At 36.2% G+C, this 72,089-nt stretch overlaps 4 protein-coding genes across 6 annotated transcripts; 1 reads left to right on the plus strand and 3 right to left on the minus strand.

Moving 5' to 3' along the window:
• Positions 1 to 5,496: 5,496 nt before the first annotated feature.
• Positions 5,497 to 11,334, minus strand: LOC127844175 (mediator of RNA polymerase II transcription subunit 10-like). The gene is made up of 3 exons (XM_052374229.1): positions 11,199 to 11,334; positions 9,281 to 9,383; positions 5,497 to 7,214 (listed from the first exon to the last, which is right to left on the minus strand). Exons 1-3 carry the CDS (start codon positions 11,273 to 11,275, stop codon positions 7,119 to 7,121), a joined length of 276 nt encoding a protein of 91 aa, XP_052230189.1. The 5' UTR covers positions 11,276 to 11,334; the 3' UTR covers positions 5,497 to 7,118.
• Positions 11,335 to 16,583: 5,249 nt separating this feature from the next.
• LOC127844178 (uncharacterized) lies at positions 16,584 to 22,406 on the minus strand. Its single transcript, XM_052374234.1, has 3 exons — positions 22,036 to 22,406; positions 19,948 to 20,103; positions 16,584 to 16,885 (listed from the first exon to the last, which is right to left on the minus strand). The coding sequence occupies exons 1-3, from the start codon at positions 22,076 to 22,078 to the stop codon at positions 16,704 to 16,706; spliced, it is 381 nt and encodes a 126-aa protein (XP_052230194.1). The 5' UTR covers positions 22,079 to 22,406; the 3' UTR covers positions 16,584 to 16,703.
• A 128-nt stretch (positions 22,407 to 22,534) lies between these two features.
• Positions 22,535 to 33,935, minus strand: LOC127844176 (NADH dehydrogenase [ubiquinone] iron-sulfur protein 3, mitochondrial-like). 2 transcript variants are annotated; one of them, XM_052374230.1, is made up of 7 exons: positions 33,792 to 33,935; positions 33,026 to 33,097; positions 32,386 to 32,477; positions 28,164 to 28,319; positions 26,628 to 26,753; positions 23,424 to 23,543; positions 22,535 to 23,015 (listed from the first exon to the last, which is right to left on the minus strand). In XM_052374230.1, exons 1-7 carry the CDS (start codon positions 33,856 to 33,858, stop codon positions 22,842 to 22,844), a joined length of 807 nt encoding a protein of 268 aa, XP_052230190.1. In that variant the 5' UTR covers positions 33,859 to 33,935; the 3' UTR covers positions 22,535 to 22,841. The 2 variants fall into 2 exon arrangements, with proteins under 2 accessions (XP_052230190.1, XP_052230191.1); XM_052374231.1 differs by having other exon boundaries at positions 33,026 to 33,094; positions 33,792 to 33,900.
• Positions 33,936 to 34,100: 165 nt separating this feature from the next.
• Positions 34,101 to 53,084, plus strand: LOC127844177 (eukaryotic translation initiation factor 6). 2 transcript variants are annotated; one of them, XM_052374232.1, is made up of 7 exons: positions 34,101 to 34,303; positions 41,041 to 41,126; positions 42,445 to 42,620; positions 46,978 to 47,088; positions 47,498 to 47,563; positions 49,026 to 49,258; positions 52,255 to 53,084. In XM_052374232.1, the coding sequence occupies exons 1-7, from the start codon at positions 34,197 to 34,199 to the stop codon at positions 52,262 to 52,264; spliced, it is 789 nt and encodes a 262-aa protein (XP_052230192.1). In that variant the 5' UTR covers positions 34,101 to 34,196; the 3' UTR covers positions 52,265 to 53,084. The 2 variants fall into 2 exon arrangements, with proteins under 2 accessions (XP_052230192.1, XP_052230193.1); XM_052374233.1 differs by having other exon boundaries at positions 34,103 to 34,303; positions 49,026 to 49,207.
• The last annotated feature ends 19,005 nt before the right edge of the window (positions 53,085 to 72,089 follow it).

Raw genomic sequence — 72,089 nt, forward strand, 5'->3', positions numbered from 1 at the left:
TCGATTCCTTATTTTCTTTCATATTATATCATCCCAATATTTTCACTTTATTTGAATAAGGGATCTTTCTGTGTGCATCCATTTTCTGTGTGCAATCAACGATTAAGTGAATTTTTTGGATACCTTTATCTTTATAACAGCCACATCTCTTCATATTTGCACATTTTGGGTGAAAGATTAAGTTTGTACTGGCCCTTATGTCCTGAGGTATTCATTGAAAATTGAACTCGCATTAAATGTTTAATTCTAAAACTGACATAATTTTTTTCCTCATTTGACTGTTGTTGACTGTATGATTTTGCATTAAGGTTTTTTTCGGAGTAATTTACTCTCAGTTTTTGTCAAAACTTTCAAAATTGAAGTCACAGAATGGGTATGACCCATGCATAAACATGCAGATTTGAATTTGCAACTTATTCAACAAATAATTTACCTGACTCAAGACAGTGAGATTTGTGAATTTGTTGGCTGAAATAATTTCTCAAAAAACAAGCCCTAGACTAGGATGCATTTTTTTCCAAAGTGTACTCATAAATAGGGAAAGATCTGTACTCATAAATAGGGATAGATCTGTACTCATAAATAGGGAAAGATCTCACATGAAAAAACTGCAATCACAAGGCACTGACATTTTGCTTTAATAACAGAACATGTCGAGCATAATTGTGCTGATGTTTTATGATAATAAGTAATAGTTTGACAAATAACATGCACCATGTAAGACAAATTGCGCACAGAAGAGTTTAATTTTAAACTAAAGGCAATAACTCCCCAGAAAGTAAGCAAATTCGTTGAATTGAAACCCCCTGCAAAATAATATTTTTATTGATGTGTGTAAATCCCTTGATAAACGGTATTATCCTTAAAATAATAATTCAGTTGCGGGGATTTTTTTTCATGCATTGATGCACCACATCAGTGGTGTGATTTTTCCCCGGATTTCCGCCGATCGTGTTGTCCGGGGGGTCACGTCTGAGATTCGCGTAAATTTGTTTTTTTTAAATGTGGGGGAGAGGGGGTACCACCGATTCCGGGGGCGTATTTCATAAGCGGCCCGAAATATCCGCGGGCCGCGAAATCTCCGTATTTTACACAGGTAGATTCTGCCTAAGCATTTTTAAAACAAGTGCTATAATTGGCTGTCGTTTCCGAATCTTTCAATTAAAATCGGTTTCTTAAAATGTGTTTGGTATTTCTAAGCTGATTCGCTTGCAAATGGCACCGTTGTGAAGCGAAAATTAAGATTATTGAAATGACAAATAGCAATCAAATTAACGAATGACATCATATAGTTTAATAGGAATAATGAAATGTGTTTGTCAACGAAAAAGACTACGTTTTAGATACAAGCAACACATATTTTATTTAGAAATGTGCACAGTGAATTTGTGTCACGGAAACCAGTGTTTGCAAATTTGAGTTCAGTCTACTCGTGAAGTAAAACAATTTAGAAGAGTATCGTTCAAACATGGAAATAGACTAACATGATTTGATTTATATGTTAGTCGATCTGTGTTTTATCAGATTCATATGCATATTCTGCTTTATTATGTTTGTCACGCTGCGGTCCATACAATAACCGAAAAGCACCGAAAAGCACTCAATTTCTCTCTATATATATGCAATATATCGTTTTTAGTGTATGTTAACGAGTTTAATTAGTAATAAATGGTTATATGATTGTATGTTTATACTACATTGTGCCCAAAATGGAAAATATCGGCAATTACCGACCGAAAAGCACTTCATGTGGAAACCGAAAAGCACTCAATTTCTCGCTATATATATGAATATTTGCGTTTCTATTGGGTGTAAACGGATTGAATTAGTTATAAATGGTTATATTTCATGCACATTTATACTACCTTGGGTTTATAACGAGGTATTAATGCCCGAAATTGGATAAATATCAGCAATATACCGACCGAAAAGCACTTCATGTGAAGACCGAAAAGCACTCAATTTCTCGCTATATATATGAATATTTGCGTTTCTATTGGGTGTAAACGGAGTGAATTAGTTATAAATGGTTATATTTCATGCACATTTATACTACCTTGGGTTTATAACGAGGTATTAATGCCCGAAATTGGATAAATATCGGCAATATACCGACCGAAAAGCACTTCACGTGAAGACCGAAAAGCACTCAAGTTCTCGCTATATATATGAATATTTGCGTTTCTATTGGGTGTAAACGGATTGAATTAGTTATAAATGGTTATATTTCATGCACATTTATACTACCTTGGGTTTATAACGAGGTATTAATGCCCGAAATTGGATAAATATCGGCAATATACCGACCGAAAAGCACTTCATGTGAAGACCGAAAAGCACTCAATTTCTCGCTATATATATATATAATATTTGCGTTCCTATTATGTGTAAACGGTTTAAATTAGTTATAAATGGTATATTGCATGCATATTTATACTACCTTGTGTTTATAACGAGGTATTAATGCCCGAAATTGGATAAATATCGGCAATATACCGATCGAAAAGCACTTCATGTGAAGACCGAAAAGCACTCAATTTCTCGCTATATATGTGAATATTTGCGTTTCTATTGGGTGTAAACGGATTGAATTAGTTATAAATGGTTATATTTCATGCATATTTATACTACCTTGGGTTTATTATGAGGTATTAAGCCCCAAAATTGGATAAATATCGGCAATATACCGACCGAAAAGCACTTCATGTGAAGACCGAAAAGCACTCAATTTCTCGCTATATATATGAATAGTTGCGTTTCTATTGGGTGTAAACGGATTGAATTAGTTATAAATGGTTATATTTAATGCATATTTATACTACCTTGGGTTTATAACGAGGTATTAATGCCCGAAATTGGATAAATATCGGCAATATACCGACCGAAAAGCACTTCATGTGAAGACCGAAAAGCATTCAATTTCTCGCTATATATATAATATTTGCGTTCCTATTATGTGTAAACGGTTTAAATTAGTTATAAATGGTATATTGCATGCATATTTATACTACCTTGTGTTTATAACGAGGTATTAATGCCCGAAATTGGATAAATATCGGCAATATACCGACCGAAAAGCACTTCATGTGAAGACCGAAAAGCACTCAATTTCTCGCTATATATGTGAATATTTGCGTTTCTATTGGGTGTAAACGGATTGAATTAGTTATAAATGGTTATATTTCATGCATATTTATACTACCTTGTGTTTATAACGAGGTATTAATGCCCGAAATTGGATAAATATCGGCAATATACCGACCGAAAAGCACTTCATGTGAAGACCGAAAAGCATTCAATTTCTCGCTATATATATATAATATTTGCGTTCCTATTATGTGTAAACGGTTTAAATTAGTTATAAATGGTATATTGCATGCATTTTTATACTACCTTGTGTTTATTATGAGGTATTAATGCCCAAAATTGGTTAAATATCGGCAATATACCGACCGAAAAGCACTCCCGCGACAGCAGAGAATCACCGAAAAGCACTCAAGTTCTCTATATATACATGCAAGTTAACTATAAGGGCCGATTTTAATGGATTGAAAAGATGTACATATTTATTTAGTCAAAGTCTGTTCATATTGAAACTTAATTTTAATGTCTGAAGTCATCATTAACAACTTGTGAACGAACGGCCGGTACGCTTCTTTAATCAGCACAAAACAGTTTGGAAATAGATTTTCGCACCTTCAATTAATTATATTCCAGATAATGATGAGAAGTTGCGTTATGATCGGTGCCTTTAATTCATGTCCGAACAGTGCGGCTCGTGTGAATTAATGTACAGTTTTGTTGATTTACATGTGCTCAATTAATTATTCGATGTACGATGTGAATCTAATCTTAGTCACGCTGTTCAGTTAACTGAAATCGCATTGAACTGAAGATGTGAAATGCAAGATATTGAAAGCTAAACAAATTATTTAAATATATTAATTTAACTCCGTTTAATACATCATTAACACAAGAAGAACACTCAAGTGTGTTTGTTTATATTTAGTCCATCTACTGTAATTCAATACATTGAAAAACTGCTGCTATTGATCACAATAAATACAGTTTACTTTGCATCATCAGTATGTTCAATCTGATGTTTAACAGGTTTTTATAAAAAAATATTGTTATTAAGTTCAAGAAGTTGTTTATTATGCCCCCCTTCGAAGGAGAGGGGGTATATTGCTTTGATCATGTCGGTCGGTCGGTCTGTCGGTCCGTCCTTTTAATGTCTGTTTGAGGGTTTGTCATTGCCTTATGCGCGCCATTCGCGTAGTCAAAATCAGTCGACAGAATTTTCCTCCCCTCTGACTTTGCTTCAATCACACTCCTGCTCATTTATATCCATATATATGACCTTTAACCTTGAAGGATGACCTCGACCTTTCAGCACTCAAAATGTGCAGCTCCATAAGATACACATGCATGTCGAATATCAAGTTGCTAGCTTCAAACTTGCAAAAGTGACATTAAAAGAGCGATTTTGACACATATATTTGACCTTTGACCTTGAAGGATGACCTTGACCTTTCACCACTCAAAATGTGCAGCTCCATGAGATACACATGCATGCCAAATATCAAGTTGCTATCTTCAATATTGCAAATGTTGTGGCAAATGTTAAAGTTGGGGCAAACAAACAAACCAACAGACAAGGCAAAAACAATATGTCCCCCATTTCACATGTATAGTGGTGGGGGACATAAAAACTATAAAAATAAAAAAATTATTGAATTAAGTGTAGGGTTATGGTTCTTGTGCATGGCACTTCTCCTCGTTGAAATCAATTTTCATGTTGATGTCTTATGTAGTTTCTGAGATATAGCCAGGAACAGTTTGTGACAGACAGATGGACGCCAATTATTCTTCATCCCGTTCCTTTGGCAGGGGATAAAAATGCAATTGTCAAAACCCTTCAGCTTTATTTCATCGAAAGCCTTATGCTTATTTAGATGTTCTCGAGTCTCTTTCCTTGGGTAGAAACAGTGCTTGGTGTCTTTGAGGGGATCTTTAGAACCCTCTTCCAGTAAGGATTGAACCACTGTTGCTAGGCACTCCCCATATCTACCACGCTATAAGGACCTATGGAATCATTTATTTAATGTATTGTTGCACCTGTAGATAATTACTCATAAAAGTTAGACAAAAGTCATAAGCAAAATGTAGGAGGACTCTTGTTCAGATGTGATGAACAGCTAAATGCATGGAGGACTCATGGATCAGATGTGATGAACAGCTAAATGCATGGAGGACTCCTGTTCAGATGTGATGAACAGCTAAATGTAGGAGGACACCTGTTCAGATGTGATGAACAGCTAAATGCATGGAGGACTCCTGTTCAGACGTGATGAACAGCTAAATGTGGGAGGACTCCTGTTCAGATGTGATGAACAGCTAAATGCATGGAGGAGGACTGTTCAGACGTGATGAACAGCTAAATGCATGCACTGAATGTCTCAACTTATAAACATGGCAAGAGAAACAAAAAACTACTTTTAACACAATTAAGTTTATGACCATACCTGGAACAAGTAATATCATTTGTACAATAAACAAAACTAATTACAAACTAGGTTAGGTAATGTAAAGTAAACAATGTTTATCGCAGATGTATGATAATTTGCAAAGCTTGCTGAGGGTTTGTTTTGATATTTAAAAAGAGTCCAGCAACTCAAGTGATATAGAAACAGAAAAAGCTAGAAAAGCTATCATACAGAAAATATGGGTCCTCGGGTTTGAATGTTGAATTCTCATTAAATTGCAGAGTTTCAATTGAAGCAAAATCCTGCTATTTGAGGCAAGCATTTGCTACTTTCTCACTTTTGACTCCTTCAAATCCTGCTATTTGAGGCAAGCATTTTGCTCCTTTCTCACTCTTGACCCCTTCAAATTCTGCTATTTGAGGCAAGCATTTTGCTCCTTTCTCACTCTTGACTCCTTCAAATATTCTGCCTTGCATCATTTTTATGAAAATTTGCCTAGAACTGTTATATATTGTATATCCTAAATTTGCTATGGTTGCATATAGTATTACATTAACACAAAACAACATATTCTGTGTATTCATCATATATAAACACACACAAAATATTGATTTCAGCATTTTGACCCCTGAAAGTGTCAAGCACTGGGTCAGCACTCTCATTTTCAATATCCATCAAAATCTTCAATTGGTGGTAGATAATCTATAAGTATTCAATAAAGGGATTTGTTGCTGCTTTAAACCACGTGAAAATATTCCCTTGTTATCTCAAGTTAACTGAATATTATTAATATGAATATTTCATTGCTGTAGTTACACTGTACTGATACTTTCAACACTAATTTATGGTACACACAATATATTTTCCAAAATGAAACTGCATGTTTCAAAGAAGCACACTCTAATCATTATCAATAATCAAATAAAACCAACGACAAAAAGTGTCCCGATTGTGTTCATTTGTGGTAAATTATATTAAATTGCAAGATGAATGACTAAGTAAAAATCCACACAAGCTGTTTAATGGCCAAATTTGACTTTTGACCTCTAAGTGTGACCTTGACCTTTGAGCTACGGAGATAGGTGTTACACAAGACATGTCCTCTTATGATGGTTTACAATTGTGCCAGGTTATTTTCAATCCATCAATATATGCCAAAGTTATGGCTGAGACAGAAATTGTCAAGCTTTTTTATTTCCAAAATTGACTTTATACCTCAAAGTGTGCCCTTGACTTTTGAGGTAGGGAGATTGGTTTACACATGAGACATTGTATGAGAATACTTTTCATTTGGGCCACGTTATCATAAAAATCAATCAATGTATGGCAAAATTATGGCTAAGACCGGAATATACCAACGTACATAAGGACATCTGGACAGTGTGACTACTTAATTGTATGCCACATTCTATGAGGGGGAGGGGGGGGGGACATAAAGAAATAAATTCACATGTTTAAGTTCTCGTGTAGGCAATATGCATACATGCAGCACATGTTTCTCCACACTACAAAAATTACACCAGCATAGCCAACACAATTCCACCCTAAACAAACAGCCTGTCTGTGAGGAACTATCCGCTGATACATGTCCACAGAGTACATAGTCATAGATTCACACACATGTGCAGTCCCTCACGTTGGTCTGTCATCGCCTCTCAAAGCTCTGTAGTTTGCCATCTCCTTTGGGAACACATCGGTCAGTTCCAGTATCAGCATGGCTTTAAACCTCTGTAAAAACACATCAATGAAAACATCGCTCACTGGATTCATAATGTTCAAACACACAACATCGTAACTTTAAAACACACAATTTAGCTGATCTGAGCTTTTGCTTTAAAAACTAGAGTGTTAACAAGATATTACTATAGCCATATATAGCCATATAGGGAAAAATGCCCAGCCCCTTGGCAGCCATGTTTTTCAATCAAACGTAACCATTTTCGAATTCATCCAAAATATCAATAAGACAAATCTTCTGACTAAATTTCATAAAGATTGGACAATTAATGTGGCTTCTAGAGTGTTAACAAGGTTTTACTATAGCCATATAAGGAAAAATGCCCCGCCCACTGGCGGCCATGTTTTTCAACCAACCAGCATCATTTTCGAACTCATCCAAGATATTATTGGGATGAATCTTCTGACCAAGTTTCATGAAGATAAGACAATAAATGTGGCCTCTAGAGTGTTAACAAGATTTTACTATAGCCATATTAGGAAAAATGCCCCGCCCCTTGGCAGCCATGTTTTTCAAGCAAACGTTTCCATTTTCGAACTCATCCAAGATATCATTGAGACCAATCTTCTGACTAAATTTCATGAATATTGGAAAATTAAATGTGCCCTCTAGAGAGTAAACAAGGCAAATGTTGACGCCGCGCAACGGACGCCGGACAAAAGGCGATCACAAAAGCTCACCATGAGCACGTTGTGCTCAGGTGAGCTAACAAGAGCTGTCAGAGGACAGCCCGCTCGACTATTCGAGTGCTTGACAGTATAACGTAAGCCATCATGGAGAGGGAGGGTATAATGTGGGTGTGTGGTCTTTTAATAGATGATCTTTCAAAAATAAAGGGGAAAAAAATATTTTTTTTTGGGGGGGGGGGATTCTGGGGTGGGGCATTGGGGATGGTTTGGGTGGAGTGCATTGTGGTATGTCAGGTAAGTGTTGTTTTGTCAAAGTATAAAATCAAATGTGATCTTAAATAAAGAAGTTATGGCAATTTAAGCAAAATGTTAAATTATCTAAGTATAAAAGGGGCCATAATTCTGTCAAAATGCTTGGTACAGTTGTCTGCTCTTGTTTATAGCTGGGATCATGTTGGTTAAGAAGTATGCAAAATATGAAAGCAATATGTCAAAGTACATAGAAAATATTTGAGGTTGTACGCAAACTTTAACATAGATTTATCAATAATATGCATATTCTAAGTAAAAAAGGGGCAATAATTCGTCAAAATGCTTGATACAGTTGTATACTCTGGTTTATAGGTTGGGGTCATGATGGTAAACAAGTATGCAAAATATGAAAGCAATATGTCAAGGGACATCGAAAATATTTGGGGTAGTACGCAAACTTTAACATTTGCTGCATATTCTAAGTGGAAAAGGGGCCATAATTATGACAAAATGCTTGATAGAGTTGTCTGTTCTTGTTTATAGGTTGGGGTCATGATGGTAAACAAGTATGCAAAATATGAAAGCAATATGTCAAGGGACAATGAAAATAGTTGGGGTAGTACAGAAACTTTAACATTTGCACGGAAACGGCACGGAAACGCCGACGCCGGGATGAGTAGGATAGCTCCACTATATATATTTCATATATAATAGTCGTGCTAAAAATGGGTAATATTTCTAGTATTTCATATGAAATGGCTGCAAGGAAGAAAATACAAGTATAGTTTCTTAAAATAGTGAATGCTACATTTGCAACCAATTTGATAACCATTTATTGGTTTTGATTTATAAATACATAGAAGCTGTTATTCATGAGTTTAATTTGTTATGGCTCTCAAGATATTTTTTACAAAAAGTTTCTGTAATTATATATTGATCCCTTTTAAAGATTGATGTTGAAAAAAGTGACCACAATATTCTTTAAATCAAATTTATACTTGTATTTTTTAAATCATCTAATAAGTCTTATAAACAATATTAAATTGCTAACAAAATATTAGAACTTACAACTTATTAGTATGGATTTTACCAGTAAGTTGTAAGTTTCTTGAAACACATCGTTATGTCTTCATTACCAAGTCACAGAATTAAATAAAATGCATAACAACAAATACCTTAAAAGCATCTATTTTCCCTTTTATCTGTTCATTTTTGCCCAGAGCTTTCTCCAAACAATGTTTAGTGTACAAATTTGGGTTTTTGCCTTGATCTATATACCTGAAATTAAAAGGAAGGTATTATATACAAGAAATAAATACAACATGCATATAACTATTAAAGCGGGTATATACGATTTTGTCAAATATTTATGAATTTATATAAAATGTGTAAAAACTTATTATATATCTATTTCAATATAAATAAAAATAAAAATTAAGAAGAACATATGTCGAAAAATGCGAAATAAGCCAGATATTTAATTCTGAAATTGAAAACGGCTGTACAGCCGAATTCGCCAGCATGTATACCATACATGTACGATGTGAATCTAAACTTAGTTTCACGGTTTATTTGAATTCCTGCAACGATATCTATTCATACGACACACGAACACTAACTCCGATCCTAATACAAAGACGAATGCTTCGGTTATTGTAGGAAAATATGTACGTCACACTCGGCTCGGGGCGCTAATTTGTCTTTGCTGCATTTTATGAAATTCGGCTTTAATGTATAATTTTTCTTGCCTATTTTGTGTTATCGTAACATATTTTATCAATATATTACAATTTAAAACATATAAAAAATCGTATATACCCGCTTTAATTAAATAAGCATAAAAGTTATTCTAGTCAAATTGTTTAATTTTTTTTATACAATTTAAAATAAAATATTGAATATCAGTATGGAAAGTTATTTTTATCTTCTATGACAAACCTTCTCAGGGGTTTACTTAAGGATTTGACTTTCACTTGCCCAGGGGGCCAGTTACTTTGAACATTTCCATACCCCCAGTGAAAAAAGCTTCATCATACATGTAGTTGTCCTAAATATTTTACGTAATTGCCTTTAATATTGCCCAAGAACATAGATATATCAATTGGATAATTGAGTTGTACTCAAAGGGGCTTCCTAAATTTGGAAAATTATTGCCCAGTAAAATTTCAACTTGGCATGGGCAAGCTGGCGTCGGCTTAAGTTAAACCCTGCCTTCTGTTTGAGGATAGAAAATTAACAACGGTTTGATTCGACATAAACTGGACAGTTGTCTAGTTCACCAGATCGAAAATACCACGATTGAATTTTCTTGTTAAAGGGGCCTTTTCACGTTTTGGTAAATTGACGAAATTAAAAAAAAATGTTTCAGATTCGCAAATTTTCGCTGTAGATATGATATTTGTGTGGAAACAGTAATACTGAACATTTACCATGCTCTAAAATATCCATTATATGCATCTTTTGCAGATTTAAAAACCTGAAAATTATCAAGCTTTGCAACGCAAAACGATTGAATAATAATTTGGAGAGTTCTGTTGTTGTCGTCATATTTCGTTATACTACGAGGTTAGGATTTTTCCAATAAAATACATCACTGCTTGTATGAGCAATGATGGCCAAGAGGTCAGCAATAGACTTTTACTCTAGGGGTCAGTAGCCACACAACTTATTTGGCATAGTAAATTTAAGTATAAATAAGAAACATATTTTATCTATGCCAATTAGAATATATCAGGTGGTTACAAGGTAGAAATCCGTCTTTTTTTGCGCTTTAAAACTTAAAAATAATCGTGTTTGTCGAAACGGACGTTTACGTTTAGAAATCCTACAATCGGTTTTAAAAACAGTACCGTTTGAAAAATAATAAATTACTTGCTAACTATGCTATAAATTTAACGGCAATTTTGCACACTTACAAATTGCATCTACATGTATTGATTAACATGTATTTCATTTCAAGTGTGGCTTTAAGCATTTAATGACAATCTTCAACACATGCCAAAATCTGTGAAAAGGTCCCTTTAATGTACTGCACACTTACCCAATGTACTTTGTAATTAATGGAGGGAATGAGCAAACAACATATATACTTACTCAAACACGTCCAATGGAACATGGATGTCTTGCATGTGAGTCTTTAATTTGTCAATTTCCTGCATTCCTTGAACCATTGTTTGTCAAGAATAACAACACAAAATATAAGGTAATTAGTGAAATTTAAGAATCCCTTTTCACTAAAAAAAGACCCTGCCTCTTACTGATGCGCTGACCTATCATTTCATAAAATAACCACGTGGAACCATGCCATAATAATGGGTTATATCTGTCCATGTAAATTGTACATGTCTTTAAAATAACAAAAGCTGTCCATAATGGAACAGAGCGTAACTGTTCTGTAATATTCTATTACAAATAAAATTATCTTTTACACTTAATTTCCCAGATCTTGAAAGTAATTTTTTTTATCCAATATATCATTTATAATTATTCTGTCATATCCTTAATAGCAAGAATAAAACATTCATTTTCATAAAACATTGTAATAATATACATGTAAATACTCATTTTATGTTTAAATTTGAATATAAAGGTGAATATATCTTGGTTGATACTCTTTATAACTATGAGATATGGCGGTTGTCTCAGTCCTTGCAAGTGAATGTTAGGGATATTTCTTTGCTCTTAAATAGTCTGCCACACAAATGCCTGAAACATGTTTGCAAGCACTCACAACGCCACTGTTCTTCTACTAATTTATTTACGATTTACAAAAAAAACTTCCAATGTCACAGCAGGATAAAATAACTAGTAGGCATTAGAATAACAAAATGATCAATAATACAATGTACCAATAAACACAATATTGCCCCACAACTAAAAAGCTGAAACATATCAATCATATACTCATCATTTACACTTTTAATCAGTTATAATTTACAGCAATATTCAACAAACAAAAGTAAAACCCCAATCTATTAAATAACAAACCATCACGATCATATACATTGGTTTCAGATTGTAAGACGATAATAGTATATAATCTAAATCCATTAATCAATTTTATTTTATGCTTTCCGGTGGTTTATAGAGAAATATCAGTGAATTAAAACTGATAATTTCACTGTTTCAAACAATGAAAATTATCAGTGAAAATTATCGATAATTTTCACTGTTTATGTTAAATGACGTAATTTTTTGACTAAATGACGTCATTTTCCCAGCGAAATTCTTTAGTTAAACTCTTTAACAATGTATATAAACTGTGAAAAAAAGCATTAAATAAAAATAAAATTTGTTGGGTTAGGTGGATTATCGATTTTAATTCACTCGTGATCATATAAAATATATATTTTCACTCATGGCTGCGCCACTCGTGAAAATATTATTTTCTATGATCACTCGTGAATTAAAATCGATAATCCACCGAATCCAACAAATATCCTCTATATAATTAAAAACAATATTTAACAAACAAAGCTACTTGTACAATCTATCCCCTGATTACCAATTATTGATTGATAAAGATAAAAAGCATGGGAACTTTTAAAATAATTAAAACCATGCAACAAACAAGGGACAAAATTGTCACAAAACCAAGTTTTCAATGTGAAAAAAAAGTCAGATAAAGGGAGACAACTAAAACTGAACTGATTTAATCAGTTAAATTTTAGTTGTCTCCCTTTATCTGATAATTGTTTATAATTAACCCCATTTGTATCAAAATAAATATATTTTTAGTCGTGGTGACCTTTACCTTGGAATTATTGACGTTATTCTTTTGTGCCACACACCGTCCCATGATGGTGAACAAATGTGCCAAATGATTTTAAAATCTCACAATGAATGGCATAGATATGGCCCGAACAAGCTCATTTATGGCCATTTTTGACCTTTGAACTCAATGTGTGACCTTGACCTTGGAGATATCGACTTGGAATTATTGACGTAATTCTTTCGTGCCACACACTGTCCCATGATGGTGAACAAATGTGCCAAATGATTTTAAAATCTCACAATGAATGACATAGATATGGCCCTAACAAGCTCATTTATGGCCATTTTTGACCTTTGAACTCAATGTGTGACCTTGACCTTGGAGATATCGACGTAATTCTTTCGCGCAACACACCGTCTAATGATGGTGAACAAATGTGCCAAATGATTTAAAAATCTGACAATGAACGACAAAGTTATGGCCCGAACAAGCTCATTTATAGCCATTTTTGACCCTTGAACTTAAATTGTGACCTTGACCTTGGAGATATCGACATAATTCTTTCGCGCGACACACCGTCTAATGATGGTGAACAAATGTGCCAAATGATTTTAAAATCTCACAATGAACAACAAAGTTATGGCCCGGACAAGCTTGTTCTGCCCGCCACCCCGCCAGTCCGACATTCGCCAATCTAATAACCAGTTTTTTCCTTCACAAAACCTGGTTAAAAACAAGTTAGCTTCAAAGATTTATTAACTCCCAGTTAAACCATGTCGAATTTGCATGTAAGGTCATCAAGAGAGTCTCATTCTTAATGTAAAAAAAATATGACCCACTCAATACTAGTTCACAGAACATCATAATGGTTAAACCTAACACTTTAATAAATTCTAAGCTAACACATTTACATACATTTTTTAAAGTCAGTTAAACAAAAAAAGCTTTTAATTAAGTTTAAAGAATAAGTATAGCTAATTATTGGGAAAAATAAGCCCCGTCAATTTTGGGCCGAATTAGCCAAGGACCAAATTAACCAAGGCTTTAGGCCTGGGCCGATTTGGCGATTATACTATTGGCCTACTAAGGCTCATTTAGTGATTGTCAGCTTGGGTAATGCTTATACAGGTACCCCTGGTACTCTTCAGAATACTAAAATGTACCCCAGGTACAGAAAATATACTGAAACGTACCCGGGATTTCTAACGCTAAACTTGTCGTTGTCGGCTAATTTTTTTTCAAATGAATTATGTTCATATTTATGTTAATATTCTGAAAATTTGTCTCTATATTATTGGAACTCCTACTCAAAAAAGCATATTGAGACAGGTTTTGTTTAAAGAGAATTTTGTTTGGTATACCATAGCGTGTTTTACGATATCAGACTTGGGGCGGAAATAAAACTTAGGTACAGTCTAAATTTGCCAGGTACGTGTAAGTATATTTGTTGTACCCGGGGTACATTAAAGTAGTACCCGAGCCAACAATGACCAATCAAGCCTTACTACCTTAAATAAGCCTGCAACCAATGTACGAGTAATTTAGGGTCAGTATTGGTTTTTAAACTGTATAAAAGATGTTCTCTAAACTTATTTAAATAACTTAAAATTTTTATCACGTATCTTTTAATGCAAGCTAAATATTTCTCAAATAAATCAGAAAATATAAACTTAAGGTTCATGTAGAGGCTTCATTTTGAAAAATGTGGGACCCCTAGCATTGAACTCAAATTTGACTAAAGGAAGAGTTCCACATTGAAAAGGTATACATATATGCTATAAAGGATGTTTTTCCTTCAAACTGCTACCAATTTTGTACATCAACGTATCATAACATCCACAAAATCAATCAAAATACAAAGCGATTTTAACACTAAAATAAACATTATTTTCAAAAATCATGTTTATTCCATGTATTTCGGCGGAAAATTATATAACTAGTGAATAATATCGACATTGACGAGGGCAAGTTACGCTTAAATAGTAAAAAAAGTTTACATATCTAGAAATATCAAAACTCGAACACAGACTTAAGGAACACATAAAAGCCGCGTCTATCTAAGTCACTAGGCCATTTGTAATACAAAGCATGTGAATAATCTGGAGGACAATTTGTTTGTCTAATTTTCTTCAAATCTCTCAGTTTCATAGATTTCCTGCACATTTTGGGATTTCTGTAAAATTAAATAAAATAAAAATCATTTTTTGTTGTTAATGTCAACATTCAGAATACTGTATACGGCTAGCCGCAGACGTATTTATGAACTCTGCTTTCCGAAAAGATGAAAAGTATGTAACTCTATTTTAAATATAGAGGAACATATCAAAATGAAAACTTCAAAATAAATCAATGCACTGAAAGTATATTGTACATTAAATACATTAAAGTGTGTGAATTAAATACATACATATTTGGACATTGCGTTGTTGTTTTTGTAATGTTCAGAATGCACTCAATTTTTTGACATAAATAAATGAGACGCGTTTGAGAAAATTGGGTTTAATGCATGTGCGTAGTGTCGTCCCAGATTAGCCTGTGCAGTTCGCACAGGCTAATCAGGGACGACACTTTCCTGCTTAATTGGATTTTTTCTAAGAAGAGACTTCATTTGAACGAAAAATGTCATAAAAGCGGAAAGTGTCGTCCCAGATTAGCCTGTGCAGTGCACACAGGCTAATCAGGGACGACCCTTTCCGCACATGCATTAAGCCCAATTTTCTCAGAACGCGGCTCAAATAAACACTTTCCGAAGAAGACATGTAGATCAAGCTTTTCATTACTGATAATGGCCTTATGATGGTCTATCATATTCATTAATTTGATTCCTGATAGTTTGGGGTATCTTTTATCATTGTTTTAAAAACCATTCACCTCTCTAACTTTTTTGAAGGACAAGTCTTCATTTGATTTCTGATTGTTTAATTTTTAGTTCAAAAGCATTGCACACGTATTGTCGACAGTAAGCAAGTTGGACTAAAAAGTTTATAATGTAATCGGCAAATTTAAATTAGGAAACGAAAATAAAATTATTTCATACTGTAAATTGTTGTATGATCTTTCGCATGATAGTTTCATTCTTACAGTTATACAAATACAAAGCAGCAGTACTAACATGCAATTGTAAATCAAAGCATAACCAGGGAATGTGATATTGGAACCACCTAATTCGAATACAAAAATAAAATATTCAACTTGGGAAAGTGGTCGGAAAATGACCTCAAACTTTCATATTTTTTGCGCCTGTTCTAGCGGCTCAACCACACACCTTACACAATTTCTTATGAAAATTTACTTGGTAAACAGTAACCTTACAATTAACAAATGCTTAAAATTAATATATTTAAATTGTCATGATAATGACAAAGTTTGCATACCAAAATCTTTGTATATTTGTACAGGGCTTTACAAAATTGTCGCCACGTATTTCGCCAAAATCAAAAAGTTCTCGCCAAACGAGGGCCATATTGAGACAAAGAAGATAATGTTTTAAAAATACAAACAACAACTAAGCATTTAACAATGTTAATTAAGATGAAAATAAATTGTTTCTTACACATAATTTTTATATTGACGTTCGATTATTAATAACCCTAGATCAACGTCTTAACGGTGAGTTTTCAAACACGCAAATGAGTTTTTGTTTTTTGTAAGCGTCATTTGGTAAAATATGCAACAAACATAACAAACAAAGTATTGAACATATATCTGATTGGGTAATTTGAAATGCAAAGTATATTTTGAAAGACCAAACCAAACAAACACAATTGTATTAAACATATAATGTATACGCCATACAAACAGAAACACTTTACATGTAAATATGATATATTTCAACTTAATATATGAAATATATGTTGCAAAACATCACTTCACCGTATAAGCCTCTACAAGCATCGAAGGAAAATTATTAGTGGTACCACGCCTATGGCGAATCTTGTAGCGACTCTAGGTCCGCTGTTACAGAGGTCAGTGTTGCAGTAACAGATGTTTACATCCACCAAATTTACTTTGGTATTGATGCATCCAATGTCACTATAGTTGCTTGATTCGCATCCCCTTATGACATCTAAAAAAATAGTTAAACATCAAAACCGCTTTAGAGCTACAATCACAACCTAAGAATGTTTCGCATGACCTTAAGGTACCTAATACAAAGATGTGCATGTGCCATTAGTCACATAGGCGCTCGATGTCAATGTTTATATTTTGTATTTTTTTGTATTATTATTATTATGTTTTTAGTGACCCGTAGTTTATTATAATGCAAACACATACTAAATCAATAAAAATCTTCCGACAAAACGTCTGCTTAAAAAAAGTTCGACTATGTACATAGAAATTGTCAATTTCTATGCATTGTGTCACACCGGTCTTACTGACAATAACGTAGTGACGTCACCATTTATGTATAAAATGAATTTCTATGTACATAGTCGAACTATTTTTTAAGCAGACGTTTTGTCGGAAGATTTTTATTGATTTAGTATGTGTTTGCATTATAATAAACAACCGGTAACTAAAAACATAATAATAATAATAATAAATATAAACATTGACATCGAGCGCCTATGATTAGTCATAGGCGCTCGATGGCAATGTTTTATTTCTTATTTTTATGCTCCCCGAAAATATTTTCGGTGGAGCATATAGTTGCCAGTTTGTAATTCCGTTATTCCTTACTTCCTTCCTTCCGTCACACTTTTGCTAGCGTTTCGCATAGCGCCGTCAATACTTTACCAATCGCTTTCATATTTGGCATGTAGGTACCCTGCATGGACCTCTACCTTTTGATGAGGTTTGAGGTCATTGGGGTCAAGGCCAAATTCACCGAGGCTAATAATACACTTCATTCTGTAACACTTTTGCTACCGTTAAAGCCCGTTTCTCATAGCGCCTTCAATATTTTATCAATCGCTTTCATATTTGGCATGTTGGTACCTTGCATGGACCTCTACCTTTTGATGAGGTTTGAGGTCACTGGGGTCAAGGTCAAGGTCACCGTGGCTTATAATACACTTCCTTTCGTCACACCTTTAGTACCGTTTCTCACAGCGCCTTCAATACTTTACCAATCACTTTCATATTTCGCATGTAGGTACCTTGCACGGACCTCTACCGTTTGAGGTCACTGGGGTCAAGGTCAATGTCACCGAGGCTAGTAATACACTTCCTTCCGTCACACTTTTGCTACTGTTTCTCATAGCGCCTTCAATACTTTACCAATCGCTTTCATATTTGGCATGTAGATTCCTTGCATAGACCTCTACCTTTTGATGAGGTTTGAGGTCACTGGGGTCAAGGTCACCGAGGCTAATAATAGATTTCCTTCTGTCACACTTTTGCTACCGTTTCTCACAGCGCCTTCAATACTTTACCAATCGATTTCATATTTGGCATGTAGGTACCTTGCATGGACCTCTACCTTTTGATGAGGTTTGAGGTCACTGGGGTCAAGGTCGAGGTCAACGAGGCTAATAATCGACTTCCTTCCGTCACACTTTTGCTACCGTTTCTCATAGCGCCTTCACTATTTTACCGATCTCTTACATATTTGGCATGTACGTACCTTGCATGAACCTCTACCTTTTGATGAGGTTTGAGGTCACTGGGGTTAAGGTCAGGGTCACCGAGGCTAATAATACACTTCCTTCCGTCACACCTTTGCTACCGTTTCTCACAGCGCCTTCAATACGTTACCAATCACTTTCATATTTGGCATGTAGGTACCTTGCACGGACCTCTACCGTTTGAGGTCACTGGGGTCAAGGTCAATGTCACCGAGGCTAGTAATACACTTCCTTCCGTCAAACTTTTGCTACCGTTTCTCATAGCGCCTTCAATACTTTACCAATCGCTTTCATATTTGGCATGTAGGTTCCTTGCATGGACCTCTACCTTTTGATGAGGTTTGAGTTTACTGGGGTCAAGGTCGAGGTCACCGAGGCTAATAATAGATTTATTTCTGTCACACTTTTGCTACCGTTTCTCATAGCGCCTTCAATACTTTACCAATCGCTTTCATATGTGGCATGTAGGTACCTTGCATGGACCTCTACCTTTTGATGAGGTTTGAGGTCACTGGGGTCAAGGTCGAGGTCACCGAGGCTAATAATCGACTTCCTTCCGTCACACTTTTGCTACCGTTTCTCATAGCGCCTTCACTATTTTACCGATCTCTTACATATTTGGCATGTTGGTACCTTGCATGAACCTCTACCTTTTGAAGAGGTTTGAGGTCACTGGGGTCAAGGTCACCGAGGCTGATAATAGATTTTTTGTTATTAACACATAGATTGACAAAGCGCATCATCGGGGAGCATCCATCAGTTTCACTGATATTCTTGTTTGTTTTAGTTACCAGTTGTTTATCATAATGCATACACATTCTAAATCAATAAAAATCTTCCGACAAAATTATTGACAATATCTATGTACATAGTCGGATTATCTTTTTTTAAGAAGACGTTTTTCGAAAGATTTGTATTGATTTAGTATGTATGCATTTTAATAAACAACTGGTAACTAAAACAAAAAAATAATAAATAAAACATTGCCATCGAGCGCCTATGCAATTAGTAAGTTTCATTTTAGGAGAGTGGATTGAACATTCATCATAATAATTAAACTGGAAGCTGGATAATATGTTAATCCAGATCTATTCAGGAGATTCTGTACATCATTAAAATTTATATTGACGCGTCCGAATCACTTAACTGAATATCTATATACGTCAGTAGATGTAATATAACAGGTAGGCCTCTATGTGTAAAGTAAACACCATTTCTCTTGTCACGATCAGACATGAAGGAACAAGAGCCGTCTCCATCGGAAGACATATGTCCCCGAAAAACGCTTTTTCGAAACCTAAACGCAGATTTCGGAACCTTAATCCGGACCCCAAGTTCAAGTTAAAGGGGTCACAATTTTTGTGCGTATGGAAACCTTGTCCATATACACATGCATACCAAATATGAAGGTTACATCTGAAGCGACATACTTATGAGCATTTTTCGAAACCTAAACGCAAAAGTGTGACGGACAGACAGACGGATAGTGCGATCAATATATGCCCATCTTCGGGGGCTTAGAAATAAAACAGCATGCGATTGCAATGATGTTGATACTTACACTGAACAGTGCTGTAAGCATTACTAGTCTCCCCTTTGCCTTTCGAGCATTGGACGCAGCTATTATAGACTGTGATTCCACTGGCACTGAACTTGTCGGCACAGTTGTAGTTGATATTGCTATCACAGGAGTAGCATCGGATCGCTCCGCAAAATCCTGAATTCAGAATACTAGTAGTTAGACAATTTATGTCATTTTGTTTACTTTCAAGTCCTCCTTTGATGCGTGCAAATCCAATCTTTACTTTCTTGATGGTTGAAGCACAGCTCACAAAATTATTGGATAAATAAAATACCACGCAAAATTGAAATGTCGACCCACAAATGTAAGCCTCATAAAATAAACTCACCTGTATTCAACACTAAATTAGTATTCTCTACGTCGTATTGTTTGAAAATATCTGTTTTACTCAAATAGCGTTTGAAAAACGTTATTAATTACAAAAGCAATAATAAGAATGAACGTAAGACTTTTATCATAAAGGTCCCTTTCATTTTCTTCTTATTAATAACTCTTAAAAGGTATTGTTCTTCTTATTATTATCGGTATCATTGTTGCTAAAATCTAATCAAAACGTATAGTTTTGACACCTGATACATTAAAAAGAAGTTTTACATGAACAAGTGTGTAAAAGTAAGGTACCTATCCCAACTTCAAAATCGATATTCACAATTGGAAAAACAAATGACTGGATTTGTATACCGGTACACATGATTCGAATGTGATCATGGTAGAATGTTTTATATCATTATTTCTCGTTAAATCTTCATCACCATTTTGTTCAGTATCCCATTCCTTTAAGATTTATAACTATTTATTTTTAATTTCTGAACATTTTTCATAAAGCGAAGTTTCTTTCCAAAAAAAATCGAATATACAAGATTTTTTAAATAACTTTGATTATATTAACCTTTAAAAATAGTTCACCGTGTACGTCATTGAGACGAGTATTGCATGTTATTCACAAAGACAATTCAACTTAAAACATTCAATCGTTAAAAATGGGATTTGATAATCATCTGTCATTTTCTCCATTTCTGCGGTCGTCCGTAAAAAATCTTTTTTTCGTATAATAAGAACAAAAACAATTCAAGGATAAAAGACGATAATTCTAAAGAAGGCGGTCCGCTTTTGTTATTCATTTAAACAGTATGCGTACTTCGTACTGAAATCATTTCCACGTAAACATAAACAGCTCCTACCGACTTTCCACAGACAAAAAACTTCGCAGACACATAATACATACTACTAGTATATTAAATGGGCCTTATCAAATTCACGTTTTGGTAAATTGAAAAATTAAAAAAAGTGTTTCAGATTCGCAAATTTTCGTTCGAGTTATGATATTTGTGAGGAAAAAGTAATACTCAACATTTACCATACTCTAAAATAGCCATTATATGTATCTTTTGACGATTTAAAAACCTGAAAATTATAAAGCGTTGAAACGCGAAACGATTGAATAATTTGGAGAGTTCTGATGTTGTCGTTATATTTTGTGATACTACGAGGATTGCTTATGTAAATTATAAAATACAATTGTATGAGAACGGATGTCCGAGTGGTCTAAGTGGTCTAAGTTGTAGACTTTTAATCCACTTTTCACCACTTTGCGACCTTTGCACAAACTGCTTATAGGCATGCATGGTGTGAAAGCGATAAACATCATAATAATGCATCGTACTCAATTACGTGCAAATACACAATTACAAATACCCACTGTCGCCATTCACATAGAGAAAACAAAATATATGTATAGCATTGATAAAAATGTTAACCACTGTTTCTAACAACGGAGGCACTGGTTTTTCCTTTATTACTTTAGTTTTTCCCGCGATCGATGTGGCATGTAGGTTGTGCTGAAAATCGCCAGATTTATTCCATGAAATACGCATCGTTTAAATAAAAAAGTATCTAAGTTTTAAAATAAAATATAACTGGTTATCTAATTGTTACAGCAAGATAACCCGCTAACCAGTTGCATTCCTTATAAAACAATTGAAGAATGTTTAAACAAAATTAAATAGCACTACTATTTCATTATCCGGACGTTCGTTTAGTGATGTCTGCAAAATAAATAATAAATACCTGTACAGCACACAACGAACACAAACGCCGAAAACACCTTCATTTTTATTAGCGAGTAAGTATTACACGTTCTTCTTCCTAAGTGTCCTCGCAATTACTGAAAGAACTCTATGTCAAAAGGGATTGGTGCGCATCGACAATTGTGTTTATCGCCACTACCGGGTATTTACCCTGTACGCCGGTAAACACGTTGTTTACCGACCTTGTCAAAAAAAAATTATTTCAAAATCCAACTGTGGAATTTCATAAGGTAATGCACGACTACGCAATTTACAATCCTATAACGAGGTAATAAACGCAGTCTTTACCATCGATCTAGGAATGATATCGTATATCAAAACGGAAATACACAACGTCTCGTGATGACACACAACAAAACCAAACAAAGAATTTTAAACATTTTCGCACTTAAACAACGCCATTTTTTGGATTGATTAGTCATTAAGTCGGTAGGTTATTGAATTCAATAAAACATCATAACAATAATAAATCACACAGATTTGCAGACATATCATAGTTTATTCAAAACTACGGTATTCATTTTCATGTGCCATCCAATATAACAATGCACAATACAGTCTCTGTTAACAACTAAAATACATTCTTTATCTTAACCTCAACTTCATTTTTTTTAATTTACTGAACCAAGAGCTTTTTTTCATCAGAAATACAATAAAATACGTCACATATAAGTCTTTTTCTAGAAAAACTGAGCTTATCTGTGATGACATGCTCATGCATTACGCCCAGTATTCCTAGATCAAGGCCTATATAATATCCTCAAACAACAAGTCCTATATTTTTCCTTATTTCTTCTCCTTTTCGCCCGCAGTGACTTTCTCCTGCTCCGGAGCCTTTGGCTCAGTGAGACGGTACTTGGGGAAGTGCTCCCACGGGGAACTGAACTCAAACTTCCTGAACTCCTGTGCCAGTTCCAGCGGCTCCACCACACACCTTCCCAGCTCATCATCATAGCGCACCTGAAGTGTATAATCAAGCCAGTGGCCAGCATAATAAGGTACTGATAATTAATAGCCTTTTATTTTCGCTTGAATTTAATTTACATTAATGGTATAATCATTAGTATATTATGCATAGTAATACAAATGGTATAGCAAAAACAATTCAGTGAATTGTTCAGCACCATAATATGGTTTCCTTTAAGAAAACCGCCTCATTCTAAGAAAACTGGGCTTTATGAATGTGGGGACAACACGTTCTGCATACACATTATTTTTGTTTCGAAGAGACTTTGTTTTAACTAAAGATTCCATAAAAACAGAATGTGTCATTCCTGATTTGACTGTTCGGTCAGGCTAATATTGGATGACACCTAATGCACAAGAATTGAGCCACGTTTTCCCAGAATGCGACTGGTATATGAATACCTCAACATATCCAGTGAGAGGGAAGTCCTTGCGGAACGGATGGCCCTCAAAGCCGTAGTCTGTCAGAATCCTCCTAAGGTCCGGGTGGTTTGTGAAGTATACACCAAACAGGTCCCAAATCTGAAGTACAAATCAAACAGGTCCCAAATCTGAAGTACACACCAAACAGGTCCCCAATCTGAAGTTCACACCCCAAACAGGTCCAAATCTAAAGTACACACCAAACAGGTCCCAAATCTGAAGTACACACTAAACAGGTCCTAAATCTGAAGTACACACTAAACAGGTCTCAAATCTAAATCACACACCAAACAGGTCCCAAATCTGTAGTACACACTAAACAGGTCTCAAATCTGAAGTTCACACTAAACAGGTCCCAAATCTGAAGTACACACCACTCAGGTCCCAAATCTAAAGTACACACCAAACAGGTCCCAAATCTGAAGTACACACTAAACAGGTCCCAAATCTGAAGTACACACCAAACAGGTCCCCAATCTGAAGTACACACCAAACAGGTCTCAAATCGTAAGTACAAACTAAACAAGTCCATAATCTGAAGTACACATCAAACAGGCCCCAAATCGTAAGTTAACACCAAACTAGTCCCAAATCTGAAGTACATACAAAATAGGAACTAATTCTAAAGTTTGAATTAGAAATTATAATGTTCTTCTAGGGCAACACAAAAGTCATCAGATATTAAATGGAATTGCTGCAACTACAATTAAAAAAAAAAAAATCAAAACATTTGCCATGATCCATTTTGCCTTGGACCAATTTTTTTTCATAAGTTTTTAGATCCAATTTCCAAAAAATTTTGTAAAGCAGAGTTGTTGTAATTTCTATTCATTTTGACTTCGACTACATATTTCAAACCAAAAACTGTTAATTTTTTATTACACAGTTCATAGTACAAAATGGCAGTTTTCAATAAGTTAAATGTGTTATGTAGGATTGTTCAACAAATATGTACACAATAACTATAATAATTGTGCACTTTGCAATCCCTCTGATTAAATTAAAATTGAACAAAAATATTTTTATTTTGATAGCTCTCTCAAAAGCTTATGGGCCACAAAATAAGAAGCAAACATTCTTGCCTGAAAAACAAATACCAACATTTTAACAGTGATTATGCACTCACTTGAGTTATGTTAACTGGGCTTAAAGAAATTCAGTAATGATTATCGTCAGGCTGGTGAAAACACCATCTGTTTATTATAAAAACATTGTGATCTAAGCTAATACATTAAAACAAACTGTGTTAACATTACATTTACTTATATGTTCTGCAGTCAAGTACTGGGTACAGTTGTTAAGAAAGTTAAAAAATGAAAAACCTTCGATTAACCTTGATAAATTAATCCACATAAAAATCAAAAGAAATTCCTACAGAATTCTGTCTTCAGAGTAGAGTTAATGCCAGTGAAAGAAGTGAAATGTGACTCAAAACTAAAACCATGTAGAATTGAGCCTTGTTCTGGGTAAACTGTGAATAATGCATATATGTAAAGTGTTGTCCTAGATTAGCAGGTAGTGCACACATGCTTATCTGGGACAACTGTTTCCACTATAAAGAATTTTTTGTTGAAAGGACGTGTTTTCTAAATGAAATTCCATTCTAGGCGTAAAGTGTCATCCCTGTGTGTACTGAATGAATCAAGTCCACTTTACCCAGAACATGGCCATATGTAACCAATGATTTAAATGATGACCTGCTGAAGTCAGATATGAGAGCTACCAATGATTTAAATGATGACCAGCTGAAGTCAGATATGAGAGCTACCAATGATTTAAATGATCCCAAGCTGAAGTCAGATATGAGAGCTACCAATGATTTAAATGATCCCGAGCTGAAGTCAGATATGAGAGCTACCAATGATTTAAATGATCCCGAGCTGAAGCTAGATATGAGAGCTACCAATGATTTAAATGATGACCAGCTGAAGCCAGATTTGAGAGCTACCAATGATTTAAATGATCACCAGCTGAAGCCAGATATGAAAGCTACTAATGATTTAAATAATGACCAGCTGTAGCCAGATATTAGAGCAACCAATGTTTTAAATGAGCACCAGCTGAAGCCAGATTTGAGAGCTACCAATTATTTAAATGATGACCAGCTGAAGCCAGATAAGAGAGCTACCAATAATTTAAATGATGACCAGCTGAAGCCAGTTATGAGAGCTACCAATGATTTAAATGATCACCAGCTGAAGCCAGTTATGAGAGCTACCAATGATTTAAATGATGACCAGCTGTAGCCATATATGAGAGCTGCCAATGATTTAAATGATGACCAGCTGAAGCTAGATATGAGAGCTACCAATGATTTAAATGATGACCAGCTGAAGCCAGATATGAGAGCTGCCAATGATTGAATTGATGACCAGCTGAAGCTAGATATGAGAGCTACCAATTATTTAAATGATGACCAGTTGAAGCCAGATATGAGAGCTACCAATGATTTTAAATGATGACCAGCAGTAGCCATATATGAGAGCTACCAATGATATAAATGAGGACCAGCTGAAGCCAGATATGAGAGCTACCAATGATTTAAATGATGACCAGTTGAAGCCAGATATGAGAGCTACCAATGATTTAAATGATGACCAGCTGTTCCCAGATATGAGAGCTACCAATGATTTAAATGATAACCAGCTGAAGCCAGATATGAGAGCTACCAATGATTTAAATGATCACCAGCTGAAGCAAAATTTGAGAGCTACCAATGATTTAAATGATGACCAGCTGAAGCCAGATATGAGAGCTACCATTGATTGAAATGATGACCAGCTGAAGTCAGTTATGAGAGCTACCAATGATTTAAATGATCCCCAGCTGAAGCCAGATATGAGAGCTACCAATGATTGAAATGTAGACCAGCTGAAGTCAGTTATGAGAGCTACCAATGATTTAAATGATGACCAGCTGAAGCCAGATATGAGAGCTACCAATGATTTAAATGATCCCCAGCTGAAGCCAGTTATGAGAGCTACCAATGATTGAAATGTAGACCAGCTGAAGTCAGTTATGAGAGCTACCAATGATTTAAATGATGACCAGCTGAAGCCAGATATGAGAGCTACCAATGATTTAAATGATCCCCAGCTGAAGTCAGTTATGAGAGCTACCAATGATTTAAATGATGACCAGCTGAAGCCAGTTGTGAGAGCTACCAGCCCTGTTTCACCGTACCTCACGTTCGTACCAGTTGGCCCCAGGCAGCACGGGAGTGATAGAGTCCATGGGGGTGAGCTCATCTGTATAGGTCTTCACCTTGATACGGGCGTTGTAGCGCACCGACAGCAGCATGTAGATCAGCTGTCACATCACGGAACAAGATAGATAGAAATCAGTTAGTTGGTTTATGTTATTAGTTCCTTTCAAAACATAGGTGATAAAATTGAACACTTTAATGACTCTGTCATATCACTGGAAAGAATAGATAAAATCAGGTTGTAAGTTTAAGTCATCCTTTTCCTTTTAAACATATGTGGCAGAATTAAGTACTGTAACAGCCAAATTTAATATTTTAATGAATTAAAAGTTGGCAAATTAAAACATTTAAGGGACATATCAATTTCATTTCTTACAAATAAAGCACAGTTAGATCAAAGTATACTCCTGCTTAAAAAAAATAAAAATATCTTCTGTATTAATAATCATAATTTGACAAAAAAATTAAGAAAATATTAATACCATAACAAAAATCGCACACTTTTGTGAACTGTAACAACACTACACTTCCATTACTTAATGGTTTGTATGTGTAAAGCAGTAGTAAGAGAGAGATCTATATCAAAATAGCAAGGTGCTGAGTCTGTTCGCTTCCTCCCTCCTGTCACTCTGGACAGGTCAACACCAAAGTGTGAAAATCAGTTGAAATTGATCTATATTTCCAAATATTAAATGGCAAATTAAACGACTATGCCTAATTACTTTCATTTAAAGAACTATACTAAAAAATTCCCTTGATTTCAACCCTGCCAGTTTTGAGCAGCATTCTGCAGCTTAAGTGATGCTATATCTTTCCCTATTTAAGTTGTATTGCTTTATATTTCATTCATAACAATTTTACTACTACATGTACTTCTGATCTTTTCCGCCAAAGCAAAGTGTCCACATTACAACAGTATATAAATATGAGCCATGCTCTGTGAAAAGGGGGGTTAAATGCAGTCCTCACAGGCTAATCAGGGACGACATTTTCTGCCTGAACTGGATTTTTGCTTAGAAATCTTTCTGTAAATGAAAAAAAAAACATACAAGGGGACAGTGGATTGCACAGGCTAATGAGGGACAACACTTTATGCACATGTATTTAACCCCCTTTTTTCAGAGCATGGCGCATATATTTTGTAGATCCTCTACAGTATTTGTAAAAACTAAATCTGTACTTAAGGCTATTATTGAATTATCTGATAACATAATAAGCAGTTGCAATGCCTTTTTAAGGTTATATGTGTGAAAAATGCATGGCATCTTTATGTTAAACTCACATGTAAGATGCAACCAGCAATAGTACATAGTTAATGGGAATAACCAGATTTGATCATGCCCTATTTGAGCCTCATTCTGTGAAAACTGGGCTTAGCAAAATTTCAGTTTAGGCAAACAGTATTGTCCCTGATAAGCCTGTGTGGAGTGCACAGGCTTATATGTGATAACACTTTACGCACATGCATTAAGTCCAGTTTTCAGAGTATGCGATCCACTTGCAAAAACACCCACCTCAAAGCGGTACGGCCTGGTTGGCACGTCTATAGCGGTGATGTCAGTGATGTTGAGGAACTGGGCGTGATGGTGGTCACGCAGGAACAGTATAACTGGAATTATGCCATCAGGGTGGATGAATATCTCCAGCTCATCTCCATGACACACCTCCACCTTTCACATGGAGAACATTACATGAGTGTTCAATAACATGTGTGTGACACACCTCCACCTGTCACATGGAGAACATACCAGTAAGTGTTAAATAACAAGTTTATGACACACCTCCCCCTGTCACATGGAGAACATACCAGTACATTTTAAATAACAAGTGTATGACACACCTCTCCCTGTCACATGGAGAGCATACCAGTAAGTGTTCAATAACATGTGCGTGACATACCTGCACCTGTCATATGGAGAAAAAACCAGTGAGTGTTTAATAACAAGTGTATGACACACCTCCACCTGTCACATGGAGAACATACCAGTAAGTGTTCAATTACATGTGTGTGACACACCTCCACCTGTCACATGGAGAACATACAGGTAGGTGTTTCATAACAAGTGTGTGAACGGTAAGTGTTCAATAACAAGTATGTGACACACCTCAATCTGTCACATGAAGAACATACCAGTAAGTTTTAAATAACACATGTGTGACATCCCTCCACTTGTCACATGGAGAACAAACCTGTAAGTGTTCAATAACAAGTGTGTGACACAGCTTCACCTGTCACATGAAGAACATACCAGTAAGTGTTCAATAACAAGTGTGTGTGACACACCTCCACCTGCCACATTGAGAACATACCGGTATGTGTTCAATAACAAGTATTTGACATAAAGAACATACCAGTAAGTGTTAAATAACACGTGTGTGACATCCGTCCACCTGTCACATGGAGAACATAACAGTAAGTGTTAAATAACTAGTGTGCGACACACCTTCAACTGTCACATGGAGAACATACCAGTAAGTGTTTAATAACAAGTGTGTGTAACACACCTCCACCAGTCACATCGGAGAACATACCAGTAAGTATTCAATAACATGTGTGTAACACACCTTAAACTGTCACATGGAGAACATACCGGTGAGTGTTTAATAACAAGTGTGTGTGACACACCTCCACCTGTCACATGGAGAACATACCAGTAAGTGTTAAATAACCTGTAAGTGACACACCTCCACCTGTCACATAGAAAACATACCATGAATGTTCAATATTATTTGTGTGACATCCCTCCACCTGTCACATGGAGAACATACAGTAAGTGTTCAATAGCATTTGTGTGACACACCTCCACATGTCACAAAGAGAACATACCAGTAAGTGTTCAACAATATGTGTGTGACACACCGCTCCCACATCTCACATGGAGAACATACCAGCAAGTGTTAAATAACATGTATGTGACACTCCACCACAAGTCACATGGAGAATATTACATGAGTGTTCAATAACCTACACCTGTCACATGGAGAACATACCAGTAAGTGTTAAATCACAAGTGTGTGACAAAACTCCACTTGTAACATGGAGAACATACAAGTAAGTGTTAATAACATGAGTGTGACACGCCTCCACCTGTCACATGGAGAACATACCAGTAAGTGTTCATTAACAAGTGTGTGACACCCCTCCACCTGTCACATGGAGAACATACCAATTAGTGTTCAATAACATGAGTGTGACACACCTCCACCTGTCAAATGGAGAACATTCCAGTAAGTGTTCATTAACAAGTGTGCGACCCTCCTACACCTGTCACATGGAGAACATACTAGTAAGTGTTAAATAACATGTGCGTAACACAGCTCCAACTGTCACAAAGAGAACATACCAGTAAGTGTTCAATAACATGTGTGTGACACACCTCCACCTGTCACATGGAAAACATACCAGTAAGTTTTCAAAAACATGTGTATGACACCAGGGCCCTCTCTTGCCACCAGGGGAAGCCACCCACATCCCTCATGAGGTGGAATTTCGCGTCGTTTTGGGGGAAAAGGGATATTTTTGAAGATCTTTTCACCAACCATTCAACACCTAAAATTGCTATATTTTAATGTGATTTACATAAATATACATTTAATCAAAGGTTAGTAGCACAATAGCAACTGGCAACATAGGTATAAAAGTAAAAACATTTTTTTTTTTGAGGGGGAATTTTTCGCTGAAAAAGGGGAAAAAAGTATACTTTTTACATGGGGGAAGCCGCCGATATTCGGCGGTAAAAAGTGCAAAACAAGGGCCCTGGACACACCTCTAACTGTCACATAGAGAACATACCAGTAAGTGTTCAATACATGTATATTATACACCTGCACCTGTCACATGGAGAACATACGGTTAAGTGTTAAAGAACCTGTGTGACACCTCCACCTGTCACATGGAGGACATACCGTGCGTGTTCATTAAGATGTGTGTGACACACCTCCACCTGTCACATGGAGAACATACCCGTAAGTGTTCAATAACAAGTGCGTGTGACACACCTTCACTTGCCACATTGAGAACATACTGGTAAGTGTTCACTAACATGTGTCTGACACACCTCCACCTGTCACATGGAGGACATAAGGGTATGTGTTCAATAACATATGTATGACACACCTGCACCTGTCACATGGAGAAAATACGGGTATGTGTTCAATAACATGTGTGGCACACCTCCACCTGTCAAATAGAGAACATACATGTAAGTGTTCAATTACATGTGTGGGACAGTCACACACCTCCACCTGTCACTTGGAGAACATACATGTACCGGTAAGTGTTTAATAACATGTGTGTGACACACCTACATCTGTCACATGGAGATCATACCAGTAAGTGTTCAATAACATGTGTTTGACACACTTCCACCTGTCACATGGAGAACATACCAGTTTGTGTTCAACAACATGTGTGTGACACACCTCCACCTAGAACACTAGATAAGTGTTCAACAAGCAAATTTGTTAAGTTTATACATTTTGTTAATTGATGTGCGCAGAATTAAAAGAATATGTTATTTGGAGGGTTGTGCCTTTTCTAACTTATTCGTACTTGTGATGCGTTTGCAACATAAAATTAAATTCAGATATAAACTCCTTAATGAAATCTATACATCCATGAAGTTTAATGTTGGAATCTTTTATAGTTCCTCAGATATAACCCTGAAAAGTTTGTGACAGATAAGACAGACTGACTGACAACACCAAAACTATATCCCTCTGTCTTCGGCAGTGGATGCTAAGGATGAGTTCATTTACGAGCCTGTTTTAAAACTGAACCATAATGGTTTGGAAGTTGTAATAACATTGTTTTGTGCTTGATAAAATAATGTATAGTGACTTAAAACTAACCACATGTATCTTAGTCATCATTTGGAAAATAAGAGAATGCATTCACTAGAATGACAAACAAAACCTTACATGATGTCACAAAAATCCATGAAAGGACATCATCATAATATCAGTATTTATGCATGGTTTGAAACACAAGTGATGGTCAAAACCAATGAGATGAGAGGAATAACATGAAACTCTTACTGTGACCCAAAGGAAATAAACAATTTTGAGCAGGCATTTTTTAGGTTTCCCAAGGGGACTGCCCCAACACCTGGCAGCAATGTTTTTATATATGATCCTTGAAGATTTGGCAACTTATAGGACCTCTAGAGTTTTAACAAGATCAACTGTTGATGATAGATGATGCATGACAACAAAATATCAACTGGAAAAAAAAAGTTCACCGGAGCTCACCAAAACATGCTGATGTGAGCCAAAAAGTTAAACCAATCTTGTACACTTATTCACAGTGCAAAGTCTAAACCTATCATGTTCTTGCTCAAAGTGTCTATTGACAGTAAAAATATCATCATAATATTAGTGAAATTAATGCTAAAATTTATAAATGAAATGCACAGTAAAAACACATATTCAGATAATGCATGCTATAATTATGATTGTTTGTAATGTTGTAAAGTTTATAATGTTTGTAGCCAATGTGTGTTTGAATCCTGTTTGAACAGTGCATTAAACAAATGTGCAAGAATTACACTTGTTTTATTTAAACAATAACAAAAACAATATCATGGCTTTAAGATGATTATTATGTGTGTTAAAAGTGGGAAAAACTTGTGTTTCTGTATTGATATTCAGGAAATAAAATGGATTTTCCCCTTTCACGATCCTTCTTTGAAAAATTTCTATTATTTTATCTTCAGTAGGCCCAACCAAACAAAATACCTTTTGAACATATTTTGGCAGAATATCTGACACATACTGCCCAAATTCTAGCAGGTTCTGTGTTTTGGCTGCATCGACATATCTGACAGTTGCTACAACAAAGAAATACACAACAGGGTTAACTGACACTAATTAACAGTAATACATTTATGTATATTTTTTGATTTCTAATTCTGTATTATTTAAAGGGACTTGTTCACAGATTTTCATAAGAAAAAAATAAATTCATCATTACTGTCATGTCATTAAATGTAATCACATAAAATTATGTACTATTTGAATTACTCTAAAAGAATTCTAATTGCAAGAAACAGAGATTGGATTCTGGGACCTAAAGAAGCAAAAAGCCATTTTCAACTGCAAGTGCATAACTAGAACAAACTTAACAGAAAATCACTTAGCAATTGTCTCTGAAACTGGAAGTCTCAAAGGGTTATTTTTTATGAAATTCATAAAAAAATAATCCTATGAGACTTCCAGTTTCAGAGATTGTTACACTTTCATCTTTTAAAATCTATTGTCAGCCCTTTACGGTAAATCAAGAACTGCAATATCCTGAATGCAAGTGACTTAGTCAATGTGGTACATATACATGTACAAAAGCAACAAATGTGACAGAATAAAGATACAAATTCTTTACGTTTTTTATCCTTGTCAGTGGTGGTGGACTGCAGTCTGCATAGCTGAGCTAGAACTCGAGGCTGCTGTACTGCTGGAAATGAATGCATAGGTTAATTACTTTTACATAAATAATTAATAAAACATTCAACTCCTCTGCTGGTCCAAAAATTGTCTTTCTAAAGGTTTTCTTTGCTTAAAATAATCTCACTTTGACTTTTTAACTGGGTATTTTGAACAAATTTGTTGCCTACCAGTAATGAAGGGAAAATATGCATAACATTTGTGCAAGGGAGTGGGTCTAATTTTCAACCTAAATTAGTTCTATAAGTCACTCTTATGCACTCTAAAATCCCCAGTTGGCTACCTTAATAAAAAAAACATAAATAAAACACATTTTATGAGATTTAAAGAATAATAGGTAAGTGTTGATTATAGATCAGGTTAATCATGCGAGGCTAAGAAAAAAAGCACGAGCCTTGGCGAGTGCTTTTTCGTTTTTGTGCAGAGATATATTAGTATATTAGTTTTCAAAATATGGTTGTACAGAACATATATAAGCATTGTATCATTATCATCTAAAGCAGTTTAAGTAATTTTAGAACGACCGCCCAAAACATCTGACAAACAATAAACCAGTGTGTTTTATCATCCGAAAGCTTACTTATCCGAATACTAATTCGTTTCGAAATAAGAACATTACCGAACTAAGTGCATCAATAATATAAATGACAAAATGTTCAATGCAAAATGAATATAACTTTATCCAAAATCAAAGATGTTCTCACATCTATGGTTGATCCTTCCTAGACTATTTGCAAAAGGTCGCAACAGTCTCCCAAGTTTGGATGCCATTGCCCTTGGTGGAGCGGTGCGATAAAATGCGGAAAAGTCCTCAATTACCGAAACCCCCCAAAATCCCCATATATTTTAGTAAACTTAAAGGCCTTTGTTCAAGTGATGAAAGTTGGATTCTCCATAGCATATTTTCTCATTTATTTTATGTAACAACGCTTCTCCGGAATATAATATCGTTTATTTCATGTTAAAAAACACATCCCAGCATACATTTTACTTACTGATCTCGTACCGTGGGCCGCGTTTTACACCTTATGGTGAAATTTCTGATTGCGAAACGTGTGTGAAGTTCCCTTCATTATTTTTCGATTTTCCCCGTTTTAAAGCAAGCAAATATGGCTGTAAGGGCACAGTTTGAAGGTAACAACGAAATAGGAGTCTTTGCGAAGCTGACCAACACATACTGCTTAACGGCAATCGGAGGATCCGAGAATTTCTACAGGTTTGTCATATATTTTCGCGGACTCTTTCGTTTCAAAATATTATGAACGACAGAGCTGAGCTATCTATCTTTAAATACTGCCGGACTCCCATCGCGGGTATTACTGGCAGGTGCGCGTGTCAGTGCAAGATAAAAGTGGTTTAAAAGCATTGAAAGGGAAACTTCAAAGCATGAAAGTGAGGTGAAGAATTAAAAAGTGTGATAGTGTTAAACAAGAAGAAACGTATTTATAGGTTAAAAGTTGTTAAAAACACTGTTTTGTGCATTCAGGGACGACTGGGGAGAAGAGTAGGGCTAAGGCAATGCTTAAACCCCTCTAGGTCTGACTGCTGTACAATTGAGGCAGGTAGGCTGTTCCAAAGCACTACAATGTAAGGAAAAAAGGAATATTTAAAGTAGTTGGCTGATGTGTGGACTTGTCTGAATAAGAGTGGATGCATATGACAAGTCATCCTCGTGGCCCTCTTATGATATGACGGCGGCGAGATGGCTACAAGGCCGTACACAATCTTATAAAACATGGTCAGTCGGTAGAGGTCAGGTCGGTCAGTTAAAGTCTGCCAGCCAATCTCAGTCTGCATACTGGTGACACTGCTGTAGGATAAGTAGTTGTTTTTCACCCAGCAGACTGCTCTTTGTTGTTCTTTTACTACCTTGTGGATATTATATTTGGTATGTGGGCTCCAGACAGAGGAAGCGTATTCTACCTGGGGTCTAACTAAGGTCGGGTCTTATAGGCTACTTCTCTGATGTTTTCATTTTTAGTTTGAATATTCCTGCTGATGAAACCAAGAGATTTATAAGCATTTGTTGTAATGTTGGTAATATGTTTGTTCCAAGAAAGATCATCTGAATTAGAAATACCTAATTATTTAGCACTGTCTACAACTTCAAGGATTTGCCCATGTAGCCTGTAATTAAAGATGAATTTATGCTTTTTCTTAGAGATAATAAGGACAACACATTTACTGGGGTTGAACTCCATGTCCCACAGGTTTTCCCAACATACTAATTTGTCTAAATCATTTTGAAGGGAGGCGTAGTCTTGCAAGTTGTTAATAGCCAAGTATACAGCAGTGTTATCTGCAAACAAACGAACTTGAGAGAAGATAGAGTTAGGAAGGTCATTTATGTATAAAAAAGAGAGTAAGGGACCAAGCACTGAACCTTGTGGCACGCCTGATGTTACAGGGACTTCTGATGAACATTCTCCTTCCAGTACAACTGTTTGCGATCTACCTATGAGAAAAGACTTGATCCAGGAGACTGTAGATTTGTTAACTCCATGTTGCTGTTATTTAAAGAGTAATTTAAGGTGATTGACTTTATCGAAAACTTTGCTGAAATCTAGAAGTATGAGATCTGTTTGATGACCATTTACGAGATTGCGAGCCAGTTCGTCAACAAGTTGGATAAGTTGGGTTTCGCAGGATCGATGTTCCCTGAAACCATGTTGAAGGTCATATAAAATGTTATGTTTGTTAAAATGAGCTGTGAGGTTTTGAAGCTACAATATGCTCTAAAACTTTGCAAAGAATACAAGTTAGTGAGATGGGTCTATAGTTGACTGGATCTTCTTTATTTCCTTTTTTGAACAGAGGTACGACATTTGAAGTGGTCCAAATCTTAGGTAAGATACCTGTGTCAAAAGATTTCTGAAAGAGAAGAGATAGTATAGGTGAGATTTAATGACAAAGATTTTGAAGGACTAGTGGCCTGATGTTGTCTGGACCTGCAGCTTTGTGGGGTTTCAGGTTGGAAAGGAGCTTCAGAACGTCGTTGACCGAGATAGTAATTTCTGGCATGATTGGGTAGCAGCTACTTGAAGAAGAATGAACATCAGAATTATCCAGGGCTGAAAAGCAAGATTGAAATAGAGTTAGAGGGGACATGGGGCTAAAAACTGATTGAAATTGCTGGTTCAGTATATTGGCTTTGTCTTTATTTGAGGATTTTGTAGTACCTGAAACTTTATCATGTAATGTTGAAATACCGCATGCATCTTGTTTGGCGCTCTTGATTAGGCTGAAAAGTTTTTTGATGTTAAATTTTGAGCTTGATTCATCAGTTTCTCCATTTTGGTCTTTTATACCTAAAATATATTCAATGTTATTATTATATGACAATTTGATGGTCTTATTGATCAGGTGTTGTAGATTTAAAAATGTAGATTTAAGTTTGTTGTTTTTCTCTTTCTTCATTTTGATGTAGAGTTTGTCCCTCTTTCTCAATAAGCGTTTGATGGGCTGTGTTATCCATGGTAGGGAGACTTTTGGACCTATTCTTTTTGTTGGGATGTAATCTGAAATACCTGTGGATATGGCATTAGAAAATTTCTCCCAGATGACTTCCACTGATGCTGTTGAATGATTGGACAAAATATCATTAGATACATCCTCCATGTACTCTTTGAAACCATCCCAGTCTGCTTTCTTATATAAGTGTACTGTTCTAGGATTTTGACACATTTGTTTTGGTTTAACACTGGCTGTAAAGGAAACAATTTGGTGGTCTGAGATACCTGGAAGACAAGAAAGATCATTTATTAGTGTGTGATTTGTAGTGAGAAAATATCAAGAATGTTGTCGACCTTGTACTCTATCAGTAACCATTTGAGTCAGTCCAAAATCTGAAAGTATATCAATGAAATCATCATAAAGGTTAGCAAAATTACAATTGAGTGTAATAGATGGAACATGATCTGTACTCCATGAGAATTTTGGGTAGTTGAAGTCACCAAGGATCCAGAGATTTCCTTTTAATTTACTTGCAAGATCTAAAAGATTTTCTTAATTCCATGGCGCTGATGGTGTCTGCTTCTTTAGGTCTGTAATAAGCTGCAATGTATAAAGGTTTACATGTTTCAAAAAGCAATTTTACCCATATGATCTCGCAATCTGTTTTTAGTTGTTTTTGCTTGGTGGCGATGATGGAACTTTTGACGAGGATAAAAACTCCGCCACCTTTGCTTGATCTGTCTTGTCTGAAAGAGGAATAACCTAAACATTGTGGAAAAATTTCACTATCTTTATGATAGTTATGTAGCCACGACTCTGTTCCTACAACAATATCTGCTCGGTGGTGATCGAGTAGAGCTATAAATTCTGGCTTTTTGTTCACTATGGATTGACAATTTACTAGGATAACTTTTAATTTTGGATACTGTTTATCATAAAAAGTTTGACAATTTGTTTTGGCTGGCGTCCTCGTACTTGGTCGTCTTGAGTCGGGTAAGTCAGTGCGAAGGTCACTCAAAGTGGAAAAGCTATTTTGCAGTTCAATTTGAGCTTCATATAAAGCTCGTACTTGCTTGTTTAAGCAGACTAAGTCTGTCTTCACGGGTCGCAAAAATGTCAAAAATAGCTTTAATCCAAAGCATCCCTTAGTCCTCGTATGGGCAATTGGACAACCTTTCAAAAAAATTACTTTAAAGAAATCTGTCCAGCGGTTTACTCACAGTTGGCCAATAACCAAGCAATATTTCGAGCCCGTTTGTCCATGAGAACTAATCTTGGACAGACTTTCAAACAAAATTTTTGAGTTTTCTCCCCTTAATCGATAGCTCGTGTCCTATTCCTTTAAAACAACAAGGCATGTCACATAATGCATGCATATGTAACCACTTGCCCCTAAAAACTAATTCCAATACAATCGGTATGGGTAAGTATTTTTAGCTCACCTGATTGCTCAGGTGATCTTTTGTGACCGGTCTTTGTCCGTCGTACGTCCGTCCGTCCGTAAACATTTGTTCGTAAACACTCTAGAGGCCACATTTCTTGTCCGCTCTTCATGAAACTTGGTCAGAAGCTTTGTCCCAATGAAATCTCTGTCGAGTTCGAAACTGGGTCTTGTCGGGTCAAAAACTAGGTCACTAGGTAAAAAAAAAGCAACCTTTTAAACACTGTAGAAGTCACATTTCATGCCCAATCTTCATGTAACTTTGTCAAAATGTTTGCCTTAATGATATGTTGGTTGAGTTCAAAAGTGGTTAGGGTCCGTTGAAAAACATGGACGCCAGTGGGCGGGGCATTTTTCCCTATTTGGCTATAGAGAAACCTTGTAAACACTCTAGAAGTCACAATTTTTGCCCAATCATCATGGAAGTTGGTCAAAACAGTGGTTTTATTGATATATCGGACGAGTTCGAAAATGGTCCAGATCGGTGAAAAAACATGGCCGCCAGTGGGCGGGGCATTTTTCTCTATATGTATATAGTGGCAGTTTTCCCAATTTGGCTATAGAGAAACCTTGTAAACACTCTAGAAGTCACAATTTTTGCCCAATCATCATGAAAGTTGGTCAAAACATTGGTTTATTGATATCTCGGATGAGTTCAAAAATGGTCCAGATCGGTGAAAAAACATGGCCGCCAGTGGGCGGGGCATTTTTCTCTATATGTATATAGTGAAAATATGTGAATACTCTAGAAGTCACATTTTTGGCCCAATTTTTATGAAATTTGGTCAAAATGTTTGGCTTTATGAAATGTTGGTTGAGTTCAAAAGTGGTTCTGGTCCGTTGAAAAGCATGGCCGCCAGTGGACGGGGCAGTTTTCCTTATTTGGCTATATAGAAACCTTGTAAACACTATAGAAGTCACAATTTTTGCCCAATCATCATGAAAGTTGGTCAAAACATTGTTTTTTTTTATATTTCGGACGAGTTCGAAAATAGTCCAGATCGGTGAAAAAACATGGCCGCCAGTGGGCGGGGCATTTTTCTCTATATGTATATAGTGAAAACATGTGAACACTCTAGAAGTCACATTTTTGGCCCAATTTTCATGAAATTTGGTCAAAATGTTTGCCTTAATGATATGTTGGTTGAGTTCAAAAGTGGTTCTGGTCCATTGAAAAACATGGCCGCCAGTGGGCGGAGCAGTTTTCCTTATTTGGCTATATAGAAACCTTGTAAACACTCTAGAAGTCACAATTTTTGTCCAATCATCATGAAAATTGGTCAAAACATTGGTTTATTGATATCTCGGACGAGTTCTAAAATGGTTCAGATCGGTGAAAAAACATGGCCGCCAGTGGGCGGGGCATTTTTCTCTATATGTATATAGTAAAAACATGTGGACACTCTAGAAGTAACATTTTTGGCCCAATTTTCATGAAATTTGGTCAGAACATTTGTTTCCTTGATACGAGAGTTGAGTTCAAAAATGGTTCCGGTCAGTTGAATAACATGGCTGCCAGGGGGGGGGGGGCAGTTTTCTTATATTTATATAGTAAAAAAAGCTTGTGAACACTCTAGAAGTAACATTATTTGCCCAATCATCATGAAACTTGGTGAAAAGATTGGTTTTATATATATCTCAGATGAGTTTGCAAATGGTCCTGATCGGTAAAAAAACATGGTCGCAAGGGGGTGGAGCAGTTTTCCTTATGTGACTAGAGAGAAACCTTGTGATCGAACACTTTAGAAGTCACATTTTTTGCCTAATCATCGTGAAACTTAGTCAATACATTGGTTTTATGGATTTCTCTGACAAGTTGGAAAATTGCTCAGATCGGTGAAACACACTTTTTAGCTCACCTGATTGCTCAGGTGAGGTTTTAGGATTGGTCTTTGTCTGCCATCCGTCCATCCACATTTGGTTTGTAAACACTCTAGCATTCACATTTCTTAAGCATTCTTTATCAAAGTTGCTGAAAGATCTCGGTCAAGTTTGATAATGAGCAAAATCACATAATTAATGCCATAATTATTTCCCTTAGATTGTCCAAATTTTCATTATAATATTATACAAAATCCTTGTAAACACTCTAGAGGTCACAATTTTGTTTCAGATTTTATGAATCTTGGTCATAATATTTATTTTTGTAAGCAATTAAGTTTGATGTTTGGTAAGGGGGGTTAACTCAAAATATAGGTAACCAGGTCAAATCTTGGTTCAATAATGATGAAACTTGACCAGGATGTTTGTCTGGACAATATCTAGGTCAAGTTTGACATTTGGTAAAGATTGAATGAACAAACTCCTTTCAGGTGAGCGAACTAAGGCCATCTTGGCCCTCTTGTTCATTTATTTACATTTGTCAAAGCTTTGTTGTTGTTGTTGTTGGTTGGGTGATTCTTTGCCTGGCTCTGTCAGTGTAATTCACTGCTAAGCCGGGTTCAATTTTTGCGTTGAATAAGACTGAGTTCATGAAAATCACTGCACAATTGATAAGTTATGGCTGTTCAAAGCGATGCACCCCGTTTTTGGGTCATTTTGAGTTGAATACAATGAAAAGGAAAGTAGAAATCGGACGGGTCTACCAATGATTACAATAATACCCCAAAGATTATAACCGTTGGAAAGACTGCCTTCTTTTCTTCATAGGACAGCATTTAAACTATCCGGTACATTTTTGTACGGAAATTACCAATCTAAAAAATATGCATGGTGTTCGTAAGAATTGCGTTTTGTGAGTTACGTTTTTTTACGAGAATTTTTACATTTTCGCTATTAAATTTGTATTTGCGTTTTTGTACGCTTTATTTTGAATTTAATTACGTTTTTGGTTATTTTAATTGCCTAATAACGCAAATATGCTTGTTATATATAGCCCTGTAAGAAGTGTGAGTACCAACCGCTTAACAAAACAGTGAGTTTTGGCATTTTTGTGTAAAAGTAATTTGTAAGATCATTAGATGAGATGAGATCCTATATCAGGAGCTGATATTTCGAAACAGCTTTAGAAAAAAATAAAGCCCTGATGTCCCTTATTTAAAAACTGTGTTTTATTACAGTGTGTTTGAAGGTGAATTAGCAGAAACAATCCCAGTGGTGCACATCAGCCTTGCAGGATGCAGAATTATAGGCAGAATGTGTGTTGGTAAGGTTCTCTGTTACAGTAAAACAACACTTGTCAATTCAAACAGCTGATTGTTTCTAATATGTATTGTATAAATCTAAGATTAGGTCTCAGATCAACTAAGAATGTGTTTACTATGAGTATTGTTTTTGAAAGTAATTAGAAAAAATATGTAAATTCATGTGTTCATATTGATCTTAATAAACGGTACATGTACATTACTTTTACAGTTTATAATACATACATTTCTCACAGCGTTTCATTGACTATATTAATAAATTTGAAAATACTTTTTTTAAAGACATTCAAAAACATCCCAAAAAATATATCGTTTCAAATTCAAGACAATATTCTGTTATTATGACAAAAGACATTAGTTTTGAATTCAACAGTATCTAATTGGATTATTTTACTGAATGAATATACAATAATCTTTGATTAATTCAGTCGTAAACTAGCCTTTAGGAACTGGTTCCAATATCTATAGTGTAGTCATGTACAGCCTTGTATGATTGAAAAACATATGTTAGTGTTTTTTCACCATTTTGAAAATTTGACTGGGAAAATTGCATTGATTTGACTTAAATTTGGAAACTAGTTTTGTTGTTTGTTTGCTAACAAATACTTTAAAAATGAGAATAAAATTCATTTCATTATTATTTTAACTTAAGTTCAACTCATACATCTGTTAAGAAGATAAACTAAATGCTTTATTTAAAAAAAGGAAATCCTTTATTGGGATTTTTTAGGTACCATTTAAGATATTTATATACTTTTTCACATACCATTGATATAAAGCGTTGGGTTAAATTGACTTTGGGGCTGTTTTTCAGCTTTTAATTGTTATGTCCCTTTTCAGCTTCTGTGAGAATTATGTGAAAATCAGGTCATTCAAAACCATGGTTTACATTGTATATCTTTATTTTAATATATTTTCAATTTGTATTCAAGGACAAATTATTTGTAGGATGGAAGATAAATGGCCAATCTCAACTTGTTTTTAACTGTTACAGAAAAATTAAAGCCAGTTTTTGTGTTGCATGTAAACAAAAAAAATTCAACACACAATTTAGCTTGCTTGGTAAAAAAGCTTAATGCATGTGCGTAAAGTGTCGTCGCAGATAAGCTTGTGCTATCTGCACCGGCATATCAGGGACGACATTTCCCGCCTTAATTGGATTTTGTTTTAAGACTTCCTAAAACAAAATAAAGTTTTGTCCCTTATCAGCTTGTTCAGACTGGACAGGCTAATCTTGGATGACACTTCATGCATATATGTTAAGCCCCCTTGTCTGAAAGCAAGGCCCAGTTCTATTCAATAAATATTCCCTATTTTTAGGAAATCGTCACGGCCTGCTGGTGCCAATCAGCACTACAGATCAGGAGCTGCAGCACATACGTAACTCACTGCCAGACACGGTGAAGGTGCAGCGAGTAGAGGAGCGGCTATCAGCCCTCGGTAACGTCATTGCTTGCAATGACTATGTGGCCCTCGTACATCCAGACCTTGACAAAGTGAGCGATGAGTTGACTCGTAGACCTTAGCTACATGTATATAGCTATTATTTTGGTTTGATAATTGAGCATTTGTTAAATCAGAGTTTACTCTTATACTTTTTATGCTCCCTTTCGAAGAAAAGGGGGCATATAGTGATCAGACTGTCCTTCTGTCTGTCTGTCTTTCCGTCACACTTTGCGTTTAGGTTTCGAAAAATGCTCATAACTTCTATGTCCCTTGAGATAAAACCTTCATATTTGGTATGCATATGTATATGGACAAGGCCTTTCCATACGCACAACAATTTTTACCCCTGTGACCTTGACCTTGAACTTAAGGTCCGCGTTTAGGTTTCGAAATCTGCGTTTAGGTTTCAAAAAATGCTCATAACTTCTATGTCCCTTGAGATATAACCTTCATATTTGGTATGCATGTGTCTATGGACAAGGCCTTTCCATACGCACAAATTTTTTTACTCCAGTGACCTTGACCTTGAACTAAGGGTCTGCGTTTAGGTTTCTAAATCTGCGTTTAGGTTTCGAAAAATTCTCATAACTTCTATGTCCCTTGAGATATAACCTTCATATTTGGTATGCATGTGTATATGGACAAGGCCTTTCCATACGCACACAAATTTTGACCCCTGTGGCTTGACCTTGCAGGGGTTGAAGAATCCACTCGACCGCTCCCATATGCGAGTGAAGTTGACGGTTGGGCGAGTAAAATTTGTTAAATACTCGACCGACCGGGCGAGTGCTGTTTTTCAAGTTGAGAAATATAAAGTCAGTTCCAGAACTCCTTCCACATCGTTACAAATTGCAAACAATGTTTCGAACGAACAAAAAAACAACGTTTAGAACACAAAGAAACTGCACTTTCGTTTTGACAATGAAAAATGACGTCACGGGCACAGCAAAAATAATTCTCAAAATCGGCTGCGCTTTTTTCGTCGTCGTCAGTGCTCTAAGCTAATCGATTAAAAGTGAATAAAACTGTTAAACATTTTAGTCATTCCGTGAATTTTAATGCAAATATCAATAAAACAATAATAAATCACTGGTTAATTATAACACTTATTATATTTAATTAAAAATAAACAGAAAAAAAATATTAATATTATTATTATAAACAGAATAATTCCGAATTTCGTGATCAGAAGCCTTAGGCAAAATTTACCATATTGTAACCGTTTGTCAATCAAGCGTGTCTTTCAGTAAAAGTTCGTCTGAAATAATAAAATGGAAAAGGGTTCTATTTTAAAATATCTGCAAGGTGGTGGCGACAGGGAACAGAAAAAAATAGAAAGGTCGGCAAAACAAGAAGCGAAAAAAATTGAGAAAAGAAAAGGGGTGCAAAAAACGTAAGGAAAGCAAATATAATCCATCAGATAATGTAGTTAATTTGTTTAACATGACATAGTGTCACTATGTTAAGTAGGTTTAAAAGGCTATGGTTGATCATGACTATAAATATAAATATCTATTATTAATGCAGGGCGAGTGGATTGTCAGGCCTACTCGCCCTGCAGGGCGAGTGGCTCTGGAAAAATTCTTCAACCCCTGCCTTGAACTTAGGGTCCGCGTTTAGGTTTGGAAATCGGCGTTTAGGTTTCGAAAAATGCTCATAACTTCTATGTCCATTGAGATATAACCTTCATATTTGGTATGCATGTGTATGTGGACAAGGCCTTTCCATACGCACACAAATTTTGACCCCTGTGACCTTGACTTTGAAGTTAGGGTCCGCGTTTAGGTTTCGAAATCTGCGTTTAGGTTTTGAAAAATGCGCATAACTTCTATGTCCCTTGAGATATAACCTTCATATTTGGTATGCATGTGTATACAGACAATGCCTTCCATACGCACACACATTTTGACACCTGTGACCTTGACCTTGAAGTTAGGGTCCGCGTTTAGGTTTCGAAATCTGCGTTTAGGTTTCAAAAAAAGCTCATAACTTCTATCAAGCGTTTATAGGGGGCATAAGTCATCCTATGGTGACAGCTCTTGTTCTGTGTATTTTCCTTTGATGGTGGGGCAGAGAAATGCAGTACAAACTTTTTTCCAAATATTGTTTCTGTACATTTGGACACAAGGTCTAACGCTGTAACGGTTAGTTAATGATTAATTTAACGGAATGACCATATTGGAATACCTTTTTCAGCTAACACATAACTACCAGTAATTGATTTGACTTCTATCAATAAACAATTATAAACTTTGTAATGGAAACATCTCTGTCTAATAGCTTCCTAAAATTTAACACAGCTTAGAAAATAAATTTATCAAGCTTTACAAGTAAACCTTAATGGATAGCCACATCCTTAGGAGCTTCATACCTGATAAAAGGTAAATTTAGCAGTGTTTTTTTCTCCCACCATTTTGGGAATGGGGTTTGGTTCTTTGGAATTGGGAAAATCATGCTGTTTTTACAACAATTAGGAAATAAGTGTTGTTATGTTGTTTAAAAATGCTTCGAAATTGATAATAAAAGTGTTTTCCATTGTAATATTTACTCAGGTTATACTTTGAATCGGAATGGGGCCGCATATTGGCCCCAAATTAGAACGAAAAAACACATTGTTATAGAGTCCTTCCAGTTTCTCTCAGCTCAGGAGATAAGGTTAACCATCTGTATGTCAACGTCTATCTGAATCTGGATCCTGCATTAACTCTAAAAGTACTTAAGCTAGGTTGATGCAACTTGGTTGTGTATAGTTAGCCTTATGAGAAAAATGCAAATTATTTCTGGTGTTTTTCTACGAAAAAAATTGTGCATGCTTTGGTTACAGAAAAAGATAGTAGAAAAATCTGGATCCTGCAATAACTCAAAAATGCTGAATCTATGATAATATATATTTTGATAGAAGGCCATATGGAGAATATGCACTGTTATTTGATTTTTAGCTCGGCTGTTTTCGGAGAAAACCAGAGGTATTGTCATAGCCAGCTCGTCGTCAGCCGTCCGCCGTAGGCGTCGTGCTAAAACCTTAATATAAAACTTCAACATAAACCTCTACATTCGCTCTAAAATCAAAGTTCTTCCACCTACAACTTTGAAACATCATATGTTGATGCACCTTGATGACTAAACGCCACACCCATTTTGGGTCACTAGGTCAAAGGTCAAGGTGACTGTGACCTCTAAAAAAAAAAAAAAATTCTGACAAGCTTTCGCAGCCGAGCGTGGCACCCGTTATGCGGTGCTCTTGTTTTTAGATAAATATTGTGGTTGCTTTGGTCACAGAAATAAGTGAAAACTGTCTGAAAAATCAGGATTTTGCGATCATTCAAAAAGTACATAAGCTATGTTGATGAAACTCAGTATGTGGATTGAGGGCCGTGCGGCCACTTAACATGTTTTTCATATTTTTTCAAACAAATATGGTTGCTATGGGCACAGATAAACGAAAAGATCTGGATCTTGCGAGGAATCAAAAAATACTATTGCTTACTTGTATTAACATGAAACCCAAAGGAGACTGCTGTTTTTTGTATGTGCCATTGCTCTTGGAAAAGTCAGACAGTAAATCTATGAAATGCAATTATGTAATCACAGTACTCTCATGAAGCAGCATTCTCCTGATCAAAATCAGCCTAGTTAGTTAACAGATGCAAATAGATTTAAAGTAGCATTACTACTGAAAATCAACGAAAATTTCTAACATAATTCGTAAAATAAAGCTAAACAATTAAAAATCATTGTTCCATATGGAAAGTGCTGAAATTTCAACGCCAGATGTGGTCTGGTAAAATAGATGTTTGTAGGTACAAAATGCTTGTTTTTATTATTGTTTTGCATAATGGTAACATGGTACCATTTTAGTGTTCGTGTGTCGTATGAATAGATGTATTCGCAGGAAATTAACATGGAATTAATTTTGTCACAAATAAATAAAAACGAGCATTTTGTATCTACGTAATCATACCACATCTAGCTTTGAAATTGTGGCTATTGCTATAAGGAACACTGATTGTTAATGTGTTTACTTTATTGTACGAAATACTTTACAAAATGCTCGTTGAATTTAAGCGTTATAGAGGCTTTAATAATAATACACTCAACTTATTACTGTGTTCCAAGAAAATGTTTTATAAGGGCATGCTCAAAAAAGTGGATATCAGCATGTTCAATCTATTTAAATGTCTTGACAAAGTTTAAATGGGTGTAACCTTCATACGAAAAATTAATTTCAAATGCAAGATTTTTCTTTTCTGTCATTGCATTTAAGTTCTATTATTGATATTGCCACTATTAGTTTATAGATGACATTGTAATTTGACATTTGGCATGTAAACAATTTGGATAGAATGCTTAGGGTAACTTATTTTGATATTGACTGTGAGAGTGACTTAAGTTTTTGTAACATTTCAGGAAACAGAGGAATTAATATCGGACATATTGAAAGTGGAAGTGTTCAGACAGACTATGGCAGACAACGTCCTTGTGGGAAGTTATTGTGCTTTGAGTAATCAGGGGGGATTGGTAAGTATGGGGAGATGTTTACCAACACTCTCTTTGGAATGAAGTTGGAACAGCTTAAAATATAGTCTTGTACATGTTTCACAGATCCCAGTTTGATTATAGTATAAATACAGAATATTTAGCCAGTCTGAATCATACGCGCATTCCCATCAGTCAGTGTTTAAATATGAGTTTGAGAACTTAATTCTAAAGAAATTCATAGTGGTAAATTGAGACTGTATGTTTTACTAAAACAGGTTAGCACCTGTTTTAACAAACTTTCACCATGAATAAGAACCTTTAAAGTTGTAATACATCTATTAGATCCTTTAGATTAATTGTTCAAAAGTAAAGTTTTAAGTAAAACTATATATTTAGTGCAATCAAAAAGCTACTGTTTACCTTTGATCAGTTGTGTTTACTTCTTCAGGTGCATCCAAAAACGTCAGTACAAGATCAAGATGAGTTATCTTCTCTACTTCAAGTACCTCTAGTGGTAAGCACAAGTAGTGGTAAGAGCAAGTAAGGTTAAGCACAAGAAGTGGTAAGCACAAGTTCAAGTTAGCACAAGCACAAAAAGTGGTAAACACAAGTAGTGGTAAGCACAAGTAGTGGTTAGCACAAGTATTGGTAAGCACAAGTACAAGTAGTTGTTAGCACAAATAGTTGCAAGCACAAGTAGTGGTTAGCACAAGTAGTGGTAAGCACAAGTAGTGGTAAGCACAAGTAGTTGTAAGCACAAGTTGTGTAAAGCACAAGTAGTGGTAATCACAAGTAGCGGTAAGCACAGTTGTGGTAAGCACAAGTACAAGTAGTGGTAAGCATTAGCACAAGAAGTGGAACGCACAAGAAGTGGTAAGCACAAGTAGTGGTGTGCACAAATACAAGTAGTGGTAAGCACAAGTAGTTGTTAGCACAAAAAGTTGTAAGCACAAGTAGTCATAAGCATAAGCACAAGTAGTGTCAAGCAAAAGTAGTGGTTATCTCTAGTACAAGTAGTGGTAAGCTCAAATACAAGTAGTGGTAAGCACAAGCACATGAAGGGGTAGGCAAAAGTAGTGGTAAGCACAAGTAGTGGTAAGCACAAGTAGTAGTAAGCAAAAAAACAATTGTGGTTAGCAGAAGTAGTGGTAAGCACAAGTAATGGTAAGCACAAGCATAAGAGGTTGTAAGCTCAAGTAGTGGTAAGCACAAGTAGTGGTAAGCACACATAGTGGTAGGTAGAATTAGTGGTAAGCACAAGCATAAGTAGTGGTAAGCACAAGTTGTGGTAAGCATGAGCACAAGTAGTGGTAAGCACAAGAAGTGGTAATCACAAGTAGTGGTATGCACAAGAAGTGGTAAGCACAAGTAGGGGCAAGCTTAAGTAGTGGTAAGCACAAGTAGTGGTAAGCAAAGCACAAGTAGTGGTAAGCACAAGCACATAAAAGCCACAATATGCAAAAATGGATGTTATGCCAAGAGCGGCGTGAATAGCTCAAGACCGGCCTTCGCATTATCCCAGTATGGTCAGGATCTTCCCTGCTCGCTTTAATGTCACATAAGGTTTTGGAATCTCATTTGCAGACTGGGCACCTCCTGACCAGACTGAGCTATGCTGGCCGCATATTGCATAAAACCCATTTTTGCATGAAGTGGCTCATAAGTCATGGCCAATTTGGGAATTTATAATATGAAAATCTTTTGAGATCCAATATAAATTAGCTTTAAACTAGATTTATAATTCGAAATTATTATTTATGATGCAAGGTTCATAAATAATTGAAAACTTTTAAGAATAAATGATGGAAAAAATTAGTGATTGCACAATTAAAAAAAAGTTCAAAAAATATATTTATTTTTGATGGATTATGTCTAAAATAAGCCATCTTAAAATTAAGAAACATTACAAAGTCAAATCGTAAAGAAAATGTCAAAAGTGTCATAAGACATAACAAACACATGTGTACTTTGTTTAGGCTGGCACAGTGAACCGAGGCAGCGATGTGATTGGTGCAGGGCTCGTGGTCAATGACTGGATAGCCTTCTGTGGCCTGGACACAACCAGCACAGAGCTGTCCGTGATTGAAAGCGTGTTCAGACTGGGAGACGCCCAGCCCAGTACCATAGCCCAGAACATGAGGAGCTCTCTCATTGACAGGTACAGTTATAGCACCATAGCCCAGAACATGAGGAGCTCTCTCATTGACAGGTACAGTTATAGCACCAAAGCCCAGAACATGAGGAGCTCTCTCATTGACAGGTACAGTTATAGCACCTTAGCCCAGAGCATGAGGAGGTCTCTCATTGACAGGTACAGTTATAGCACCATAGCCCAGAGCATGAGGAGGTCTCTCATTGACAGGTACAGTTATAGCACCATAGCCCAGAACTTAGGGAGCCCTCTCATTGACATGTACAGTTATAGCATCATAGCCCAGAACTTAAGGAGCTCTCTCATTGACAGGTACAGTTATAGCACCATAGCCCAGAACACGAGGAGCTCTCTCATTGACAGGTACAGTTATACCACCATAGGTAAGAACATGAGGAGCTCTCTCATTGACAGGTACAGTTATAGCACCATAGCCCAGAACATGAGGAGCTCTCTCATTGACAGGTACAGTTATAGCACCATAGCCCAGAACATGAGGAGCTCTCTCATTGACAGGTACAGCTATAGCACCATAGCCCAGAACACGAGGAGCTCTCTCATTGACAGGTTGTTATAGCACCATAGCCCAGAACACGAGGAGCTCTCTCATTGACAGGTACAGTTATAGCACAATAGCCCAGGACATGAGGAGCTCTCTCATTGACAGGTGCAGTTATAGCACCATAACCCAGAACATGAGGAGCTCTCTCATTGACAGGTACAGTTATAGCACCGCAGCCCAGAACATGGGGAGCTCTCTCATTGACAGGTGCAGTTATAGCACTATAGCCCAGAACATGAGGAGCTCATGGACAGGTACAGGTATAGCACCATAGCCCAGAACACGAGGAGCTCTCTCATTGACAGGTACACTTAAAGCACCATAGCTAAGAAAATGAGGAGCTCTCTCATTGATAGGTACAGTAGCCGGAGGAGCTCTCTCATAGACAGGTACAGTTATAGCACAATAGCCCAGGACATGAGGAGCTCTCTCATTGACAGGTACAGTTATAGCACCATAGCTAAGAACATGAGGAGCTCTCTCATTGACAGGTACAGTTATAGCACCATAGCCCAGAACATGAGGAGCTCTCTCATTGACAGGTGCAGTTATAGCACCATAGCCCAGGACATGAGGAGCTCTCTCATTGACAGGAACACTTGTAGCACCATAGCCAAGAACATGAGGAGCTCTCTTATTGATAGGTACAGTAGCCGGAGGAGCTCTCTCATTGACAGGTACAGTTATAGCACCATAGCCCAGAACATGAGGAGCTCTCTCATTGACAGGTGCAGTTATAGCACCATAGCCCAGAACATAAGGAGCTCTCTCATTGACAGGTACAGTTATAGCACCATAGCCCAGAACATGAGGAGCTCTCTCATTGACAGGTACAGTTATAGCACCATAGCCCAGAACATGAGGAGCTCTCTCATTGACAGGTGCAGTAATAGCACCATAGCCCAGAACATGAGGAGCTCTCTCATTGACAGGTACAGTTTTAGCACCATAACACAGAACATGAGGAGCTCTCTCATTGACAGGTACAGTTGTAGCACCATAACACAGAACATGAGGAGCTCTCTCATTGACAGGTACAGTTATACCACCATAACACAGAACATGGGGAGCTCTCTCATTGACAGGTACACTAATAGCACCATAACACAGAACATGAGGAGCTCTCTCATTGACAGGTACAGTTATAGCACCATAGCCCAGAACATGAGGAGCTCTCTCATGGACAGGTACACTTATAGCACCATAGCCCAGAACATGAGGAGGTCTCTCATTGACAGGTACAGTTATAGCACCATAGTCCAGAACATGAGGAGCTCTCTCATTGACAGGTACAGTAGCATGAGGAGCTCTCTCATTGACAGGTACAGTAGGATGAGGAGCTCTCTCATTGACAGGTACAGTACAATGAGGAGCTTTCTCATTGACAGGTACAGTAGCATGAGGAGCTCTCTCATTGACAGGTACAGTAGCATGAGGAGCTCTCTCATTGACAGGTACAGTAGCATGAGGAGCTCTCTCATTGACAGGTACAGTAGCACGAGGAGCTCTCTCATTGACAGGTACAGTAGCATGAGGAGCTCTCTCATTGACAGGTACAGTACAATGAGGAGCTCTCTCATTGACAGGTACAGTAGCACGAGGAGCTCTCTCATTGACAGGTACAGTAGGATGAGGAGCTCTCTCATTGACAGGTACAGTAGCACGAGGAGCTCTCTCATTGACAGGTACAGTAGGATGAGGAGCTTTCTCATTGACAGGTACAGTAGCATGAGGAGCTCTCTCATTGACAGGTACAGTAGCATGAGGAGCTCTCTCATTGACAGGTACAGTAGCATGAGGAGCTCTCTCATTGACAGGTACAGTAGGATGAGGAGCTCTCTCATTGACAGGTACAGTAGCACGAGGAGCTCTCTCATTGACAGGTACAGTACAATGAGGAGCTCTCTCATTGACAGGTACAGTAGCATTAGGAGCTCTCTCATTGACAGGTACAGTAGCATGAGGAGCTTTCTCATTGACAGGTACAGTAGCATGAGGAGCTCTCTCATTGACAGGTACAGTAGCATTAGGAGCTCTCTCATTGACAGGTACAGTAGCATGAGGAGCTCTCTCATTGACAGGTACAGTAGCATGAGGAGCTCTCTCATTGACAGGTACAGTACAATGAGGAGCTTTCTCATTGACAGGTACAGTAGGATGAGGAGCTCTCTCATTGACAGGTACAGTAGGATGAGGAGCTCTCTCATTGACAGGTACAGTAGGATGAGGAGCTCTCTCATTGACAGGTACAGTCATGGGGTAAAGCTTAAGTTCTTTCAAAAAAATAGCTTTGTTTCTTCATTCAGTATTTATTTAAAAATTATGTTTTATTGTTGACTAAACAAATACATTTTATGTTTTTTACAACTTATAATTATGTATAGAAAATAATAGGTCATACCATGCGTTTGCAGTGGCCTTATTTGTTCATCTGTATTACCATGATGTTATTATTCATTAATCATATTGTAGTATTTGTCTTTTATTTCAGTATGACTTAGCTGGAAGTTGGTAGCTGATTCTAGACACTGTGTTAAGCATCCTCAATGGAGGAAAGCAACAATTTTGTGCTGCATCTATATGTTTCTATTCATAACCTGTAAATTATCAAAGTACACCAACAAGATGATGACAAATAGAGCCAAAGGAGTTCACACTTAAATATTATCCATCAAAAGTTTTAAGTTGCAGTGGACACAACTTATTGTGCAATATTACCAAACAAGACGTTTAATCTTCAATCCATTAATTATGGACATGTACATGTAATGTTGAACTTTTTTATGGCAAGATTGCTTCAGAAATCAGTCCTCGAGCTATCTTGAATACAAATATTAAGAAATAAATAGTATACCAAGATGTTAAACAGGCAGATTAATTATTTTTATGTCAGAAACACAACTCAATGTTCAAGTATATATTTGTGAAAACTAACTGCGCTGATTTTATTAACCAACTTTTTGGGCCTCCATGTCTGTTTGGAAAGGAAAATATCTCAGACAAGTTACACATCAGCTTAAAAAAACAAATCTTCACTTAGACCAAGGGCAGAAATAATCACTTATAACATTGTGCTGAATCTCTATTACAAATTTCTTACTTTAAAGTTATTTAATTTCAGAATTTTAGGTTAAAACAAGCATTGTAAACATGTAGTCGTTGATTTATGAACAAGTTATAAAAATGTCACTCAACATGCTCTATCATTATATATGGTATAAATATATATTGCAATTTATGCTTTGCACAAGAAAAGTGTGCTATGTAAATATGCTATGCACAAGATAATTCAGCCATTTCAATAAATCCCAAAATATCAAAGATAGAGTTATGGTTCTTTTACTATACACTTTCTTTCAACGACCTCTGTGAAATTATATGTTTTTATTAGCTCGGCAGTTTTCGGAGAAAACTCGAGGTATTGTCATAGCCAGCTCGTCATCCACCATGCTAAAACCTTAACATTGGCTCTAAAATCAAAGTGCTTCAACCTCCAACTTTGAAACTTCATGTGTAGATGCACCTTGATGAGTTCAACATGCCACATCCATTTTTGGCTCACTGGGTCAAAGGTCAAGGTCACTGTGACCTCTAATATTAAACTTTAGCATAGGCTCTTCTAACAAGCTATCATTTATTCAAAACTGCATCCGCAGCTGAGGGTTGGCACCCGCTATGCGGTGCTCTTGTTATTAAAAATCCCTTCAATGCGAGTAATGCTAATAAAGAGATAATTAAATGACAATAACTGTGTTAATATTGAATACATAGTTATGGCCCTTGCACTCTGCAGATTCCTTCTATACCGTATCATAATATTAAGTATTTGAATGCAAAACTTTTGGAGGTATATTTTAGCTAAAAAAATTGTCAGGCGGACATAAACGCATATGAGTACTAGAATGAATGCGACAAGTTGAAAAAAGCTCAATACGAGGCAAGGCTTTTCGTGCACTATGGTAAACATAATTATGGCTAAAAACCGATTGGCTTGACAAGCCATTTTAAAATATACTCATTTTATCACATTGTTATCCCCCGCCATAGGCGGAGGGATATTGTTTTGGCGTTGTCCGTCTGTCTTTACGTCCGGAGCCATATCTTGGAAGTGCTTTGGCGGATTTCATTGAAACTTGGTATGAGTATATATATGGATAATAGGATAATGCACGCCAAATGGCATTGTACACCATCAGTTAATAACAGAGTTATGGCCTTTTGTATCTTGAAAAAATGCTTTTTTGTGTGTCCAGAGCCATATCTTGGAAGTGCTTTGGCAGATTTCATTGAAACTTGGTATTAGTGTCCAGAAGCATATTGGCGGGGGATATCAATTCAACGAATTTGCTTGTTTGAATTCAAACATAAGTTATTTAGAAGAATTCTTTTTTCCCATTCCTTATAACAGTGCCCTTGACCTTTACCCAACTGGTTCCTAACTTCCATGCTAGGTGTGCATATAATCAACCAACATACACAATGCCAGTGCAATAACCCCGTCCAAAGTGAAGTTATTCAACGGAAAGTGTTTTCTTATTTAAGTGACCTTCAACTGACGCTCGATAGGCCATTGTCGTCGCGGGAACTACTTAATAGTATCCGGGTACAGAAAGTAGGCATTTAGGCACCGGCCAATTTCAGAATGTACCAAAGTTTTATTCCCGCCCAAAATCTCATCTCCTAAGATTAGCTTCCAAACAAAATCTGCCTCAAAATGCTTTTTGGAGTACAAGTTTCAACATCCCCAAATATCAAAGAAAGAGTGTTCTTTTACTATGCACTTCTCCTCAACGACGTCTATTAAATTATGTGATTTTATTAAAAAATCCCTTCAATGCGAGTAATGCTAATAAAGGGATAATAAAATGACAGTAACTGTGTTGATATTGAATACATAGTTATGGCCCTTGTACTATGCACATTCCATCTAAACTCTCTTCATGAATTTGAGTATTGTTGGAATGCAAAACTTTTGGAGGTATAATCAGTTAAACAAACAATGACAGACGGACACAAAGGCATTTGAGAACTAGAATGTATGCGACAAGTTGAAAAAAGCTCAATACGAGGCGAGGCTTGTTGTGCACTATGGAAAACATAATAATGGTTAAAAACCGATTGGCTTGACACACCGTTTTAAAATGTACTCATTTTATCACATTTTTCGAATTCAAACATAAGTTATTTAGCAGAATTCTTTTTTCCCATTCCTTATAACAGTGCCCTTGATCTTTACCCAACTGGTTCCTAACTTCCATGCTAGGCGTGCATATAATCAACCTACATACACAATGCCAGTGCAATAACTCGATCCAAACTGAAGTTATTCAACGGGAAGTGTTGTCTTATTTAAATAACCTTGAACCGACGCTCGATAGGCAATTGTCGGCTCGGGAACTCCTTAAAAGTACCAGGGTACAGAAAATAGGCGTAAAGACATTCGGCCAATTTCAGAATGTATTTATGTTTTATTTCCTCCCGAAATCCGATCTCGTAAAACGCGTTTCCGAATAACGAAACAAAATGCTCGATGAACAAAATCTGCCTCAAAATGCTTTTTGGAGTGTAATTTTCGATAACACAGAGGCCAATTTACAGAAAATGATGGCCATATTTAATTTGTAGAAAAAGAGCCGTCAACCACCAATTTAGCTAAGTATTCCTAGGTATGTTTAAGTATATTTTCTGTACACGTGGTACATGCTAGTATACTTGTGTGTAGTATCCGGGGTACTAATAAGTAGTATCCTAGTCGACAATGACCAATGACAGGCGTCAAATGCACTCTTAAGCTTAATCTGCATGTTGCCATCCTTTTTAGCTCACCTGAGCGATAGCTCGAGGTGAGCTATTGTGATCACTCGGCATCCGTCCGTCCGTCCGTCTGTCTGTAAACAATTTGTAAACATCTTCTTCTACTAAACCATTGAGCCAATTTCAACTAAATTTCATGTGGAGCATCCCTAGGTCATGGGACAAAAGAATTGTTAAAAAAAAATTGATCACATAACCAAGATGGCTGCCATGACCATATATGGTAAAAACCTTAAAAAATCTTCTTGTCAGAAACCGCTCATCAGATTTTCAAAAAATTTCACAGGGATGACCTTTGAAGGCTCCCCTGAAAAAGTTGTTCAAAGAAATTTGATTCGTCAAAAAACATGGCCGCAGGAGCTCGTTGAACTTTGCATGTTTATTCGTTTTTGCCTATTTTGTGAAAACTTTCGAAATTCTTCCACATTTTTTGTCCGATCCTTTCCAAATTTGCACAGTGAATTTATATCAATGAGGACACGAACCTTACAAAAAATGAGCATTATTGGTCCATGAAGTACAGAATTACCTCCCATTGAATTGAGAAATTGGTGTTTATGCAATGAAGTCCAAATTTTTCATCCAATTCTTTCCAAACTTGTAAGGATTTAGCATGGTTCAAACAAGGGAAACAACTACGGTTTATGCATGTTCTTTTTATTACAGATTTGCCTCCCTTTAATTCATTCAAAATCTCATTTTACAGCAGAGATTCCAAATCTGACCTGTAAATGAGCCCCATATTTACTGCCAGTGCTAGGTTACCTTTTCCAATTTGATCATTCTTAAGTATTGGTCTTGTAATGCTGCTACTGCTTCTGCTACTGCTACTGCTACTACTACTACTACTACTACTACTACTACTACTACTACTACTACTACTACTACTACTACTACTACTACTTCTACTACTACTACCACTACTACTACTACTACTACTACTACTACTACTACTACTACTACTACTACTACTACTTCTACTACTACTACTACTACTACTACTAGTACTACTACTACCACCACCACCACCACCACCACGTCTACTATTACTACTTCTACTACTACTGCCACTACTACTACTACTTTTACCACTACTACTACTACTACTACTACTACTACCACCACTACTACTACTACTACTACTACTACTACTACTACTTCTACTACTACCATTACTACTACTATTACTTCTACTACTACTACTACTTCTACTACTACTACTACTACTACTACTACTACTATTACTACTACTACTACTACCACTACTACTACTACTACTACTACTACTACTACTACACCACCACCACCACCACCACCATTCACAGTGACAAAAAACGTATTCACACAATGGCTGCTACTACAACTTATAGCCCATATAGGGGGGCATGCATGTTTTACAAACAGCCCTTGTTTCTATGGGATTTTAACCACAACTGTTCATGTTTATCTCCGACATATTTTTAGGTCACCTGTCATGAAGTGACACGGTGAGCTTATGTGATCGTGTGATGTCCGGCGTCCGTTGTGCGTGCCTGCGTTTGTCCGTGCGTCCGTCCGTCAACAATTTGTTTGTGTAGACAGTAGAGGTCACAGTTTGCATCCAATCTTGATGAAATTTGGTCAAAATGTTTATCTTGATGAAATCCGGTTTGGGATTGTATTTGGGTCATCTGGGGTCAAAAACAAGGTCACTAGGTCAAATAATAGAACAACCTTCTGTAGACAATAGAGGTCACAGTTTTCATCCAATCTTTATGAAATTTGGTCAGAATGTTTATCTTGATGAAATCTGGGTTGAGATTTTATTTGGGTCATCTGGGGTCAAAAACTAGGTCACTAGGTCAAATAATAGAAAAACCTTGTGTAGACATTAGAGATCACAGTTTTCATCCAACCTTTATAAAATTTGGTCAGAATTCTTGATGGAATCTGGGTGGGATTGTATTTTGGTCATCTGGGGTAAAAATCTAGGTCAAATAAATAGAAAAACCTTGTGTTGACAATAGAGGTCACAGTTTTCATCCAATATTTATGAACTGTGGTCAGAATGTTTATCTTGATGAAATCTGGATTGGGATTGTATTTGGGTCATCTAGAGTCAGGAACTAGGTCACTAGGTCAAATCATAGAAAAACATTGTGTAGACAATAGAGGTCATAGTTTTCATCTGATCTTAATGAGTCAGGTGAGCGATTCAGGGCCATCATGGCCCTCTTGTTTTTATTAGTTAATGTTTTATTCATTGTCAAAGCAAACAAAACGTGTCATAATAAATGTATACATTGTTATATATTAAAACACTGCGTACTATGGCGAATGTTTATTGAAAATTAATAATCTAAAAATCAATAAAAGTATTAAGCATTTGCAAGGTTTGAACGAAATAAAGAAAAATACAAGTATAAATAAAATTTTGTTTAAAAACGCTACAAAGTGCTTAAGTCTTAGTTGTACAGTGGGAGCGAGTAAAAGTCTTAGTTGTACAGTGGGAGCGAGTAAGATATTGTTTCCAAATGCCTCAATTTCCAATCACGATGATTGTAAACTCTACACACATTGTTTGCCTTGTAAGATGTGATAATTATTTAGGATTTTTTCAAATATAAAAGTTTTATTTGGATAAAGGTGACAATGCGACGCACGATATATTTAATTAACACGATAAACCGCCTTTTGGGCTACATACACATGGGCGATATATCGTGTTAAATATGTCGTGGGTTGTCCCGACTGTCTCGCAAAATATCATGCGTCACCGCGACTGTCGCGCAAAATATCGTGTATCGCTTAGTGTGTCGCCCTTGATGAAATAAGGGCGAGATTATAGATGGCAATATCCGGATTCCGTACTGTAATAATATCGCCTCGCTTGTCGCGTTTTCAAAAAATTAGAATGCGACAGTCGCCCTTTTATATGCGATATCTCGCCCTTTGAACACGACCGTTGCAATTCACGAACACGACCGTCGCACTTTATGAACGCGACCGTCGCCCTTTTATATGCGAGATATCGCCTATACAATATCGTGCGTCGCTTCGTGTTTCGTGCGTCGCCCTTTGAACACGATACACGAAGCGAAACACGATATTTTGCGCGACAGTCGCAACGACGCACGATATTTTATGCGACAGTAGCGACGACGCACGATATTTTTCGCGACAGTCGCGGCGAAGCACGATATTTTGCGCGACAGTCGCGGCGACGCATGCTATATTTAACTCGATATATCGTATTTTGAGCTACCTACACAAGGGCGATATATCGTGTTAAATATATCGTGCGTCGCCGCGACTGTCGCGCAAAAAGATCGTGCGTCGCCGCGACAGTCGCGCAATATATCGTGCGTCGCCGCGACTGTCGCGCAAAACATCGTGTATAGCTTCATGTGTCGCCCTTGCAGAAAGAAGGGCGAGATTAAAGATGGCACTATCCAGATTCCGTACTGTAATTATATCGCCTGTCGACTGTCGCGTTTACAAAAACATAGAATGCGACAGTCGCTCTTTTATATGCGATATCTCGCCCTTTAAACACGACCGTTGCAATTCACGAACGCGACCGTCGCCCTCTTATATGCGAGATGTCGCCTATGAAACGGCGACGGTCACGTTCATAAAGGGCGACGGTCGCGTTCGTAAATGTGACAGTCGTGTTAAAAGAATGAGATATCGCATATAAAAGGGCGATTGCGCATTCTAATTTTTGGAAAACGCGACAGTCGACATGCCATATTATTTCAGCGATATTTGAACAGTACAAATATCGCGTGTCGCCGCAACTGTCGCGCAAAATATCGAGTATTGCGTCGTGTGTCGCGGTCTGAAATTTGACCGCGATACACGAGATTCGGATAATTTGGGCGATATTTGAATAATAGAATATCGTGCGTCGCCGCGACTGTTGCGCAAAATATCGTACGTCGCTTAGTGTTTCGTGCGTCGCCCTTTGAACGCGAGACACGACACACGAAACGATACACGATATTTTGCGCGACAGACGCGGCGACGCACGATATTTTTACACGACAGTCGCGGCGACGCACTATATTTTCGCGACAGTCGCTGCGACACATGATATTTGCGCGCCAGTCGCGGCGACGCACGATATATTTAACACGATATATCGCATTTTGAAGTTATCGCAGGATCCAGAAAAGTGTGACAGATAAGAAATAATACACCGTGACAGGAACGACACTTTTTATAAAAGAATCACTCACTATGCGGTCTGAAATTTGTAATGCTCGTGATATATCCAATACGAATTAATGTTTGCTGATCTATTTATGTATGAATACAAATGGAACAATTGTTAGAATTGATTGATTGCAACAAATGTCATTGTATTTACATTAAAATTGTTAACGGTGTTTAAATACGCATAGAGCAAATAGTAGTTGTATCTATTAAAATTGTTAACCGCGTCTGTATAAATATATTTTGCAAATTCAAATGTATATTCATTACTAGCTCATCTCCACTACAGAGATGGCATTGTCATTTATTTTTACTTAACACCTTTTTCCTTCCTGTTGATTTTTGTTCTTATTTTTCTTTATTTTTCTCGGAAATGCGGAAATGAGAATGTCTTAGCATGTTGACATATTATTTGTAAATGTATGTGTTTACACGATGTACTGTGTACAAGTCTTGATTAAAATGTCTGCCAGCCTGCCGGCCTGCCAGCCTTCCTGCCTGCCTGCATGTCTGTCTGTCTTTTATCAGCTGTTTCGAGAGACATCCCCTTAAACTTTGGCAACATCACTGCGTCTGTGTACAACGTATAGGCTGTCAACGCTGTAAGTTTAAGGAATTCCGGACTACTCTTTGTTTTGCCCTAAGACACATAGATCCAAGTTTTGGCCCAGTTACAGCAACGCATTGAAATCTACCGGTTTCTCTCAAAATTCAGGGTGAGTACTCGGTCACTACATTGTCAGGGAAAGATAGAATGGACTATCGATAACCGTTGATATTGAAGAATTGCAATCAAGACGAAAAAACAAACACTACCGGAAAATTTTAGCTTTATGATGAAAGGGAAATCACAAATATTTTCCGCACTTGGTCGGCCCATGGTGGAAATCGTTTCTGAAAGCCTGAGTGGGATACCGAAATATGACAGTTTGCTACAAATAAAACAGTTTTACTGCACTTTTCTATCGAAACGTATTGTGCTTAAATGTTCCATATACAAGACGCAGTTAGATTTTTAAAGACATGCGTCATTCGAAAATGGGTCTTATGCCTAATGTGGCCAGATTAGACAGGACTGCGAAATTTCTTTGGTTAAGGTTGAGTTACGCTGGCCGAAACGCCATAAGACCCATTTTCGCACGACGCGGCTCTGAAAGTGTGATTGAATATTTGAATATGTGTCGAAAGAAAACTACGTGTTAATCAAATGTTGAAATACATATGTTAGGACACATATGATGTGATCTCCCGTTGTATCAACGAACATAATTGTGCGATTTGAATATACGTGCACTTAATAACACACTTTACATGTGGTAGATATGCAACTAACAAGTGAAAAAACAAACAATTAAACCTTTGTTTCAATTTAATTTATTAGAAACGAAGATTTACTAACTAAATTTCAAAGTCATGATAAAATGCCGATTATGTTTTTTTTTAAAGATATCTCATGTTTGTACACACAAAGGGAAATGTCTCCCATGTGCCTTGAGCGCATTGCCTTGTTATCGAACTTGGCCACCATTTTATGAAATACATAATCTAAAAAGTTTGTTGAAGATTCAGAATTCTGGTGATTTTTTTTCAAATCATGTAGTAATATAAAAAGTGAATTGCAAATGGTTGAACCGATATAACACTAAAAATTGTAATAATCTATAAAAACATTTCAAAAAAATGTGACCATCTTAACATAAATGATTATTAACAAATATCGCATCAGCTTATATTGATAGCTCATAAATGACACGCATAGCAATTTAAATAATATGCCCAGTTCATACTCATTAAAACCCAAGGACAAAAACTTAACTTTGAGGAAATAATTTATTTAGTCATAATTCGGATCAGGGGCTGAATTCCTGACACGGTAAGTAATTTTCTTATGCAATAGATTTATATTTCTTGAAGAACCACGTAGATCTACCTTTTCTTTTACTTTTATTCCTCCATATACAAGATACGAAGATCGAAACACAATATAACAATATATGAACAAGGGTTCAGGTAAATACAAACATAAACGATATATATGGATATTAACATCAACATCAGCAAAAAAAGAGAGAAATTTATAAACATTATTATTTAGTCAAATCGCGATTCTTCGTTATTTTTTCGGAGTAGCTGTATACGCCAGCTTTTCACCTTACCTGACCTTTGTAACTGTCCAATAAAATTCAAATACAATTTCCCGCAGCTAGGTCAGAATGAATACAGTTCATTTATCCCATATGCTGATTTGAGCATACGACCAGAACATTGGAAACATGTCCGCGTCTTTGTAACACTGTTTTACTGCATGTTCAGCATAACACAATTTTATCTCTAATGAAAAGGCTAAATAGAACAGTTTTGCACCCAATCTCGACATCAAAAACAGTTTGTGCGTGCACCTTTTATTTTCAGAGGATTGCCAGCGCGACAACGTTTGTACTTAAAGGCTATGTTCTCATATTTAGTTCTAACTTTCATATTCCTGTCAACATGTCAACATGTAAAAGTATAAAGAGCAGTGGAAGCGAGGCCTCACTTTAATGCATTGCATTTCAACCCGCGAGTATCGGGTCAATTCGCGGCCAGTGTGTGTGAATGTCAGAGTTTATATACAGGTCATCGCTGCGTCTTCACGACTACCTTATGTGCTGACCGGAGTTCGCGGCAAGTAAAATAATCGTTATATAATAAAGACGCTATAGCGTGAACTAGGTGAACTGGAATTTTCTTAAGACCAGAAAGATGTTAAAGGAAGATATCCAGCGATATATTTATGGTATGTCAATAATAAATTCTTAATGTGTTTTCAACACTACCATGATAAACATTATTTTTATGACCCTTTCGAAGAAGAGGGAGTATATTGTTTTGCACATTTCGGTCGGTCCGTCCATCGGTCCGTCCATCAGATGGTTTCCGGATGATAACTCAAGAACACTTAGGCCTAGGATCATGAAACTTCACAGGAACATTGATCATGACTGGCAAATAACCCCTATTGATTTTCAGGTCACTAGGTCAAAGGTCAAGGTCACAGTGACTCGAAATAGTAAAATAGCTTCCAGATAATAACTCAAGAATGCTTAGGCCTAGGATCATGAAACTTCATAGGTACATTGATTATGACTGGCAGATGACTCCTATTGATTTTTAGGTCACTAGGTCAAAGTTCAAGGTCACAGTGACTCGAAATAGTAAAATAGCTTCCAGATAATAACTCAAGAATGCTTACGCCTATGATCATGAAACTTCATAGGTACATTGATCATGACTGGCAGATAACCTCTATTGATTTTCAGGTCACTAGGTCAAAGGTCAAGGTCACAGTGACTCGAAACAGTAAAATGGTTTCCGGATGATAACTCAAGAATGCTAACGCATAGGATCATGAAACTTCATAGGAACATTGATCATGACTGGCAGATGAGCCCTATTGATTTTCAGGTCACTAGGTCAAAGGTCAAGGTCACAGTGACTCGAAACAGGATCATGAAACTTCATAGGTATATTGATCATGACTGGCAGATGACCCCTAGTAGTTTTCAGGTCACTAGGTCAAAGGTCAAGGTCACAGTGACTTGAAACAGTAAAATGGTTTCCTGTTGATAACTCAAGAATAATTAGGCCTAGGATCATGAAACTTCATAGGTACATTTATCATGACTGGCAGATGGCCCCTGTTGATTTTCAGGTCACTAGGTCAAAGGTCAAGGTCACAGTGACAAACAACGTATTCACACAATGGCTGCCACTACAACTGACAGCCCATATGGGGGGGGGCATGCATGTTTTACAAACAGCCCTTTTTAATTAATTTAACAAGAATTATACCACCATATTGACTTATGTATTAAGCATGAGCGCGATGATTAGGCCTAGGATCATGAAACTTCATAGGTACATTTATCATGACTGGCAGATGGCCCCTGTTGATTTTCAGCTCGATACTGTTAATAATCGAATCAAATAGCAATGCCCGACAAACCACTAAAACAGGTTTGTTCGAAGAACGCGCGTATAAATATTTACTTCGCGTGTGGCCGGTTGACTCATATGTTTTAATTTCACTTCCATTCTTCTTTTGGTTTTCTGTTTTGTATCTAAATGTTTATGACCAGCAATATGTAATAATGTAAAATAAGCCGCAAAGACTCCGCGTAACATCCCGTACTGCGTGTGATGCAGCTAAGAACTGCACAGAAAAAGACATTCGCTATCCTTGATCTCATTCATTGAACTCTTTACCTTTCATAAACTCCAACCACAATCAACGCCGTATATCTATTTTAAAGATATTTCTTGTTGTTACTTAGAAGAGTCTCCAAGTTGTCCCATCTAGGAAGAAAAAGCGAAATTCTACTCAGGCAGCCAGGAGTATCGTGTTATCATGATCATTATCTTAAGTAAGATATATAGCCAGCCAATCTCTGGCCTCGCACCGAAACACGAAATTACTAGACAGACGATAAGAAACAATGTCATTTTAGCGCAAGCTTTCGAGTGAGCAACACGCATTTCAAAGCTGTCTTACAAAATGGTTTTATACACTCCGTTTCCCATGAAAGGAAACATCACCATTAATCCATTTGGATGCACCGGCTATTCTAACGCTTGTCCAGTTCAGAAAAACGTATTTTCCGTTCCTTTGCCTAAAAGCGACGGACAGAGTAATTTCAACAGAAACTAAGATTCCCAGAAAAGAAAAGATATTTGCCAATCGGAGTTCGTGCTGACTTGGTTGCAAGAGGTTTGTTAAACCCAGAGAAAACAACAACAATGGAAGCTGATCACAGACCAAACGAAACAAATGCTCCTGATCAATGCGAAAAGGTGATAAACAAGACAGCTCTTAGCGCAATAAAAGCGACAATTTAAAGCACATAAATGTCACTGTTGAAAAAGAGATCGACAATAGAAACAATCACGGAGCAGCAAACAATGATTTGGAACTAAAAAATGCAGACACTTTTGTAGAGTACGCTCGCAAACAGCTAAAAGAGCTGGATGAATTCCTAAATATAGTTGATGCGATTCTTACAGAGAACAAAGCGAACCCAATCGTGTACAAAAACAATCTAGTTGACGCTTTGATTAATGAGATCGATGAAGTTCTTAAAAAGAATGAGATTCACTCATTGGATGATAGTGTCAACGATGCTAGAATGGCAAAAATTGCGACACAAATTAATGCTAATGTTTGTGATACGTTCCAATCAGTCAGCCAAGAAAAGATAACCTTCTCGGACGAGGCGTCTGAAGCTACAGATCTTGTAGAAGATATCGTTGAAAATTCTAGGTGCGAATCATTTGACTCTACAGACAGCAATAACAGTAACTCTGGCTACAGTACAGTTCAAAGCACAAAAAAACGAGATGTAACGAATCTAAGCTTTTCAGATAATCATGAAAAGAAGACGAAGTTTGCATATAAACGAATTACATTTGACCTTTATCAGAAATAGCCACCTGCAACCATTTTATTGGAAACAAACTGCAAAATTCAACAGCCAGTTAGGCTGACTGCAAAGCGAGCAGCTCCAAAGGGCGAGCAACTCGTTATAGCGAGACAACTCCGCCAAAGAAACGTAATTTCTCTTTCCGGCCTGTTTCCTTCCCGTAAAAACCCGTCCACTATACTGAATCATTAAACTTGTAAATCCGCTTTCGAAATTTTAGAATTAATTCAACGCTTAAATGGCAAAAAAGCAACTCAAAATGAAAGACAGAAAAAGAAAAAAAACTATCGTGGGGACATCTTTCACGTGACTCAGTGGGCCACCACCTGATGAGACCCGCGGAGGGGTCGAAATAGGTTTAAACTTAAAAAGGGGACGAATTGCCGCAAATCTGCTTATCCGACTGGTATCCGGATGGTTAAAAAGCATCATCATACCCGATTGAATTAAAATGGTCCTATTGTATGAAGACCTTAATTATTTCGTTTACCAGTATTTTGAATTAAATATCTTATTTTTTATCTTTACATCATCATCATCATCATCATAATCATCATCATCATCATCATCATCATCATCATCATCATCATCATCATCATCATCATCATCATCATCATCATCATCATCATCATCATCATCGTCATCATCATCATTATCATCATCATCATCATCATCATCATCATCATCATCATCATCATCAATCATAATCATCGCAATAATAAAAATGTATTGTAGCGATACGTAAGAACAAAACGTGGCCATGTTCAATTTTCCACGCAATTAACATCGATCCATTTTACGAGATTTTTAGAGAGTTTATTCGAAAATGCAGAGGGGCCATTTTTGGAATCGCCTATTTCATGAAAATTAGATTTTTGATCGCCAACCAAGAATTGTAATCGCCAAAATGCTACTTTGGCGATCGGTAACGCTAGGGTAGCATTACATAACAACATGGCCGTTTTCTTACCCAGCTTATTCTAAAGCATTTAAAATATTCAGTAATTTAATGCTCGATTGCACGTAACGGTAGTTTCGGTTCTAAAAAGAATCTATGCTTGTGGTAAATACAAAGCTGTTAGTAGCACCACTATTGCAAATTGTTATAAAACAATACAACTGCATCTAACAGTTGAAACGAAACGTGTTAGTGTACACTGCCGAACTCGTTAAAGGATACACCATATTTTCTAGTTTAGAGCCTTTCTATTGTAAGACAAAACGTTCCAAGACATTAAGATTCATTTTTTGAACGTTTTTATACTAGCATTCCACAAGGCGGATCAATAAAAATAAAAATATGTCTCCATCTTCATGTTAACATCAGGCTATCAATTATTAAAGGTGATCAGTCACCGTTTGACACAGTTACTTTAAAGTTGGCAAAATAAAAACACATTTCAAACAGGTTTTATTAATAATGTATAAACGAAACAGCTCATATATATTTATGTATGTGTGTAATTTGTGAAAGTAATCATGTTGGTTATGATAAAGCTTTCATTTTTTAAACATTTTTTTGTATTTTTCCAATGCGTAACAAACCTTACTATAGCATTAACAATTGCAGTTCAGACGGCAGTGCATTGTCATTATAAACAAAATATTTTAACATAATTATACTGTATGTTATAGATGTGTAGACGATATTTTAGATTGCGGTGTTTGATAAAGTTTGGTCGAGCGTTAATCGATTTTTGTATAAGCGCATTATGTTAAGTCTCTTTTAATATGAAAGATGAAGGAAAAAATCCTGTTCTATGTTAACAAAATGTTGCATAAAGTTGAGTAAAGATTCGATTAAAACTGTATGAGTCAAAAAGCGGAAACAGCGAATTTCGCATTTAAAAAAATACAAATGGCAATAAATCGGAGGTGCCTGATGCGAATTGGCCGCTTATATTTTTTTGCCTCGCGTATATTTCAACACATATTTGACAGTGTGATTAGAATGTGTCGAAATAAAACTGCGTGTTTATGAAATGTTGAAATACCATATATTAAGATGATGAAGAAATTTACTCATAATAAGCGATGTTAGGACACATATGATGTGCTCTCCCGTTGTTTCATTTTTATCAACGAATATAATTGTGCGGTTTGAATATACGTGCACTTAATACCACACTTTATATGTGGTTGATATGCAAATAGTAATTAAATGAAAAAAAACAAAAACAATTAAACCTTTGTTTCAATTTAATTGATTAGAAACGTAGATTTTCTTACTTAATGTCAAAGTCAGGATATATGTCGAATATCTTGTTTAAAAGATATTTTTTGTATGAACTGCCTAAGGGCAATGTCTCTCAAGAACCTTGAGTGAATCGGCTTGTTATCGAACTTGGCCACCATTTTATAAATCAAATAATTTTAAAAGTTTGTTGAAGATTCAGAATTCTGGTTCATTATAATGTTTCCAAATCATGTAGTTATATATAAGGTAACCGATGTTACACTTAAAATTGTGATAGTCTATTAAAAACAGTTTACAAAAATTGTGACCATCTTTACATAAGTGATTGTTTACGAATATCGTATCATATTTAACGCTTATAAATGACAGTCATGGCGATTTAGATAATATGCTCAGTACATACCCATCAATACCCAAGTAAAAAAACTCAACTATGAGGAAATAATGTATTTAGTTCTAAGTCATAATTCGGACCAAGGGCTGAATTCCTGACACGGTAAGACATTTTTCTTATGCACTTATAGATTTTCTATTTCTTAAATCATACCGGTAATTAAAATATCATGCATAATCGTAAATGATATGTTTTAAACCATCACTTATTATGTTTGTTTTTTTAAATATTTAGCAATATTTTTATTTTCATAGAGGGGAATACTTATTACTTAATTGCACGTAACATATTACTTAAATTTGTTAAATATGGTGTTTTTAGTTGTAACAGGCTGTTTTAATCGCTTAATTAAGTATGGACGGCTCTCCATGTACAAAAAACTGCTACTCTTCATTCGAAACAATATTCATGAACGAATCAGATACCTTGTTTGTTTGATTAACTGACACTTCGAGATTGTTATCTTAGTATATAAAATTAAGTAGGGGTAAATTTCTTTCATGACCTTGGCATCTTTAACAAGCCCTTTATTAGTATTAAGGAAACATGCTGGTAATAAACGATTTCGTTCATAAACTAAAAAAATGTATTAAAAACTTGTAGATCTACCTTCTGTAAACAAGATGTTTTGAAAAATCTCTTTTTCGTGGCCGTAGTTTTGTTATTGCTTCATGATGAACGCATTTCGTGAAGAGTTTACGACGTCGTGACGTCACAATCTGAGTGACATAATGTACTATATAGTACGTCAAATAGCGATATAGAAACAACATCATTTTAGCGCAAGCTGTCGAGCGACCAACACGCATTTCAAAGCTGTCTTACAAAATGGTTTTATACAATCCATTGCCTTACAAAGGAAACATCACCATTAATCCATGTGGATGGACCAGCTATTCTTACGCTAGCTCAGTTCAGAAAAACGGATTTTCCATTCCTTGGCCTAAAAGCGACGGACAGAGTCATGTCAAGAAAACGTGGGAAACCTTCTTTCAACAGAAAATGAGATTCTTGGAAATGAAAAGGTATTTGCCAATGGGAATTCGTGCTGACTTGGTCGCAAGGGGTTTGTTAAACCCAGAGAAAACAATAACAATGGGGGCTGATCACAGACCAAACGAAACAAATGCTCCAGATCAATGCATACAAGTGATGAACAAAACAGCCTTTAGCGCAATAAAAAGCGAAAATTTGAAGCACATAAATGCCACTGTTGAAAAAGAGATCGACAAGAGAAACAGTAACGGAGCAGCAAATAATGATTCCGAACTAAAAAATGCAGACACTTTTGTAGGGTACGCTCGCAAACAGCTAAAAGAGCTGGATGAATTCCTAAAAATAGTTGATGCAATTATTACAGAGAACAAAGCGAACCCAATCGTGTACAAAGACACTCCAGTTGACGCTTTGATTAATGAGATCGATGAAGTTCTTAAAAAGAATGAGATTCACTCATTGGATGATAGTGTCAACGATGCTAGAATGGCAAAAATCGCAACACAAATTAATGCTAATGTTTGTGATGTGTTCCAATCAGTCAGCCAAGAAAAGATAACATTCTCAGACGAGTTGTCTGAAGCTACAGATCTTCTTGAAAATATCGTTGAAAGTTCTAGATGCGAATCATTTGAATCTACAGACAGCAATAACAGTAACTCTGGCTACAGTACAGTTCAAAACACAAGAAAACGAGATGTAACGGAGCAAAGCTTTTCTGATAATCATGAAAAGAAGACGAAGTTTGCATATAAACGAATTACATTTGACCTTGATCAGAAAAATCCACCTGCAACCATTCTATTGGAAACAAACTGCAAAATTCAACAGCCAGTTAGACTGACTGCAAAGCGAGCAGCTCCAAAGGGCGAGGCAACTCTTCAAAGCGAGACAACTCCGCCAAAGAAACGTAAATTCTCTTTCCAGCCTGTTTCCTTCCCGTAAAAAAAACGTCCACTCTATACTGAATCATCAAACTTGTAAATCCTCTTCCAATTTCAGAATTAATTCAACGCTTAAATGGTGAAAAATGCACCTCAAACTGAAACACAGAAAAAGAAAAAAACCTATCGTGGGGAAATCTGTCCACTTTGTCACGTGACTCAGTGGGCCACCACCTGATGAGACCCGCGGAGGGGTCGAAATAGGTTTAAACTTTTTAAGTGTACGAATAGCCGGAAATCTGCTTATCGGTCTGGTAACCTGATGGTTAAAAAGCATCACCATACACGATTGAATTAAAAATTTAAATGGTCCTATTGTATGAAGACCTTTATTATTTCGTTTACCAGTATTTTGAATTTAATTACTAATTTTTTATCTGTACATTTTGAAAGTGAAACATATAATAAGTTTACGTCTACGGAAATTGAATTTTAAGAAAGTTATGTAAAGAAATGTTATGAAAGAAAAACTCTTGTCAACTGCATGGTACATTTAAAACAACTAGTATTGTTTGCTCCACAACATCGTTTTACTTAAATTTAGCACAGAAAGGATTTTAATTTTATTTCAAACGATCTTGTTTTTTTTTATATATTTATTAACGCATTCATTTTTTTCTGTACATTTTGAAAGTGAACTATATAATAAGTATACGTCCACGGAAAGTGAATTAGAAAATGTAAAGAAATGTTATGAAAGAAAAAACGCTTGTCAACTGCTACATTTAAAACAACTAGTAATTTTTGCCCTGTAACATCGTTTTATTTAAATTTAGCGCATAAATGATTTAAATATTATTTCAAACGATCTTGTCTTTGTATATTTATTAACGCATTCATTTGTTCTGTCATCGTTTCATTTATTAATTTTGTCATTTTTTAATTACTGAACTCATCATCATCATCATCATCATCATCATCATCATCATCATCATCATCATCATCATCGTCATCATCATCATCATCATCATCGTCATCATCATCATCATCATCATCATCATCATCATCATCATCATCATCATCATCATCATCATCATCATCATCATCATCATCATCATAAATCATAAATCATCATCAATCATAATCATCGCAATATTATAAAGGTATTGTAGCTATACGTAAGAACAAATCGCGGTCATGTTCAATGTTCCACGAAATTTACATCGATCCATTTTACGAGATGGTACACCATTACATAACAACATTGCCGTTTAGCTTACCCAGCATATTCTTACGCAAAGCATATTCAGTTATTTAATGCCCGATGGCACGTAACGGTAGCTTCGGGTCTTAAAACAATCCATGCTTGCGGTAAATACAAAGCTGTTAGTAGCACCACTATTGCAAATTGTTATAAAACAATACAACTGCATCTAACAGTTGAAATGAAACGTGTTAGTGTACACTGCCGAACTCGTTAAAGGATACACCATATTTTCTAGTTTATAGCCTTTCTATTGTAAGACAAAACGTTCCAGTATATTATGTTTCATTTCTGCAAGTTGGTATACTAGCATTCCACAATGCGGATCAGTAAAAAATAAAAATGTGTCTCCATCCACATGTTAACATCAGGCTATCAATTATTAAAGGTGATCAGTCACCGTTTGACACAGTAACTTTAAAGTAGGCAAAACAAAAACAAATTTCAAACAGGTTTTATTATTAATGTATACACGAAACAGTTCATATATATATATATATATATATATATATATATATATATATATATATATATATATATATATATATATATATATACACCTATGTCTGTGTTTTAATTTGTGAAAGTAATCATGTAGGTTATGATAAAGCTTTCATTTTTATTTTATTTGTCATTTTTCCCCATCCGTTTCAAACCTTGGTGTAGCATGAACAAACGCATTGTCATTATAACCAAAATATTTTAACACAATTATACTGTATATTATACATATATAGAAGATATTTTAGTTTGCGGTGTTTGATCGAATTTCTTTCCCCGAATAGTTTGGGGAAAATGTTTTAACACGGGATGATTGGTTGAGCGTTAATCGATTCTTGAATAAGCGCATTATGTTAACTCAATTACCGGTATGACTATTTTTCTGTTTTTGAAACAATTATATGAAAATAACTTTTTTATCCCACGTGTCATTAAATGTAAGCAAATCGTGTTTTGTATTACTTAGACAATATCATTAATCGGCGAATTGTCCAAACGAAAGGCGGTAGACAAGCGTCCTTTAGATTGTTAAATAAGAACCGCATATTATTTCCTTTGTTGATAGCATGTTGGACTCACAAGTCAAACATTCACTGTGCAGAGCACCAATAATCAGTTTCAGA

The sequence above is a fragment of the Dreissena polymorpha genome, chromosome 9, assembly GCF_020536995.1.
Source record: "Dreissena polymorpha isolate Duluth1 chromosome 9, UMN_Dpol_1.0, whole genome shotgun sequence".
NCBI classification, from domain to species: Eukaryota; Metazoa; Mollusca; class Bivalvia; order Myida; family Dreissenidae; genus Dreissena; species Dreissena polymorpha.

What these genes read in the sequence shown, in the direction of transcription:
- LOC127844178 (XM_052374234.1), bottom strand. Translation starts at nt 22,078, where the DNA reads ATGAAGGTGTTTTCGGCGTTTGTGTTCGTTGTGTGCTGTACAG. An exon ending in GTTCGTTGTGTGCTGTACAG is followed by an intron (nt 20,104 to 22,035) that starts GTATTTATTATT and finishes TTCTGAATTCAG; the next exon opens with GATTTTGCGGAGCGATCCGA. An exon ending in TGCTTACAGCACTGTTCAGT is followed by an intron (nt 16,886 to 19,947) that starts GTAAGTATCAAC and finishes CTATTTTTTTAG; the next exon opens with ATGTCATAAGGGGATGCGAA.
- LOC127844177 (XM_052374232.1), top strand. Translation starts at nt 34,197, where the DNA reads ATGGCTGTAAGGGCACAGTTTGAAGGTAACAACGAAATAGGAGTCTTT. An exon ending in TACATCCAGACCTTGACAAA is followed by an intron (nt 42,621 to 46,977) that starts GTGAGCGATGAG and finishes GTAACATTTCAG; the next exon opens with GAAACAGAGGAATTAATATC. An exon ending in TGAGTAATCAGGGGGGATTG is followed by an intron (nt 47,089 to 47,497) that starts GTAAGTATGGGG and finishes TTACTTCTTCAG; the next exon opens with GTGCATCCAAAAACGTCAGT.
- LOC127844175 (XM_052374229.1), bottom strand. Translation starts at nt 11,275, where the DNA reads ATGGTTCAAGGAATGCAGGAAATTGACAAATTAAAGACTCACATGCAA. An exon ending in GTTCCATTGGACGTGTTTGA is followed by an intron (nt 9,384 to 11,198) that starts GTAAGTATATAT and finishes TTTTAATTTCAG; the next exon opens with GTATATAGATCAAGGCAAAA. An exon ending in GGAAAATAGATGCTTTTAAG is followed by an intron (nt 7,215 to 9,280) that starts GTATTTGTTGTT and finishes GTGTTTTTACAG; the next exon opens with AGGTTTAAAGCCATGCTGAT.
- LOC127844176 (XM_052374230.1), bottom strand. Translation starts at nt 33,858, where the DNA reads ATGGCATCCAAACTTGGGAGACTGTTGCGACCTTTTGCAAATAGTCTA. An exon ending in CACTGACAAGGATAAAAAAC is followed by an intron (nt 32,478 to 33,025) that starts GTAAAGAATTTG and finishes TCTTTGTTGTAG; the next exon opens with CAACTGTCAGATATGTCGAT. An exon ending in CTCTCACTGGATATGTTGAG is followed by an intron (nt 23,016 to 23,423) that starts GTATTCATATAC and finishes TATACACTTCAG; the next exon opens with GTGCGCTATGATGATGAGCT.